Genomic DNA, 72,089 nt, shown 5'->3' on the forward strand with positions numbered 1-72,089 from the left:
GGCTAGTCACACTTCTCTGAAGTCTCCCAGTCTCACTCACCTCACAGAGTGTTTGTTGTGGGGGAGGAAGGGAAAGGAGGTTGTTAGCCCCTTTGAGACTCCTTAAAGCGGGATATCAAATCCAAACTCTTCTTCTTCTTTATACAACAGAAATGCTAAAGAATAAAAAGAAACAATGCTTTTGCTTCATAGCATATATATTATATTTCATCTCCTGATTTTGTGCAATATATTTATAATAGAGGTTGTGGCCCAATAACTGACTGACAGAGCAACCCAAATGCCTTTTGTACTATGTGTGTTTGGGGTTGAGGGGCAGATGTGTCAGCCTGGCCCCTGTGGAGTTACAACAGTATCCTTTCACTTCTTCAGAGCTCCCCTTCCATCTGTGGCAGCCCTGGCAGTGGCAGTCGGGAGACTACCCCAAAATGGGGCTCACCAGTTGAGTCAGAACCCACAGCACCCGGTATGCCACAGGTTCCACTGACAAAAGGGCAAGTCTCAGCCCATCCCGACTTTGAGGTGCTTCAGTGCTTATGGAGATGCAGTTGGCTGCATCCACCACCATTGACTGAATCTTGATTTTGGCACATCACTGCATTTGCACTGGCCCATGAGTTGCAACACACGGAAGGCCAAATCTAGGCTGAAGCCAGAGTAGCATGTATGGACAGTAACTATTCAACTGATTGCTGATAACTTCTTAATCTTACCAGGCTGAAAATGAAAGCAAACTGCTTATCCTTGAGTTAACATACCTTAGGCCTGCTCAGCCGGATGGAAGACCAACCTGGAATCAACCCACTAGCTGTTTATGGTGGCCTGTCACAGGGGGCTTGTTCTCTGCCCAGTGCCACCACTGAAGTCCACTTGAGGCTGCCAGCTGGTGGCGTTTTTCCACCACAATGCTTCCATGAAAGACATCATGCAGCATTGTTCTGAGGGATACTGTGAATTTAAAAATAATAATAAATGTGGCAGCCGTAACCTCTTAACAATTAAAAAAAAACTATTAACAAAACAATTTAAAAAGCAGTCACAATTTTTTAAACCCTCAGTTCCTCTTAACACAATGCTACATGGTGACACGGCTTTATTCCAGAGGGCATTCTGGGTGGCTGCTGCAAGGTCCACTGCTGCCATCATGTGAGGGTCAAAAATGGGTATAAAAACTCACTTCTGAAAGTGCCCCTCTCCAAAACACTTGATTTTGGCACAGCCTTCGTTTCAAGCAGTTGGTAGATTTCTGGGCTGCATTTGGCACAATATCCATTATGGCTCCTCATTAAGTGGTGTACATCCGCAACATACTAAAATAATGCTTAAAAGTGGCTGTAAGATACCCATGGCACATGCTGAAGTGACTGGAAGACCCATTTTTCGTGGACAACACTGCACTGTAGCAGTGACTAAAGCAGACCATGGGCCTCGATATTCCATCGGTAGCACAGGAAAGTATGGAAATAAAATAAAAAAACATAGAATGATATAATGGTAGAGTCGGAAGGAACCCTGAGGGTCATCTAGTCCAATATCCTGCAATGCTGAAAATTCACAACTAAAGCGTCCCTCACAGACAACCACCCAACCGCTGCTTAAAAACCTTCAAGGAAGCAGAACTCACCACCCTCCAAGGGAGTACATTCAAATGTCAAACAGCTCTTACCACCAGAAAATTTTCCCTGATGTTTATCTCCTTTCTTGTAAGTTGAATCCATTGGTTCAGCTCCTACCATCTGGAGTAGGATTAAACAAGCTTGTTCCCTCTTCCATGTGACAGCCCTTGGGATATCTGAAGATGGCTATCATGTCTCCTCTTTTCCAGGCTAAAGATACCCTGCTCCTCCAACCATTCCTTATAAGGTTTGGTTTCCAGACCCTTGAACATTTTGGTTGCCTTCATCTGCACCAATTCCAGCTTGTCAATATCCTTCTTAAATTGTGGTACCCAGAACTGGGTACACAGTATCCCAGGTGTGGTCTGACCAAGGCAGAATAGAACAGGACTATTGTTTTCTTTTGGGACGCGGGTGGTGCTGTGGGTAAAACCTCAGTGCCTAGGACTTGCCAATTGTATGGTCGGCGATTCAAATCCCCGTGGCAGGGTGAGCTCCCGTCTTTCGGTCCCAGCTCCTGCCCACCTAGCAGTTCGAAAGCACCCCTAAGTGCAAGTAGATAAATAGGTACCGCTTTATAGCGGGAAGGTAAATGGCATTTCCGTGTGCTGCACTGGTGCTGGCTCGCCAAAGCAGCTTCATCACGCTGGCCACGTGACCCGGAAGTGTCTCCGGACAGCGTTGGCCCCCGGCCTCTTAAGTGAGATGGGCGCACAACCCTAGAGTCGGACACGACTGGCCCGTACGGGCAGGGGTACCTTTACCTTTTATTGTTTTCTTTATCAGTTGCTTCCCCCATCCCTCCCATGGTGGCAGAAGGAGGTTGAACTTCCAGCTACCAAAGCCACACCATGCCCGGCTCCATGTTTGCCATCCTCCACCCTCTGAACATTGGGGGGCCAAAACCCCTCAAAAACAAAACAAAGCAACGCCCCACCCCCAAGTGCCTCAGCCCCTAGGAGTTGGCATTTATACTGTTGACTCATCCTAAGCTTTTCGAAGATGGGACCCACATTTGCCTGCCTTCAGCCTGTAGGGCCCTCACCTGTTCTCCAAGAATTCCCAAAGATTATAGACAAAGCTACCTTTGGGGGCAGCTGTACCTTACAGGGTCTGAGTTTTCCTGTTTGTCCATTTCTTTGTTTCATGAGTGTGTGCACTTTTTTTGGGTATTGGGAAGAATTGTGTATAATAATGTGCCATTACAAAAAATGTTAACCTGGCAGTTTATCTTTCTGGATACATGGGGAGAATATCAGATTTCACAAAGAAATCTGGGGTTTTTAAATGTAAGAATAACTAAGATTCTTGTTTCACCTGCAAAGAGTTAAATAAAACTATGCCATCTTCCTGCTAATAATAATAATGTACTTTCTATTGAAATTTGTTCTTTGCATCTTTCCCCCCTTCTCCTTCTTGGCATAAGTGTTGATGTGTATCACTGATAGGAGGTATAAGTTTGCTAGGGCAATTACCCATTACTGTTGAGTAGCTGAGTAGTCCCTTGGGCAAACTCATGCATAATTTGTTTGTGCATAAGATACTGTTAGAGGAGCTGAGGCTGCAGTGACTCCTTCCCTCCTGCATATGTCAGGGTGGTGGAGGAGGAAATATTATAAGCTTTTCTTCCTTAGCTCCCATGCAGTGCTTCACCTGTTAATTGAACTTAACACTATTTCCCCTTGGCCTTTGTTTCATACACCCTCCTGCACAGAGATATTCTTGTGGCAAGAAGGGTGAAGCTGACAAAGAAGAGCACTAGGGAGGGAAAATATAACACTTTCATCCCTATAAGATACATCGTGGTCATCAGGTCTTGAAACATCAACAGGACATCCCTTTAATTGATTCATTCTGTGTCCCTCTATCTGCATATCCTTGTTATCTTAGCTAAACACTATGGTCCTCTAAGGTTGCCTTCTCTGTGTGGATGTGGAATGAGGCTTGGATTAGCCTGGATTGGTTTAGTTTATAATCAGAATGTAAAATAATTACAAATGTCTTTTTTTAAAAAGCAACAACACAGCAGCAGCAACTTGCCCTTTAGTGTTTGGCATTTTACCATCACCTCTCAGGTTCCTGCTTCCTTATCTATAACTCAATTCTTTCTCACCCTTTCTTTCAGATAGCAGGCTCTTTCTCACTCTTTTCAGCTTGCAGTTCTAAACACCAGACTCAGCTTGGTTTGTGTGGCCAAATATATTAGCATTTCAATGCAGCTCTTTCTCCTTCTGCTGCCCTGACTCTGATGTTTTGTTTTGCGAAGGGTTGTTTGTAAATAAATAAATAGTTTGCAAATATTTCTTTTTCAAAATATGCTTTTTTTAATTAAATTTTCTGTTTTACAATTTCAGATAAACATTGTACATGCTTAAGATATCAATGACTTCCCTTCTTCTCTTTCCATGGTTCATTTTACATATCTTATATCCCTGCATATTTTACAAAAAAACTATACCAATCAGTTTTCCATTATTGCATCCATCAAAACTTATTTACACTGTTGAATTTAGCTTAATGCTGCCAGCGTTTTCAGCTGTGCACAATTATTTTCCATATATTCAATAAACGTTTTCCAATCTTCTTTAACCGTATGTTCTCTTATTCTATATGTTAAGCCTGCAAGTTGTACATATTCTGTCAACTTAAGTTGCCAATCTTCTTTGGTTGGGACCTGGCTCATTTTCCAATTTTGGGCTAATAAAACATGGGCTGCAGTTGTTGCATACTTAAATGACCTTTTCTTAGTTTGCAAATAATTCTAGGTAAGGATGCCCAGAAAGTACTGTATTTTTTGCTCTATAAGACTCACTTTTTCCCTCCTAAAAAGTAAGGGGAAATGTGTGTGCGTCTTATGGAGCGAATGCAGGCTGCACAGCTATCCCAGAAGCCAGAACAGCAAGAGGGATTGCTGCTTTCACTGCACAGCGATCCCTCTTGCTGTTCTGGCTTCTGAGATTCAGATTTTTTCTTTCTTGTTTTCCTCCTCCAAAAACTAGGTGCGTCTTGTGGTCTGGTGTGTCTTATAGAGCGAAAAATACGGTATTTATGGTAACCATGTTACAATACTACACCCTCTCAAGCTGCAAACTAGAGAGCGAATGTGGGATCTCTCTGAAGCACCCAGAACCAAAGTGAAGACCTCTGAAATTATTCAAGGTGCTTTGCTGATTCAGACATTAAAAACATGCAGACAGTAACAGCATGCATGTCTTAGGTTAGTGCATGTGGGCACCTACTCAGTACAGATTGGAGACGGGCCATATTTTTGGCTCTACATTCAGTGTCAGGTCTTCTTTTTTTAATCAACCACTTGTTGTATGTGGTTGTATATATAGAAGGTAACTTGTGAGGTCCTCCTTGTATGTAGGCGTTCCAGGCAACTGGGACACCTGCACAACCAAGTGTCCCAATAATGCAGAGCCCGTATCTGTGAGCTAGAATGCTTGTGCTGATGGAACAATTGCCATAATGCCATTATATATCATTTATACATTTGGAATAGTGCCTGCATGTGGAGTTGTAATGTAGGAGTAAAGGGAAGATGACTAAGGCTGCAATACTAAGCACACTTAATAGGGGATAAGCACCATTGTGCTGGGAGGTGGGTGGCGCTGTGGGTTAAACCACAGAGCCTAGGACTTGCCAATCAGAAGGTCGGCGGTTCGAATCCCCGCGACGGGATGAGCTCCCGTTGCTCAGTCCCTGCTCCTGCCAACCTAGCAGTTCAAAAGCACGTCAAAGTGCTAGTAGATAAATAGGTACCTTCCGGCGGGAAGGTAAACGGCGTTTCCGTGAGCTGCTCTGGTTTGCCAGAAGCGGCTTAGTCATGCTGGCCACATGACCCGGAAGCTGTACACTGGCTCCCTTGGCCAGTAAAGCGAGATGAGCGCTGCAACTCCAGAGTCGTCCACAGCTGGACCTAATGGCCAGGGGTCCCTTTACCTTTAAAGGTAAAGGTAAAGGTACCCCTGCCCGAACGGGCCAGTCTTGACAGACTCTGGGGTTTGTGCGCCCATCTCACATCTATTGGCCGGGGGCCAGCGCTGTCCAAAGACACTTCCGGGTCACGTGGCCAGCGTGACAACGCTGCTCTGGCGAGCCAGAGCCGCACACAGAACGCCGTTTACCTTCCCGCTGGTAAGCGGTACCTATTTATCTACTTGCCCCCGGGGGTGCTTTCGAACTGCTAGGTGGGCAGGCGCTGGGACCGAGCAGCGGGAGCGCACCCCACCGCGGGGATTCGAACCGCCGACCTTTTGATCGGCAAGCCCTAGGCGCTGAGGCTTTAGCCCACAGCGCCACCCGCGTCCCTATCCCTTTACCTTTACCATTGTGCTATACATCCTTAGGACTGGGCTATACAGCTGTGCACAAAATATCAGGAAGGAAGCTCCATTGAACTCAAGGGAGACCTAATATCTGCCTCCCAAACTAATGTAATTATCATTTGGATTTTGCACTTTTATTTTTTTTACACAGTGGTTTGTTCAATAATAATAATAATAATAATAATAATAATTTATTATTTATACCCCGCCCATCTGGCTGGGCCTCCCCAGCCACTCTGGGCGGCTTCCATAAAAACCAAAAATACAGTAAAATATCACACGTTAAAAACTTCCCTTAAGATGTCTCCTGAATGTCAGGTAGTTGTTTATCGCTTTGACATCTGCTGGAAGGGCGTTCCACAGGGCGGGCGCCACTACCGAGAAGGCCCTCTGCCTGGTTCCCTGTAGCTTTGCTTCTCGCAATGAGGGAACCGCCAGAAGGCCCTCGGCGCTGGACCTCAGTGTCCGGGCAGACTGATGGGGGTGGAGACGCTCCTTCAGGTATAAATGTATGAGAATGCATTAAACATCAAATTTTTATGACTTGTTGACAGGAGCACCTAACCATCTTTGTATGAAAGATCTTGCAATATCTTGGCTGCAGACATTTTGGAAGGTGCAGATTGGTCTTTCAGAACCAACATGACACCTGAGGTCATTTCAGTCAGTTTGAGCAAGAAAACTACTATTGGAGTAGATATGTAACAATCCATTAAACTTGAATTTGGAGGCCAGCTAAAGAAGGCACTTGATAAGGGTAATGGAATTACAATGAACTGCTTTGAGGAAGAGCTCTGTGGTAGGGCACATGCTTTGCACCCAGAAGGTCCCATGTTTAATCCAGGGTATCTCTAGGTAGGATTCAGAAAGATCCCTGTCTGAAGCTACAGAGTACCAATGACAAGTCAGTGTTGAACAAGAGTAGACAATGCAATGCCATCCAGATGCTGCTGGATTCCAACTCCCACCAGTCCCAGCCAGCATGGCCAATGATCAGAGTTGATCTGGAGGGCACCACATTGGCTACCACCAGTGGAGACATTTCTCAGATAATATGTGTGTGTGTGTGTATTTTCAATTTTCAAAAGTTTACAAATGCATGCCTTACAATCACATACTTTCAATACAAATGCATATTAGATTTCCCTCCCCTTTTTGTAGTTTCTTGTCTTCTTTAAATTTTTAACACTGCATTTTCTACTTTACTCTGTTCTTTAGTTATTCTACCATTTACCTCGATAATGATTTTAACTGCTTGATTTAAGTTAACCCTACTAATGCAGTTACTTGCATACCATAATTTTTCAGATATTCCACAAATGTTCCCCAATCTTTAATAACCCTCCTCCTTGGTTACTTCTTGTTGTTTAGTCATTTAGTCGTGTCCGACTCTTCATGACCCCATGGACCAGATCACACCATGCACTCCTGTCTTCCACTACCGCCCACAGTTTGGTCAAACTCATGTTGGTAGCTTCGAGAACACTGTCCAACCATCTCGTCCTCTGTCGTCCCCTTCTTCTTGTGCCCTCCATCTTTCCCAACATCAGGGTCTTTTCCTGGGAGTGTTCTCTTCTCATGAGGTGGTGAAAGTACTGGACCCTCAGCTTCACGATCTGTCCTTCCAGTGAGCACTCAGGGCTAATTTCCTTAAGAATGGATAGGTTTGATTACTTGGTTACTTACTACACCATTTCGGCCGAAGTCATCAGTTTAATCGGCTACTCTTCCTTGGTTGGTTTCTCTTCAGATTGTATAAATCTTTCGCCACTCCTCAGATAATATCGACAAGTCAGCATGCTCATATCTGATCAGGTCCTGGATGGCCACTGTCATCTGTCCCCCCTGCCAATAGCTCAACCAGAATTCTGCAGCAGCACCTTCAGGTTCAACAGGTTGATGACAGGACAGACAAGATGCCCATGGAGAGGAGAGGAACAGGAAAGGTCCAGTTTTATTTCTGCTCAACTGTTGTTTAATTGTCCCGCCTTATAGTTAAAGCTATGGTTTTTCCAGTAGTGATGTATGGAAGTGAGAGCTGGACCATAAAGAAGGCTGATCGCGGAAGAATTGATGCTTTTGAATTATGGTGCCGGAGGAGACTCTTGAGAGTCCCATGGACTACAAGAAGATCAAATCTATCCATTCTTAAGGAAATCAGCCCTGAGTGCTCACTGGAAGGACAGATCGTGAAGCTGAGACTCCAATACTTTGGCCACCTCATGAGAAGAGAAGACTCCCTGGAAAAGACCCTGATGTTGGGAAAGATTGAGGGCACAAGGAGAAGGGGACAACAGAGGACAAGATGGTTGGACAGTGTTCTCGAAGCTACCAGCATGAGTTTGACCAAGCTGCGGGAGGCAGTGGAAGACAGAAGTGCCTGGCGTGCTCTGGTCCATGGGGTCATGAAGAGTCGGATACGACTAAATGACTAAACAACAACAACACCTTTGTTATGATGATACTGACTACATAATGTGCTGCAGCAACGACGTTTGACTGAAGAAAAAAGTTATTGCAAACCACTTTCTCCGCATCAGTAATAGAACTCAGAACAAACATGAGCCTTGGGAATAAATTGGAAAACACAATTTGCTGTTAAGTCATTGATCGAGAAGTAGAGTAGTGTTTCCTCTTTGGAAGTTAATCAGACACTCAAAAGGAGTACTCTGGGAAGCTCTTCAAAATGTATGTGCAAAGATAGCTGCCCCACCCCACCTCAAGCACATTATCAATATATTTTAACTCTGAATTTCCATTAATTATTAAAAGATATTCAGACAAGCCAAGCAGATATTCTAAAATGCACACTTCAAATATTTCCCACCTAAAATAAAAAAAGCTTGAAAAATGGATGGTGCTGTCCATTAGGAGGCCGCTTCCATGGACCAGGAATATTGATGGCAAGAGAGTACTAATGATTGGGATTTTGGACTTCGATTGCTAGGATTGTGCTGTTCCACAAGCAGAATGTACCAGAAAATGGTACCGCAAAGCAGATGCTGTGCTTGGGATTTCAACTCAGTTGCTGCATGCATGGAACAAGGTCCACTTAAGCAATGGGACTCCCTTTACTCCCCCCTCCATGTGTCCTATATATCTGCTTTGGAGGGTTGATGGGAAACCCATAACATGGTGTGTTTTGTTTTGTTTTGTTTTGTGTGTAGAGAGAGGAGGAAGGGGGGAATGTCTCAGAGAAGGAAAGCGGAGGGTAAAGTACACATGCGCCAGAGATTCATGTATACAACACTTCACTGGGCAACAATTTTTTACTTTTTGAATGTTGTCTAGATTTCTACAACTGATTTAGGGTATTTTTGCACTGCTGAATCAGGAAATGGCATCCGTTTCTCTCCATCAGGTCAGGTTTTCTGTAAACTGAATGGTGGTAAGTACACATAAATTGCATGTTGCTTCACCATTTTTCAAACTTCAGGGCTTGAACTTCTGTTTCTTGGAACTCCTGGAATGCTCAGCGGCAGGGAGGTCTCTCTTCAGAGTCCAACAGTAGTCAGCCATCATGACTGCGTCCCAGTGACCCTGATACCTGGTCTCCATCTCTTTCATGTCCTGATGGAATCTCTCCCCCTGCTCGTCACTCATTGAACCCAGGTTCTCAGGAAACCGGTCCATATGTGAAAATAGGTAGTGCATCTTGACGCTCATGTTGCAGCCCAGGTTTCTGAAAGCAGTCAGCATGTTGTTGACAAGTTCTGCATAGTTTCTGGCCTTATTGTTGCCAAGAAAGTTCTTCACTACCAGAACAAATGCCTTCCACGCTTCCAGTTCCACTTCGTTCATTGAGTTTCCAAACTCTGGATCTCTGATGAGCTGATGGATCTGAGGACCATCAAAGATGCCAGCTTTCAACTTCTCCATGGTCAATCCTGGAAAAGCCTGGCACAAGTAAGTGAAGCAGTCACCATCCTTGTCCAGAGCCTTGGTGAACTGCTTGATTAAGCCGAGCTTGATGTGCAGCGGTGGGAAGAGTATTCTGTCTCTGTCCACCAGAGGGTCGTTGATGACGTTCCTTTTTTTGCAAGGCACCAATTCCTCCCGCACAGACCTGTCCTTCTTCGTGTAATGCTGACCACGGTCCCTACTATCCCACATGCACAGAAAACATGGGTACTTGGTGAAGCCAGACTGTTGTCCCAACAAAAAGTTCACCATCTTCAGGTCAACACAAATAAACCACTTATGCTGATCATAACCAATTTTCTCCAGCACATACTTCACCGCTTCATAGTTCTCCTTCAGTGTACTCGAGTGAGCCAGGGGTATAGAGGCAAACTGGTTGCCGTTGTGTAGCAGAACACATTTCAGTGATTGCTTGCTGCTGTCAATGAACAGTCTCCAATCTTTGGGTTCGTACTGTGGCGCTCCAAGCTTGAGCAGAAGCTGCACAATATCTGCACAGTACACCAAGTCCTTCTCTTCCGAGAAAAAACGGAGGTACTCTTGATGCCTGTTGTGGAAGAAGCTGATGCGAGCACTGTCAGAGAGGAGGTTTTTTTCCCTTCAATCTGGATGCCAACAGTTTGGCAGAGTCCTTTGACAAGCTGAGGTCGTGAACTAGATCATTTAATACCTTTTGGGAAAATGGATGTGGAGCATCATCTTCAAGAACCACTTCTTCTTCTTCATGTCCTTCAACACTGGAGGCATCTTTGTCACTAATGTCAGGAAGTTCTCAGAAGATAGGCAGTGGAATTTCATCACAATGAGCTACAGGACGACGTGCTGATTGAAGATCAGGATTAACTTAGTTTTGATCCCCCAACTTTATGCTTTGCCACACCAATTTATGGAAGATTTCAAGGTTTTATGACTTCAAACTGATCCTTTTTTGACATAATCACCCAGAACTATCGGACCTGAATACTTCTTGTCATTAAAATAATCATTTCCAATCAAAACAATTATTCGACATGGCATTTTACCCCCACCAACTTCTAAAATGCTCCACACAAGCGTACATGTGAACAAAAACGTAAAAAAGACATGTGGCCATAGCTCAAAAACTTGACCTGATTGAGCAAAACCAATGTGATTTTTGGATTCATCGCATCAGATTTGTCCTAAATCAACTGAAAGAAAGTAGACAACAAATTTGTTGTTGACCAGTGAATTCAGCACTACATCTGAACCAAAGTCCGCTTCTAGATGCTCTGCAAGATACCACATCCTTGAGGGAGGGAGGAAGGGATCTGTTTCTATTCCTATGCTCCATTTTCACCTGGTAGAAGAGCATAGGATCAGTCATTTGCCTTAATCCTAAACACATTTACTTGCAATTAACTTCCATTGATCTAAATAGAACTTAATTCCCAGTAGGTGTGCTTAGGATCAGGTTATTATCTAACTTGGCTATAATCCATCAACTCAGTCCAGCTCACTTGAGCAGTCGCTGGTACAGTGGTAAGTTGGGTTACAAATTTAATTCATTCCGGAGGCCCATTCTTAACTCGAAACCGTTCTTAACCTGAGGTGCGCTTTCGCTAATGGGGCCTCCCGCTGCCACCACCGTGCAATTTCCTTTCTCATAAGTTCATAACCCAAGGTACTATCGGCTTAGCGGAGTCTATAACCCAAAGTGTTTGTAACCTGAAGCGTTTGTAACCCGAGGTACCACTGTACTGGGTACAAATGAGAGAAAGAATGAGAGAGCGAGAAAGTACAAGTATCCTGCAGGGACTTATATTACCACAGGCTTGAGTTTGAATAAATTGTTCCCATGTCAAAAATGATACAAAATAAAAATTCAGCTGCTCTAATGTTTTCACCCACTCCCCCCCCCACACTTCACTACTAACCAGAGATGGTAGGTTGCCCATGAAGTTATAGAAAGAAAGAAATAATGCACACATACACACATAGCAAAAACATTTTTTCCCTGCGAGTGAGAATGACATGTGATGCGGGAGTAGAAGCAGCTTCTGTCATAACAAAAGGAATATGTTATTATTTATTGGACAAACATGAGTACATGGATCTGGGATTACAATATTGGGCGGCAAATGCCATACAGGATTTTATAAATATTGCAGGAAGATAACACTGAATTTATTCTACGATAAATAGTTCCAAAACTCACATCTTGCAAAGGAGAATTGGTACTTGCTTTCTGTTTGGCTGCACTTGATCCAGCTCCCGTTGAATTTCAAACAAGGTGTAAGAGCAGTCCACTATATATGACCTTGAACCTGACCTTCAACGAGTCATCACAGATCACAAGAGACTAGCCTAATGCAAGCAGGAGGAGAAGGGGAAGAAACTGGACAATAGATAGTTAGGTGCAACATATTGGACTCTGCTGCTGAAGCAGAATAGTTTTTTGTAAGCAGTCAAACATTATTATAACTGGAACCTGTTAAGTCTCATTTAATTTTCAGCTTTAATTTTTTATTTTTAAATCATTTATTTATTTATTTATTCATTCATTGAATTTATATACCTCCTTATACCCGGGGGTTTCAGGGCAGTTCACAGAATAAAGCCCCCAGCCAATTTACCTACATCCATAAGATGAACCACGATTGGCTAGATTTCGATGCAGTTGTTCAGTAAGAAGGAAACCCATTGCTGGCTTCCAGTTTTCTGTCCAGAGTGCAATAGGTATGGGTTGAATATGCTAATTGGATTTAATAGAGCTGAGCCAAAAGGCTTTTTGTTTGGATAATTCTTGAAATGCAAAAGGTGTGCTTTCAACCTCCACAACCCCAATATTGCCTATTATTATTATTATTATTATTATTATTATTATTATTATTATTATTATTATTTTGTCAGAGGTGCAGAGACTAGAAAGAAGTGAGAGGAGAGAAGCACCACAAAGCTAGTTTTTAAGTCCACTTGTGCAGCCTCCTAAACTAGCCCACAGAATTCAGGAAAGACCTTTAGCTGTGGGGGATAAAAGAACCATCCCATCTGCAACCATTGAGAAGCTCTCCAACCGGACTGCTTAGATGGACTCTCTGTAAGCCCCTTCCTGCTCATGTGACTGACAATGGTTCCATCCAAGCCCCACACCCATCTGCCTTCTTGACCAGTAGGGCTGCCTTTCTTAGAAACAAACTCCAGCTGCTTTGGTAAACTCAAACATGAACAGCTTTATTGTTCAACAGTGGAATTTGCTGCCAAGGAGTGTGGTGGAGTCTCCTTCTTTGGAGGTCTTTAAGCAGAGGCTTGACAACCATATGTCAGGAGTGCTCTGATGGTGTTTCCTGCTTGGCAGAGGGTTGGACTCGATGGCCCTTGTGGTCTATGCCAACTCTATGATTCTATGATTCTAAGTATAGTAGACAGGGAACCCTGCTTTCTCCTAGGCTGGAGAATCCCAGCCAGATGGGCAGGGTATTATTATTATTATTATTATTATTATTATTATTAGCCCCCAGGCCCACATCGGCTTCCTCCTCCCACACACTTCTACAGGAAGTTCCCCTTTCAAGCACTTCCTCTCAAAACAGGAACTAACTGTATACACACCTTTAGTCATACTGGCTGCATGGAAGGCTTGCAGATAATCCAGGTCCAGCCTTGATTTCAGTGGTGTCATGCAAATATACAACAGCTTGATACTTGACTTGATCAGGACCTTTGTTTTTCAGATAGCTGTTCAAAGAAATACCACCCATTTCATTTACTTTTATTTTTTACTTTGTGAAAACAGGAGCTTCCAGATGTTGCTGAACAGGAGCCTCCAGATGTTGCTGAGCCATGACCCCCCAACAGCACGGTCAATAGTCAGGGATGATGGGAACTGTAGTCCAGCATTCTCAAGGAGGGCCACAGCTTCCACGAGTGGTCAACAACGTTCAGATTGGGCACAGCTGATCACGTGTCTCTTCCTTTATAGAGAATCACTGCCAGATGAATTGCAGTTTTTGGTCTGGAACTGTTCTTAGCGTTGTTATGTAGTTTCTTCAAAACCCAACTTTTAAACTAGAAAAGATTATTTTTTTAAAAAATCATTTTAGCACTAAGTTGGCTGATTCTGGCTGCAAGTCAAATCTGACACTACACAGCCGAGGAAAGAGAGACTGCCGTGCTCATCTTTTTAGTTTTGTCAGTGTAAGGGAATGCTGGACATTACACAACCTGGGAGGCTGCAGACTGAGCAAAGGCTCCTGGACCTCATTATCTTCACCTCTTTTGCTTGGAATGTACAAGTAATCCTATGGCAATGGTTGAGCTAATTGGACTCTGAGAGGATGAAAATCAATTAGAAGAAGACTGGACAGCCCAGTGTTATCGTTTTTTCCTAGCTATCCGTGGAGGTAAACTACAACAGGAAATCCAGATAATACTCAGCAGGCTAATGTACACACATAACACTCCCAGGTACTGTAATTTTTCATGCTTTGGGGACTGGTGATTTTCATTAGGAGAGATAAATGGCTGGGGATGGTAGTAAAGAAAATTTTGGTTACACTTTAGCTGAACTTCTCTTTATTGATATTTATTTGTGAGCAGCTTAATAGCTTGCTTTATTGCTGTTTAGAATCACATTAAGCAGGCAGAGGGGTACATCCTACCGAAGCACGGCATATCTGCGCGCTGTAATTTACTCGTAAGTATTATTAATACAACTCAACGTGAAATTGATAGGAGTGCCATCGAAGAACGCATGTAATATTAATAAAGCGCTGCGAAAAGGCATATTGGTTTAATGCAAGAGATGTTACAGCATACAGCATCTTTAGAAAAATAAGGGGAAATGTGCTTTATTTAACATGGCACAAACGTCTTAGTATATAAATATAGAGAATGGGAAAAACCCACCCAAAGCTAAACTCTTTTAAGGCTGCAGTCCTGTATGCACATACCTGAAAGTCAGTCCCATTGAACTCATTGGAGCTTACTTCTGAGTAGACGTGCAGAAATAAGCTTGTGCTGTACAGCTGCCATCCTAAACACAGTTGCTAGGGAGGAGACTATACTGAACCGAGTGGGACATACTTCCGAGTAGACACGCTTAGGATTACACTGCACATTGCATGGATTACAATGGGATATAATTATGTCTTTAGTCCTATACCTGCATACCAAAGAGTAAGCACTGCAGAGCTCAATGGAATTTTGAGTAGAGAAATCTTTGAGGCATAAAGTGTTTTAACTTTGCAGGGATTGTTTCCACCATGTTCAAACTTCAAACTTACTGATACTATCTTACTTCCTACTATGTAGATGTCAGAAGCAGAGACAGACAAAGTGAAAATTAGAACAACACCGAGCTTTGAAAATGACCAGCAAAATACTTCAACGTTGTTGAAAGAAGGTGAGTTGTACTGTTTATCACTGGAAATACTTCCTAATAACAGTAATACTCCACAAGAGAGTCTAATTCAACAGTGGTTAACTCCTAACTCCACAGCAGTGGCAAGTGCATTTTGCTTATTCTGGGGCTTGGCCTAAAGTTTAGAGAGTCCTGTTTCTAAGTAATAAAATTTTTCATCCTGAGTAAAAAAATAAATAAGGAACGTTTCAGGTGCCCCATTGGAAGTGGGCCTAGTTTCTAGATATAGTGATATAAATGTTAGCCATAGGTGCCACCCATCAGTCAAAATGAATTTTTGAAGCATCTGACATAAAGTAAGGATACAGGAAAAAGAAATGCTATCTGTGAAATTATGCTTGGCAATAGTTTATGGCTGGAATGCAAATAATGACATTAAAAGATTTAATGGAAGATGTATGCATGTCTTGGTGGCATTTGGTTTACTGTTGCTCAGATTCATTTGAAAAATACATTAGAATTAGAAGGAGCAAAGGAGAAGAACATGTTTTGTCTCAAAAATACGCAATGTTTCGATATAGCTGCATGTTGTTCTCGCATCTGCATGATAATGGAAATGACAGAGTTTTAAACTGTGGCTGCCAAAAGACTAACACATTTAGTCTGAGAGGATGACAGCGCTATCCTAGTTGTAAACTGCAGGCAGCAGCATTGAATGTTCATGGTGCACATAGTATGAAAACGTCTTTTGTCTATGAAAAGTAATGCCACGATGTATTTATTTATTTCCAGTATGCAGGGCCGGATTTAGGTTCGATGAGGCCTTAAGTTGCTGAAGGTAATGGGGCCCTTTATATAGCAGGCGGGGCCCATTACTTAAATCATAGGAGCCTACACAACACAAAACATTGTTGCTGTATGTAGGTTTTATTTTATTTCTTTTTTATCTTATATTTTGGAAATGTACATCTAGGTTTTTTGGGGGCCCCCAAGAGAGTGGAGCCCTAAGCTATAGCTTGTTTAGCTTATACTTAAATCCAGCACTGCCAGTATGTATAGACTGCCTTTCACCGTAGACAAAATCTAGTCTTCAAAATGCCACAGGTGTCTCTTGTTTTTGCTACAGTGCTGTTAGTGCAATTACTCCTGTGCAGTAGGTATACTAACTAAGAGAGAAACTCCCATTATCTTTGCCACTGGAGGGGGAATAGCATTTGGTGGAGGAGCCTGTCCACCGGCAGGGGACTCCACCACTGTAGGGGCTTTTACTGTGCCAATGGGAAGTGCAGCACAAGGGAATCTGCTGCTGATGGTGCCCCAAAACAGGTCAATAAGGCCTAGTGGTTACAATATTGAACTAAGACCTGGGAGACCAGGGTTCAGATCTCCACTCAGCCATAAAGCTCACAAAGTAACCTTTGGTCAGCCATTGTCTGCCAGCCTAACCTACCACACAGGTTGTTGTGGAGGTGTAGAACCACGTATGCCACCTTGAACTCCTTTGAACTGTTGGTCCCCCACCCTTGATGAATGTACAGCCCTCTTAGCATTGCAGATCAGAGTGGTCATCAGTAACACGTAGATGTGTTCAGTTTGCTTAGTTTGTAACATGAAATGTGCAGTGTACCGCCTCTGGGTACCAGAGTTTCTTACCTGGAAGATTTTCCTGGATGCCTAATCCTAGGCGAACAGAGGCTGATTTGGGCTTATTGGTCTTGAAACACATATGACTTGTTTTAGGAACATACTGAATAAGAGATTGGTCCATCCAGATCTTCAGGGTTTCAGATAGGGGATGTATCCAGGCCTACGAGGAGATGCTGGCGATTGGCCCTGGGAGTATCTGCATAAATGGCAGATGCTCCACCTCTAAGCTTTGGCTGTTCCCATAGTTCTGTGGTGTGATGGGAAAGGGAGATGCAGTTCTGGCTTCTCTATAGACAGCAAGCTACCAGTCATCAATGTGAAGGCAGGGATAGAACCAGACGATTTGGGGGCACTGGGTGTCTTATGAAGCAGCTAGCAGAAAGATGAACAGGATTCCCCTCTCTGCTGCCCCAATGTTTTATTAATGGTTTTTATGTTTATTTATTTGTGCTCCGCACCACTTAAAAATATTAGTTTTCAGGTCTCTCAGCAAAAAGAGTGAGTTGCATAGTAGAACCTGATCCTGTCTGCAAAAGCAAGAAAGCAGTATGTTCTTTTAGCATCCAATTTTAAAGGAAAGTTATTTTTATTCCTGGTTTTGTATTGATTACTTGTGCCTTCTAAAAACAACAACCATGAACCACACAGTGGAAGAAATATGCCATAAAGATATGGCGTAGTAGCTCTCTCTATATAGTGCCTTGCGCCCTCAGAGCTTCCAAAACATTTTGCAAAATAATACGTTATGTGCTGCGAGTGCCATCATTGTGTGCACTAGTAAGAGGTTGTGATCTTTATAATGTATCCATTAAGTGTTTATTGGCTATAAGGTCACAACCCGCTTCATTCGTGGAAGAAATGCTGAGCCGAAGACAGAGCCATGAACTTTTCGAGGAGGTTGTTTGATATTTGATTCCAGTAGCATCAGCCCCTGGAAGAAGAAGGGAAGGAGAGGGAGAGGGAGAGGGAGAGGGAGAGGGAGAGGGAGAGGGAGAGGAGCCACAAATGTAGGACACGATCCAGCCAAGGTTAAGCCCTTTGAATTCCCATCGGCACAAGCTGCTGTTGCTGGAAGAGCAGATTCTAAATGGGGGAAATTATAGAGACTAGGTGTTTTGAGACTAGGTAGTCCGTCTCCTAACAAAGCATTGGCATGTGTTATTCCAGGAGCAAGCAAAGTGTTCCCTTCCAGATGTTGTAGGAATACAACTACCATAAACCCCAGCTACCACGACCAAGGACCAGGGATTATGGAGGTTATAGTCCAACCACACATGGAAGGCACACCTATGCTATTTTAAAGGAGGGCATGCAGTAGAAAATTCAGGAGGACCAGTAGCGTTGGGATTTTTACATATGAACACCAGAAGCTATTTTATCATTGATCCATCTAGCTCAATAAGACAATGACTCTTTCCCAGCCGTACGGGGAGATTCTGGGGATTGAACCTGTGACTTTCCACATGCGATGCAGATGCTCTGCTACTGAGCTATGACCCTTCCTGACAAAATGTGGTGACCTGTGGACACTGTTGGAGCTCTTTGGAGCCAGTCATTCAGAGGAAAGAGCCAGGTCTTTTCCCCATTTTAAACCAGCTTGCTTTCTTAGTTAACTGAAGTTTGGAGCAGAGATGTATTTTAGCAAAAGATTGCTAGTGGCAGAGTTACTTATGCATGGGGGCGTCAGGTAAAATATTTAAAACACAAGTTGTGTAACCTTAGGTGACTCCTCTCCACTTTAAAGAGCAGGGCAAAATGTGACCGAAAAGTGATGATGCCAATCCCAGAGGGCTAAAATCTCTGGAAGATGCCTTGTCAGCTTCGGGCCTATGATCAAGTGAATTAATCAATGCAACCCTTCCTTTAAGTTGTAAAAAAGCAGATTTAAAGACTCCCTTCCAGTGGGCACAGAGTCTATCAAATGTAGCATACTTCCAGCTTGCTGCTATTAATTGCAGTTTTATAAGCTGAGTGGCTCTTGAACTCTGCAATGCAATCTCCTGGGAAGGGAAGGATTTCAAATGCACTCAGAGAAACAATGTTACAGTAACTAGGGAGGTGTAGGAAATGCTTCTGTTAGGACAGCTCCAGCCAGCCAGCTGTGCTGTCCATCCTGATAACTTCCCAATACTGGTTGTCTATTTTAAATAATGTTTCATTCTTAAAACTCTTTTGACTCCATCTAACTCTCACTGACTCCTGCCCACCTAGCAGTTTGAAAGCACGTCAAAGTGCAAGTAGATAAATAGGTACCGCTCCGGTAGGAAGGTAAATGGCGTTTCCGTGCGCTGCTCTGGTTCGCCAGAAGCAGCTTAGTCATGCTGGCCACAGTGAGAGCATTTGGGTCAAAATAAAGGGAGAGAAGAATAACAGAGACCTCATTGTGGGAGTTTACTATAGACCCCCAAGCCAAACGGAGGACATAGATGATGCCTTCCTGGAACAGATGGCCAAGCATGCAAAAGGAAGGGAGATAGTAGTAATGGGGGACTTCAATTACCCAGATATTTGTTGGACGTCAAACTCAGCCAAGAGCATAAGGTCAAACAGATTCCTCACTGGCCTTGCAGACAACTTCATTGTCCAGAAAGTGGGAGAAGCAACAAGAGGAACAGCCATTTTAGATCTGGTCCTAACCAATGTTGATGACCTGGTTAGTGGGGTAGAAGTGGAAGGATCATTAGGCGCGAGTGATCATGCTCTTCTGAAGTTTACTATACAGCGGAAAGGAGTAGCCAAGCATACTAGGACTCAATTTCTTGACTTTAAGAAAGCCGACTTCATAAAACTTAGGGAAGTGCTGGGTGAGATCCCATGGACAACAATACTAAAAGGAAAGGGAGTTCATGATGGCTGGGAGTTTGTTAAGAGGGAGATACTAAAAGCACAACGTCAGGCAATACCAATGAGACGGAAACATGGAAGGTGCCTAAAGAAGCCAGGGTGGCTATCTAAAGAACTTTTAACTGAATTAAGATTAAAAAAGGATGTGTACAAAAAATGGAAAAGGGGGGAAACCACCAAAGAGGAATTCAAACAAATAGCCAGCACGTGTAGACACAAAGTCAGAAAAGCTAAAGCACAGAATGAACTCAGGCTTGCTAGAGAGGTTAAAAGCAACAAAAAAGGCTTTTATGGGTATGTTCGTAGCAAAAGGAAGAACAAAGAAACAATGGGGTCACTCAGAGGAGAAGATGGTGAAATGCAAACAGGGGACACAGAAAGGGCTGAACTACTCAATGCCTTCTTTGCCTCAGTCTTCTCCGATAAAGAAAACAATGCCCGACCTGAAGAATTTGGAGCAAATGATTCAGCAAAGGAAACACAGCCCAGAATAACTAAGGAGATAGTACAAGAATATTTGGCTAGTTTAGATGTATTCAAGTCTCCAGGGCCAGATGAACTGCATCCAAGAGTATTAAAAGAACTGGCAGATGTGATCTCAGAACCACTGGCAGTCATCTTTGAGAATTCCTGGAGAACAGGCGAAGTCCCGGCAGACTGGAGGAGGGCAAATGTTGTCCCTATTTTCAAAAAGGGGAAAAGAGAGGACCCAAATAATTACCGCCCAGTCAGTCTGACATCAATACCAGGGAAGATTCTGGAGCAGATCATTAAGCAAACAGTCTGTGAGCACCTAGAAAGGAATGCTGTGATCACCAATAGTCAGCATGGATTTCTGAAAAATAAGTCATGTCAGACTAACCTGATCTCGTTTTTTGACAGAATTACAAGCCTGGTAGATGAAGGGAACGCAGTGGATGTAGCCTACCTTGATTTCAGCAAGGCATTTGACAAGGTGCCCCATGATATTCTTGTAAAGAAGCTGGTAAAATGCGGTCTTGACTATGCTACCACTCAGTGGATTTGTAACTGGCTGGCTGACCGAACCCAAAGGGTGCTCATCAATGGTTCCTCTTCATCCTGGAAAAGAGTGACTAGTGGGGTGCCACAGGGTTCTGTCTTGGGCCCGGTCTTATTCAACATCTTTATCAACGACTTGGATGATGGACTCAAGGGCATCCTGATCAAATTTGCAGATGACACCAAACTGGGAGGGGTGGCTAACACCCCAGAGGACAGGATCACACTTCAAAACGACCTTGACAGATTAGAGAACTGGGCAAAAATAAACAAGATGAATTTTAACAGGGAGAAATGTAAAGTATTGCAATTGGGCAAAAAAAATGAGAGGCACAAATACAAGATGGGGGACACCTGGCTTGAGAGCAGTACATGTGAAAAGGATCTAGGAGTCTTGGTTGACCACAAACTTGACATGAGCCAACAGTGTGACGCGGCAGCTAAAAAAGCCAATGCAATTCTGGGCTGCATCAATAGGAGTATAGCATCTAGATCAAGGGAAGTAATAGTGCCACTGTATTCTGCTCTGGTCAGACCACACCTGGAGTACTGTGTCCAGTTCTGGGCACCACAATTCAAGAAGGACACTGACAAACTGGAACGTGTCCAGAGGAGGGCAACCAAAATGGTCAAAGGCCTGGAAACGATGCCTTATGAGGAACGGCTAAGGGAGCTGGGCATGTTTAGCCTGGAGAAGAGGAGGTTAAGGGGTGATATGATAGCCATGTTCAAATATATAAAAGGATGTCACATAGAGGAGGGAGAAAGGTTGTTTTCTGCTACTCCGGAGAAGCGGACACGGAGCAATGGATCCAAACTACAAGAAAGAAGATTCCACCTAAACATTAGGAAGAACTTCCTGACAGTAAGAGCTGTTCGACAGTGGAATTTGCTGCCAAGGAGTGTGGTGGAGTCTCCTACTTTGGAGGTCTTTAAGCAGAGGCTTGACAACCATATGTCAGGAGTGCTCTGATGGTGTTTCCTGCTTGGCAGGGGGTTGGACTCGATGGCCCTTGTGGTCTCTTCCAACTCTATGATTCTATGATTCTATGATTCTATGACCCGGAAGCTGCATGCCGGCTCCTTTGGCCAATAAAGCAAGAAGAACGCCGCAACCGGTCAGGGGTACCTTTACCTTTAACTCTCACTGAACAGCTCAGGAATTACAGCATGGGTAGGGAACTGTCAGGACTCTCCCCAGGCTGCACTTTCTCCTCAGTCACCTCTTTTGTGCTTTTGCATGGCTGGAACATGCACTGGATGTGAGGAATTCAAATATGCTATTATTTATGTGATTGGCGAACATTTAGCTTGGCAAGTCTACGTCTGATGAAGCAGCATATAAACTGCTGCCAGAAAATCAAAATAACAATAATCTTAGAATCTTAGAATCATAGAATCATAGAGTTGGAAGAGACCACAAGGGCCGTCGAGTCCAATCCCCTGCCAAGCAGGAAACACCATCAGAGCACTCCTGACATATGGTTGTCAAGCCTCTGCTTAATGTCAAGTAATGAAAATGTCAAGTAATGCTAAATAACAACAACAACAACTTCAAGTACTTGGCAATCATTTTTCATGATTTCTATGCAATTTTACACACAATTTATTTACCAAGCAAAACTAAATTATATTAATCTGACCAAAATATCTTTCGAATTCCTAAGTCATGTTACAACTTCATCGCACCCCTCCATTTGGGAATTTGAAAACTGAATAATTCAACATGCTCTACTGTTGCGTGCCCCCTAAATTTGTTCTGGGCTGGTGGAGGGTGGGAGCGCATGGGCGTACGGGAAGCAGAGACAAAGCGGAAGTTCTGTTGCACAAATGGAAGTCCCTACACTTGCTTTGTTGGTTATACTGCCCATAGGTTCTCGTGTTTCCCTTTTCTTTCCCTTTCCCAGGCTCTGAGCCAAACTACATCCGATGCTAAATTTGTCTCCTTTGTGTGTGTGGTTTTTTTAGAAATGCAAAAAGGCCACCGTAGTGCCTCCACCCTCCCCACTCCTGATCGGGTTCAGTGCTCCAGGGTACAGATGGGGAAATGGCCATGGTCCCTATGAAAATCTTCCAGACCCTGGGACCAGACTCCCCTTCTTTGTGGCTAGGAACCAGTGGGAGGGGGGATTCCCCTCGGGGCCAGCCCTACTGGGAATACTTCTGCAAGGCGTGCGCATGACCACTACCCCTCTGGCCCAAAGACAACTCAAGTCTTCCCCGCTCCATAGGAACAAGCCTCTGCTAGCAATGACTGGGCCCTTTTCAAATGATATGCATTACGTAGTGATACACATCTCAGCTACTGAGATGGAGCTGTAGCTCCTATATAAGGCTCAGTCCTGAAAGGAACTGCTTCTGAAGCAACATCTGGGCTCTCTTCTCATGCCTGAGCCTTGCATGGAGCTGTCCAGTGTGCTTTTCTCTGGCCTTGCCTCATCTCAGCTTGCATCAAAACACCATCTAAGCTCCCATTTTCAAAAACATTTGGCCCTTTCTAAATCTTTAACCTTCCTTAGTAATCTTGCCATTTCCAGCAGAACAAGGAACCAGAGGAGGCCTGAAATAACTAATCTTCCCAGTAGAATATTCCTGTTACAACTGAGGATTTCACACAGGTTCCCTGATATTACCTGTTACAACTTTTTTAAAATGGTAGGCTTGGATAGTAAGATATGGGAAGAAGTTTGGAGAAGGAAATTTTCTCCTCCCGCCCACATTGTGAAAGATTCTTCACATGCATGGCAGTAGCGGTTAGGATGATGCTTAACTGACCTCCCATCACCAGCATTGCTGAGGCCTACTGGGAGGAGCCAGGGACACGAGTAGTGCTGTGGTCTAAACCACTGAGCCTCTTGGGTTTGCCAATCAGAAGGTTGGTGGTTTGAATACCCGCAGTGGGGTGAGCTCCCATTGCTCTGTCCCAGCTCCTGCTAACCTAGCAGTTTGAAAGCACACCAGTGCAAGGAGATAAATAGGTACTGCTGTGGCAGGAAGGTAAAAGGCTTTTCTGTGTGCTCTGGTTTCCACCAAGGTGTTCTATTGTGCCAGAAGCAGTTTAGTCCTGCTGGCCACATGACCCGGGAAGCTGTCTGTGGACAAACGCCGGCTCCCTCAGCCTGAAAAGTGAGATGAGTGCTGCAACCCCATAGTTGCCTTTGACTGGACTTCACCGTCCAGGGGTTGTTTATCTTTTACCTTACTGGAAGGAAGATGGGGAGGTCAGAGTGGCGACAATGCCACTGACTGGTACTGTACTCTGACATAGCTGCACCCCATTCCACATTGTTCAAGAGATACTTTTAGGAGGCTTGTGGGGCAGGGAAGGAGACTAAAAACATCTCTCTGTACACTTATCAAGCTGTAGTACTTAGAAGATGATTTGTTGTTGTTGTTTAGTTGTTTAGTCGTGTCTGACTCTTCGTGACTCCATGGACCAGAGCACGCCAGGCACTTCTGTCTTCCACTGCCTCCCGCAGTTTGGTCAGACTCATGTTTGTAGCTTCGAAGACACTATCCAACCATCTCATCCTCTGTCGTCCCCTTCTCCTTGTGCCCTCCATCTTTCCCAACATCAGGGTCTTTTCCAGGGAGTCTTCTCTTCTCATGAGGTGGCCAAAGTATTGGAGCCTCAGCTTCACGATCTGTCCTTCCAGTGAGCACTCAGGGCTGATTTCCTTAAGAATTGAGAGGTTTTATCTTCCTGCAGTCCATGGGACTCTCAAGAGTCTCCTCCAGCACCATAATTCAAAAGCATCAATTCTTCGGCGATCAGCCTTCTTTATGGTCCAGCTCTCACTTCCATACATCACTACTGGGAAAACCATAGCTTTTACTATACGGACCTTTGTTGGCAAGGTGATGTCTCTACTTTTTAAGATGCTGTCTAGGTTTGTCATTGCTTTCCAACATTTACAGACATGGTATTTTCAAAATTGGCAGAGATGAGGTTTGAAAGTTGGTTTTTTTCTTTTCAGGGTGGGAAATTTGGATGAAATAGAGTACACACCACTATGGGAACAATGTGTGATTCAAAGCTGCTGATGCTACTATTGTTGTTGTTGTTATTTTGTCACTTTTGACGTGTAAGCATCCCAAAGCAAATTGCAATCTAAGAAGAGAAACAGCAAGTAAACAAATATAAGGACAAAAGTAAAAGAAGAACCTGTAGTTGACACACACAGAGAAGGAGATAGATGATAGATGATAGATAGATAGATAGATAGATGATAGATAGATAGATAGATAGATAGATAGATAGATAGATAGATAGATAGATAGATAGACAGATAGATGATAGATAGATGATAGATAGATAGATAGATAGATAGATAGATAGATAGATAGATAGATAGATAGATATAGATGATAGATAGATGAGAGAGAGAGATCTAATCCATTCCACTAAAAAGACAAGGGAAGTAGTAGTTGGGTGTTTTGGGCTTCTCTTGCCAATTTTTTTTCTTAAAGGCCTCATGGCTGACAATGCATCTTTGTACTAATTACTAGCACAAATTAGACTTCACTTCAGCTTTGCTGGAAAAACCCTGCAAGCAGTTTGAATAGGAAGGGGAACACTTTCTTTTGACGTTGATGGAATGGCTCAGGTGCCAAGTTTCTTCTGCTAGATTCCAGAGATTACTTAGTGGAGACAGGAACACAATTTAGCAGTGTTGCCGCATCTATAATTAAGAGGTAAATTTGTAGCCCGGCTTCTTATATTATTTAATAATGAATTACTCTCTAGACTATAAATAATAAAGATAATATTAATCTCTTACCATTAAAACAAACCAGTCTGAAATAAAACTCCTGTGTGTTTGTGTTGTGTGAGAGTGAACTTTTGCATCAGACTCCAACTCTGACTCAATCCAAATCTAACCAAACACAGGTGAGGTTGCACCATCATGCCCACCACAGGGTGGCGGTAAATAAAACTTACTTCACTGGCACTGTTGCACCTGCAAGTAGCCGTCCAGCAGAGCTTTTTTCAGTGGTACATGGCCTTTTGTCATCTAGCCAAAAGAGCATTGTTCTGACACCCTGGGAGGCCTACTGCAACAACTTTGTGAGGCTAAAACCACTCAGATTCAGACAGAGCTGGATGTCACGGTTAGAGCTAGCCATATGGCTGAATGGGTGGGTCCAGGGAGGGACTGAATGGAGAAGGGAGCTACCATCTGTCTTGAATGAGGCAGTGGTGTGTCCTCTCCTTAAGATGACTTCCCAGGGTATCAACTTCTTCTTCTTCTTCTTCTTCTTCTTCTTCTTCTTCTTCTTCTTCTTCTTCTTCTTCCTCCTCCTCCTCCTCCTCCTCCTCCTCCTCCATATAATTTGTCCACCTCACTGGGTTACCCCAGCCACTCTGGGTGACTTCCAATAAAATATAAAGGGATAAAACAAAACATCAAATCACACTGAAATGTGGCTGCTCATAAGGGAATGCAGCTGATAAATGTTCTCTGCCCCTGCACTGCAGAGAACCATAGCTGTACATTTGCTGGTCTGTGCCCAAAGTTGGGGGACAGCCTATCGAGTACAGTACAGTTCACTGTTGTTGTGCAAAGCCCACCTTGTGCTTATAATTTGGCAGCAACTGGAGTCCTGGCTTGACTTATGCACTGCTTTCCATATGTTCCTCCCTGGGCTTTGTAATACGCTTTATACCGGAGAACATCTCATTCACAAAAATAGGTGCAGCCGTAGAACCACAACCCAGGAGTGCACACTTTCTCACAGGCTGCTAGGAGCCATGCCCCAGAGGGGACCTCTGGTAGGGCTGTGATGCACTAGTTTTTAAGCATCATATCTTAAAGTACAACCATGTAAAAATAAATAAAGTTGAAAACTAAGCAGTGGTTTTCCAGTATGACGCAGCAGCATTACTTGAATTAGGCCAATTTACCACTTATGATAGCAGTAATGGGACTAAAAGCCAATAAAAGTGGTCTGTTCGTTCAGAGATTGGCTTTTATGGCTTACTCCAAATATTATCAAGCGAGTCAAAAGCTGTCATCATAGTGTCTAAAAAGCCTTCATACCTTGTAAGCAAACAGTGTGACTTTGACAAATAATCATTAATATGCCTGCGTGACGCCAAAGCCAAGAAGAAGGAATAAAGGGAAAACCTGATATTTCACTTTACGTAAGTCATTAAAATAATTTTAACTAGATTTCAAATGAAACAGTTTTATGCGTAAAATGACTTAATTTGTACCTTTCCGTCCCATTGTATATAATACTCAGACAGTGGAAAATGTCTGGGTCCCAGAGCAACAAAATGGGTACTTCGATATCCCTTATAGTATCACTGCCAATTCTGGAAAATGCAGCAGGCACTACTGACAGAGCCCTTTCACAGTGACAATGCAGCATAAACAATATTAATGCATGAAGTTTTGTACCTTGCAGATAGTGGCTGCGACAGGGAGAATTGCAGGCACACCCCTTCCTCTTTGCTGGTTAGAGACAGCAATGTCTTCCCCCAAATACCCTTCCTCTGCTTATTCTTCCAAGTACCTACATTCTTCATTCTTCCTTCCCTATTAAGGATGGCAAGACATGTCCATTTTCATTCCTTCAGTTCTCCCTCCCCTTCACACACACTTCATCCCTTCCCTTCTCAAGCTTTGGGGGCTTCACCAGTCAGCTTGGTTTTGTTTCAGTTTGAGGGTGACTGCTGTGGAATTTTGAAGTCTTAGGAAGTCTCTGATCTGCCCCCAAATGTCCTGTTAATGGTACATCTTGACTCGGAAATGTGAGCACCTTCGCCATTTCCCTCCAATTAGCCTTAAAAATATATACCGTATTTTTCACTCTATAAGATGCACCAGACCATAAGACGCATCTAGTTTTTGGAGGAGGAAAACAAGAAAAAAAATACCGTAATTTTCACTCCAAAACACGCACTTTTTTGCTCCTAGAAAGTAAGGGAAAATGCTTGTGCGTGTTACGGAGCGAATGCACGGATCGGAGCCATGGCTGCTGTCAGTCAAGCAAAGCGGGAGCCGTTTACATGCTCTATGAGGCTCTCGCTTTGCTTGCTTTAAAGCGACCTGGAGCCGGGGAGGAGGGAGGGAGGGAAGGAGAGCCATGGCAGCAAAGCGGACACGGAGGAGGGAGAGACACTAGCAAAGGTCTGCGCGCTCTCTAAACAGAGCAATGAGGCTGCAGAGGGACAGCAGGAAAGATAAAATTTAAGCAACCAACAGCAAAATAAAACCAACCTCTAGCTCTGAGCCATGCAGTGAAAACCAGGAAGTAAAAAAAAAAAAAGGCTGGGGATGAGGGAGAGGGGAAAACTTCGCAAATCCCCTGCGTCTCAGCTGATCCGCTGGGACGGAACAGCTTGTTTTCAGGCAGGATAGATTTGAGCATTGTCTGGGTCCTAGTGCCCCTATCTCTTTTTTGTGCTCCATTCTATTGCTGCTGGTGGCTGCTTATCACTCAGGCTGCAAGGAGGAGCGCTTTTACACAGCTAATGGCGAATCCCCTTGCAATCCAAGTCCTCCTCACTTGCTCAGATCTATTCTGCCTCAAAACAAGGAGCGGAAGGAAAAGGCTGCAAACTGTTAAATGGAAAAAAACCCAGGCACAGGGCAAATACCTTAAGTATACCTTTAAAGCAACAGTGCTCTTTCCCTCCCTCTTCCCCGCTCAGCTCCCCGAAAAGCTCCTTCTCCACACACCCCACGCTGCTCCTTGTCCCTTGAGTGCTGTTCCTTCCCTCCCCACTTAAAACGTGGTTACAAAGCATGGATCCACATGGATCCTCAGGATTTTTGCACTGGGTCACCCCAAATTCACCATCAGATCACATGTCTGTGGCCACAGCATGAACCACAAAAGTCATACATCCACTGTTTCATTTAGAATATTTTTTTCTTGTTTTCCTCCTCTAAAAACTACGTGCGTGTTATGGTTGGGAGCGTGTTATAGAGCGAAAAATACGGTATTCTGAATCTCAGAAGCCAGAACAACAAGAGGGATCACAGTGCAACGAAAGCAGCGATCCCTCTTGCTGTTCTGGCTTCTGGGATAGCTGTGCAGCCTGCATTCGCTCCATAAGACGCACACACATTTCCCCTTACTTTTTAGGAGGGAAAAAGTGAGTCTTATAGAGCAAAAAATACGGTATATATTTGTATTTTCAAAAACAAGCAATTAGCCTTGTAATTCAGGGTATGCAGAGAGCCGATGCGCTCTTCTAAAATACGGCCACTTCTCTTCCATTGTTCTACCTTACTTTCCTCAGATTTCTCCATCAGCTGAAGTTTTGACACTAATGTAATACTTGAAAATATTTTCCATTTTTCATATTGATATTTTTGACCCGTGCGCTCTGCATTTATTAATGGCAAGTTCCCTTCCTCAAGACATTGTGATAATGGACTGAGAGATATATGCTTGTTATCCTTAAAAGAACTGCCAACTTTAATGGATGAGAAAAAATCTGAATATGAGGAGTTTGGAGTTTGGCAACACAACCTTTTTCATAGGTTCATTGTCCCCCTTCCCACTTTCCCAAATCGTTTTGTTGATGCTAACTTCAAACATTGCTGTAGGGAGGGAAGGAGAACTTTCAGCTCCAGGTGTTGCAAGACTCCAGTTCCTATCATCCCTGAGCTGGCTGTGAGCTGGACCTGGCAGCCATTGTAATTTCCCACAATGCCATGGACTGGCACTATGTCAAGGGCATAGTTTAGAAATGTAAATGGCTGACACAAACACCAGATACTGGATTGGCTTCAAGGCAAATCCCAATACTGGTAGAACTGGCTGGGATTTGGGGGCCTAGTAGTCACGAGATGCTGGTACTGAGAGTGGGCTCCATAGCTGTGCGAGCTCAGAATGGGATAATACCATCTTCGGTTCCCTGAGCTCATTGGACAGAGGGAGACCTACAGATGTATGAAAAACATTGTCCTAAAGAAGCTAATTTTAAGTACATGCACATGATCCTATATATGTTTCCTGTTTCCTCTTTTAGCTGCTTATTCATATTATAATTTGCTAGAATATAAGAAGCTTTACAAATAAATAATTGCAGCAAGTGATTAAGGAAGCAGTTTGAACCAGGTCCCCACCAATGCCATGTACACATGTTCTCTCCTTCCTTTCTCTCCAACAAATAGATGTTTTAAGTAGTTTTAATAGTATCCCTTTAATATTGCCTTCAAAATTCACCAGAGTTCAAGAGCAGAGCAAATTTACATCTGTTTAAATAATGGACTTGACATTGATATTACATCACAGCTATTTTAAATATAATCATTCTTCATAACACCACCTTCCATGTCACTGCTCGCAAAGAAAGGGCTTGATCCTGCTTCCATCAAAGTCAACAGCAAATCCCCCCCTTTCGCTTCATCAAGAAAGGGATTGAGCACTAAATGTGAGATGCAAAACTGGCCTTGCGTTGACTCTTTGGGCTTGACATTGTTCACTGATGCACTCAGTGATGTTAATTCCCTCCACTTCAAGAATTACTGGATGGATTTCTATGCTTTGTATTATTTAGCCATTGAATCAAATGATCACTATGGTCTTTCTTCCATCCGTAAAAACACGCGAAGCCACATATATTATTGAGATTCTCTGGAGAGGAAAGGCTAATTGAGTGCAGAGCTTTGTGTTTGCTGGACTTGGGGTGGATTATTCTGGTGCCGTTCCGATGCCCTGTTTCCTGGACTGCCTCTCGCTTCAGACTTGGCAGTGGCAGAAATAAAGGCATGACACCAAGTCCATGGAGCAGAAGCAACAGCAGTGGCAGCTGCAAACATGTGGGGTGGGAGCCATAGAAGAGTGGTGCAAAACTCTATTCACACAGTGAAGCTTTCTTCTTTCCTCCGTCCTGAGCACCTGCAGCTGAGCTGAGGGACAAGGGAGACTCTGGTCTAGGGGAATGGGGAAATCAGAATGATTTAACTGTTTGTACATGCAAGGCATCTTTGAGACCAAGTCAGTGGCAGCAGGAACAGGGTTTTCCAGAAGCACAGATGCTTCTTCTGCCCACCACAGAGCCAGTGTGGTGTAGTGGTTAAGAGTGGTAGTCACGTAATCTGGGGAACCGGGTTCGCGTCCCCGCTCCTCCACATGCAGCTGCTGGGTGACCTTGGGCCAGTCACACTTCTTTGAAGTCTCTCAGCCCCACTCACCTCACAGAGTGTTTGTTGTGGGGGAGGAAGGGAAAGGAGAATGTTAGCCGCTTTGAGACTCCTGAAGGGGAGTGAAAGGCGGGATATCAAATCCAAACTCCTCTTCTTCTTCTTCTTCCTGGCTTTTTGCTGCTCTCCTTCTCCCAGCTGTTCTGAAGTCTTCAGCAGGGTTCTTATCAACACACAGGAAGCAGAAACTTGAGAATCCTGTTTTACTCACCATTCCTAGGCTGCCCCTTTTCTTATATCAACTGTGCAAGATAGATGTAGAGCTTGCTGCTATGAATCACACAGAGAGTTCACATAGGCTGTGATTCAGAGAAGTCAGTTGTGTGCAAGAGAACTGTGCTCGTTGAGTGAGGGGGATGTCGGAGTGAAAATACAGACATTTCTATGTGCGTACATGACTTCCTTTGTTTCTTCAGATACATTGAATCATAGAATTGTAGAGTTGGAAGAGACACTGAAGATCATCTAGTCAAACCCTTTACAATGCAGGGATCTCATGTAAATGACTTTTGAATTGCAACCAAGAGTAAGAATTTAAGGGCCACCACTTAGTGACTAAACATCTGAAGAAGGACCAGCATTCCAACAGGTAGGGGCTCTGTCCGCAAAACCCGGAGAGCTCCTGCCAGTTTGTGTAGACAATACCAAGCCAGAAGGACCAAGATCCTGACTCTGTATAAAGCTTCCCCTTATGTTTCTTGTGTCTCAACATGATTATACTGAGGGAGGGGGGGTGGGGAAGGAAATCATGCCGGAGGCTAATTCAGATTTCTAAGAAGGGGTGGCGATACCTGACTGTTAAGCAGCATGTCTTAAAATGTGCACCCTAGTCTCTCACACTTTGCTCTTTTTAATATGGAAAAAAAATAATTCAGTAGCTGGCACTGATGAGCTGAGATTACCAATTTTGCACATGATGTTTTAGAATTTATTTCCATTCCTCCATCAGAAACACCTGGTCTTGTGCTTATTTAGGAAACCATTTAGCTTGGATGGTGGAGAGGGAATGTCTCAAGTGCTCAAATGGAATGGAATGGTGGTTATCGGAATGAAGGATGTGATGTACCTTGCTCTCTGTGCTGGGTTGGTGATTTTGTTGCACCTGTGGTTTGTTCTTTTTTCCATTGTTTGGAAAAGTAATCAGTCAGGCACCACCAGTCCCTGTTTATGACTTTGGCTCCATGCAAACTAACCCCGTTATAGGACCCCAGAATGTTGTTTTTCTCAGTCTGGAATCATCTGCACTCATTCTCCACTGGATACTTTCAATCCAGCTTGGTTCTAGATTTTGCCGTCCACATGGATAGGTGTGGTTACTTAATACACATTTGAAAACATCCTTTTCTCCCTGCACATGTTGCAGGTGAATGAAGAAGCAAGTGGCGACTGTGATCATGGTAGACCCCCCACCCACAACACCATTGGGCAGGTGTGGAGACCTGACAGGACCATCTGCTTTCAAATGGACACATATGGAGTAATGCAGAACCAATCTGCTGTCTGCTTTCATTTTTGAAATAAAACGAGCTTCTTATGAAACACTTTTCAGGGGCAAAAAAATACGCAGTGGATCTAGATATATAGAAAAATATATAGAATATAGAAATATATAGAAAAATTAGCCTCCGTTGATTCTAGAACAAAACGTGTGTATGCAACCTTCAGCACCCCACAGTATTCAAATCAGCCACTAGTTTAAAACCATTCTGTCTCAATTCCTTTTGTGCTTGCAAAGACATTTCTATTTTCTGAGGCATTTGGCTAGATGTTTCGTTGTTCATATGACACTGTGATATAAATTTGATTTATTGTTGTGCTGGCTGGGTTTTGTTTTAAAAAAAGATTGTTTTATTTTATTACGTGTTATATATTTTTATGTTATATCCTGCTCTAGCATTGATTCTAATGAAGAGCAGGTGATAAATTACCAAAGAAAGGTAAGTAAATAATAAATTATAGCAGACTAAAATTACAAAACTGACATTATGCGTATGTACTATGCAGGTAAACATGAAAATGAAGGCAATTTAGTCAAGTGACTGACTGCTTTCACTCTTGGAAATAACCTTTAAGTTGATTAATTGCGGGGGGGGGGGAGACTAAGCTTTTAAGGGATACTCTTCTGGTACATTGTGCACAGAAGGAAGAAATCCGAAAGTTAAACGATTCACACCTGTATAAAATTTCTAGTAGAATGGAAGACTTCGGGCTTGATGACATGTGGTGTTACTGAAGGGATTAAACGCTAGCCATGTGTAGTGGGAGATGATTGTCTCCAAGAATGCAACATACAAGGAGAAGAGAATGTAAGACTACAAGAAGAATCTGGATAGATCAGTCAAAAGACTCATGCCTTCCCTGCCCCACAGATGACTGATTGTGGTGCTCGGGTAAATGGAGAGATTGGGCAATGGTCAGGAATTCAGAGAGTTGTAGTCTAAAACACCTGGAAGTTAGGGAAGGCAGACCTAACCGCTTGCCTATGGCCATTAGTTACTTCTCTGGATGTTGCCAGCCTGTCTGGTTTTTTATCTGTTCTTGCTCCTGGTCTGCCAGATCCTTGACTGCTGCTCTGGAACTTAACCATGTCTAGTTTTGACTGCAAACTTGCTTCCAGTCCATCTGAGCCTTGATTGCAGTTTTGGAACTTCTCCCCTTCTGAGACCATACACCTGCTTATAGCCCCCTTGGACCGGCAGCCAGCTCTCTCTGGATCCTGGAATCCCAATTCCTGGAATCCTGTAAAGACTTGACACCCATAATCACATCCCACCCCCCTTTCTAGCAGAGCTACTTTCACCCTCTATCTAAAAGGTTTCCCTTGAAAAGAGAAGGATCCTCAAGAGTAACTTCTGCTGCAGTACAAGTAGCTATGACCAGATGAAAAAAAATGTAGGCACACCTTTGCGTCAACCCACAGTCATATCCTGAAGATTATACCCTGAATATCACATCATATTCAGCCCATATCGTCTTTCTCTTATTATTCTCACATCCATCAATTTTTGTTTTAGAACAACATTATTTGTGCAAATAGGGTCCAATGACAAACATACCATAGAAAAAAATGTCGACACTACCAATCCTTCCACTACTTTTTAGAAAAGGAAAGAAAAAGTTTAAATATAGATTTCAAAATGTCACTGTGATGGCATTGCTAGCAGAAATAAAACACTTGGTAAATATAGTGTTAATCTTTTCTTCCTTAAATGAATCATTTTAAAAAGCTATTAAACTAAAGAGAATGAGCATAGTTTTCTAGTAATGACTTCTCTTCTTCAGAATGAAATTGGTAAAAACCCTGATTGCAGATCTATATCCCAAAAGGCCTAGGAGTTTGGGGGACTAGCTGGCTGGCGGGAGGTGATGATCTATGCTATACTGTATATCTAAGTGCCACATCCTTATATACTTGCTATATTTACAGATATGGTTGTATATGTATCTTTATTTAAAATCTCATCAGGTTTCTTCACCCCCCCTCATTCTGATGCTTAAAAACAATGTTCTCTTCTTTTCTTAATATATACTTTGATATATGTATATACACACACATATGCTAAATATAAGTACAATTTTATTCATAAGCTCACATAATGATTCAGGCTGTGATTGTTAATAAAAATGCATTTCTAACCATCAAATTTGAGTCTATTATTCTAAGTTAATTGCATTTGCCCTAAAGAGACTTGAAACTGGCTGTCAGCCTATTTGTGTCAGTTTCATTTTATTCATCAGTCAATCTTGTCTTTTCTTTTCCTTTTCTTTTTTTACATCCCATATATTGATCAAATAGATTTGTTAGCATGCCTGTGCAGCTTTGGGGGGGGGGGGTGTGGGGGGAGAAAGTTTATGTTATCCATCAGGTTTATTTGATTACTGTATTACTTTGCATATTATCTTAATTGATATTTCAGTAGCAAATAAATGCCCTTTTTGATGGTCCCATAAGATTCCTATTAAATATAAATCACCTTACCTGTGACTTGGATGTGGATACAGTGAAAGGGAAAAGCACACGCAAAACATAAAATATATTACATTGCACTGTTTCTGCAGGTTAAAGAATAACAAGCTTGTGCTCTAATTTGTGGCACAGAAGTTTAGTTCTTGCCAGTTGGTTACAGAGAATAAAAATATGAAGTAGTCCATATGTAACCTTTAATTAAAGCTCTGTAACCAATTAACTAATTCTTAATTTTCCCAGCTGAAGCGTTCTTTATATCTAAAATGCTAACATGCTAACATACAGCGGTAACCCTTTCTCTGTTCTGAACTTCTTATGAACGCACCATTAGTAAAAATCATAACAGGAAATAATGTTGGTGTAAAGAATATAAAATGTTGTTTCTACTGAATTTAGAAACAAAGAAAAGAACCACTCCACACAAAGTGGTATCGATCCTAACTTCTCCTCCATGAATTAAGTTGAGTTCACCTCCCTCTCTCCTGTGCCCCTTCCACAATTTCTGGGAGCTGGAAAAGGAAACACTTAGGAATTATGTGGGATGCATTGGTCTGCAGATGAAGAGAAGAATTGACACCACTTGCCCCCCTCCCCCACCATTGCATGAATGGAAGAAAAAAAACCCTAGGGTTCAAGCCTTTTTATCAGGACCTGGGGCAGACACAAATTGCTTTCTTTGAACAAAAACAACAAAAACCCTTCCATTTCTCAATAGTACACATAATAATAAAATGGTAATAAAATAATAAAATCTCTAAAATGGTGGCTTTATTTACAGAATTTGGAGAGGATTCTTCATAGCGATCCCAGGGCACTTCCCAATGTTACAAAATATGCAACCACGCTAATTTTAAAATAAATAAATAAAACACAGTGGCGAACACCCACTCACCACTGTGCAGCAGCCCAAGCCCACCAGTACTTCAGTGACAACTGCATCCCGCCCCTGCCCCAGTCGAAAGGCCTGGGGTTGCTGGTATGGAAGAAGGTGCCCAAGCTGGTGATAACAGGAGGTAGCTGTAGCCCAAGACAGGACAAGACCCAAGTAAGTCTGGAATGGAATTCCATCTAACCACATTGAGTTGAGCATGAAATCCAATCTCTGCGACTGGAAACACTGAGCACTCGGGATTCTAATCAAGTTCAAAATCTTCCTGCAAGATTTTGTTTAGTGAAATGGTTGTGGAACCAGCCAACATGCATGGGATTACTGGGGGCAGTGTACCAGAGCTTTCCAAATTTTTCAAGTTGGCAACACACTTTTTAGACATGCATCATTTCGTGACACAGTAATTCAGTTTTACTAGCAAACCGGGGGGGAGGGGTTTAAACTAACCCATTATAAGAGCGTGAGGAGTGTTCGCGTGACACACCTACACACTGCCACCGACACACTAACATGTCACAACACACAGTATGGAAAGCTCTGCCCTATGCAGTTTGAGCCCTCACACATTATTTTGAATGGATACAGGTTAATTTGGAGCATCATAGAACGCTCAAGGTGGAATGCTGATATTTTGATCCATGGAGAAAGCAGCCTTTAGTGAGTGATGCAGCCTGCTTGTGAAGCAAAAGCAATACGCCAGAAATACGTGTTCTTTCCCCCATGAACAAGAATGAATGAATCTTTAAGCAGACAAAAATTCACATAATAATTGATCTGGGTATATGTGTGTTTGTGTGTGTTCCCACTGAGCACTGTATTTTCAATAGTCACTTATAAATCTTGGTTCATGCAGAGAGGCTCAGATGACACTCTTCCACACAGATCTATGAATGCAGATGGTTTTCTGTGTCAATCTGTGTGTATTCTTCAGTGTGCCAGTTTTTAGAACGAGTTCCTGATCTTTTACTAAGCAGCCTCAACCAGCACAATCTTCAGTTTGTTTAAGGTCTGCCGGTTTTTTGTCAGCACCCCATTTCAAGGGAGGTACGTTGTTCCTATATTTTATTGTATTTTTAATTACAACATTTACATGCCTCCTATTTGCAGAAAGTTCTTTGGGTGGTTGTCATGGCACTGCGAGGCAAGGGATGTCCAGAGTGAGGAATGAACAAAAAAAATGGTCAAAATATATTTATCAGTCCTACATCTCCCAGCTACTCCTAGGTGTGCACTCAATGAGGCAGTTGCAACAACAGAGAGGCCCCACCCTGACCTCATTGTATGTATCTCCCCCACCTGAGCAGTGGACAAGCAGGCAAATGCTTCACCTGTGGGGAACCTGTTTCTACTCCGATCCTCTTCTGGTCCTGGGAGACAGTGGAGCAGAAGAGGTGGGGGTAGGAGGAGGAGGTGTGCAAACCCTTGACTCTGTACCAGCCTGATCTTTCTCTCCCTCCGCTGTCACCTGTTCTTCATGCTCCAATCCTGCAGCTTCTCTCTCCTGCCTCTGACTCTCATCTCCTGGCTACTACAGGGTCCCCCAGCTAACTGATCTCTTCTTCCTAGTCAGTCTCCAAGCCCCCTTTTCCCAGTGCCCACTCATCAGTATCCACTCACTGCTCCTCATGGTCCAGGCAGACCCTCACAGTGGTTCCCCTGTGATATCTTAAACCTCAGAACTACTATGGAGAGAGTGGACATTGGAATGTCGGCTCTGAACTCTGAACAGAAATTGGAGACCAAGCAATGAAGAGTCTTCCCGTTTATTTTCAAAACCTTGGAGCATCTAGTATCTACTCTAAAGAGGAACAGCTGCAGGGGGTGGGGAGGATACCACCTTCACCATTTCAGAGCAACAAAGGAAAGGGGAGAATGATTGCTACATGAAAGGCATTTCAAAGACCTCCCACAAAATGCTGGTACAGAATCCCTAGTAGATTCATGGCAAGAGAACTGTCACACTAGTAATCCTCAGCAGACTTTAGCAATACATTCCCATGAACAAAAGGCACACACAAAAACAACCCCAATATAGACTCATGTAGGATTTTGGGGAAGAGATTGATAAAAAGGGTTCCTCAACTCTGCAATCTAAAAAAAACCCCCATGTTTCCAGCAAGGACAACCTTGAAAACTGTTGTCACTGTTATTCTTGCACCTTCTCTGCTCCATAAAAACTGCTGTTATCTTCAAATATATCCCATGAGATGCACTTGGATGACCATCCAACCCCATTTGTGCTATCCAGACCCCAAGCAAAGCACAGACTGGCTGGCTGAAGAGGGTTAGAAAGAATGTGGTTTGTTCCAGTGAGAGAATTTGAAGGCTGCTTTTGAGCTGTGTTTTGAGGGGTTGTTCCTTTACATGATACCTGGACATCACTGCTTCTCCAGGTGCCATGGTGTGATTTGCAAAGTACGGTCAGCCTTCATGTTTATAAACATAGAAATTTGTCTTCTCTTCCCCCCCCTCCCTCCCTCCCTCCCTTCCCTCCATCCCAAGGATTGACCAAACCTATTTCCCAACCTCTTGGAGACCAAAGTAACTGCAGATTTTAAGCATAAAGTGCAAACTAGAGGTGAATTTAAGTGTTTCCAAACAGTTTCCACCGGCAACCCCATGTTTTAGCACATCACAATAATCTAATGGGTGCTATCTGTGAACAGATAACAAAACTCTACTAAGCTGAATAAGACGTGCTCTCAGGTTGTGTGTGTGCAGAAATATACCATGAGGTAGCAATATGCAAAGCCAGTGTAATTTATGCTTGTTTAATTTAAACTGATGCAAAGTATAACAGATCCAAACTTGATTCAGCAGCAGGATTGCTGCTCTACTGCTGACTGAGTTGACCTAAGTTTGGTAGAGGGGAAACAAGCCTTTAAAATGGTAGAGAGGAAACAGACTGGCCAATTTTTCAAGGCTTAACAGTGTAAGATCTGCTAGTCTCAGTTTAGCCCTGGCTGATCTACGATGAAAGAGTCATGCTATCGTATCTCTGGCTGAGCTGAGGTTGGTGTCTTACACCAACATAGCCCAGCTGAGTCAGGAACCTGCTGGCTGAGCTACCCGAACGTGGCAGATCTAGGGTTAGGATTATGCCCTTAGTCTAAACTACAACTCTTTTAAGTAACATTCAAACCAACTGATGATCACCCATTGTGCTCATAGCAGAGGCAAGATGTGAACCAAGAACTTCCAGGACTGCACTGTCCTGCATGTGTGTGTCTTACGAATCGCCCCAAGAGAGGACCAAAGTGGATGCAGATTTGCATAGGAATGGCATCTTATAATTGTATAAATATCATGCAAATATATAAATCATTAGCATAATTTAAACAGAAATGCAGTGCATCTCATCATAGTGGGGAAGAGGGTGACCAGGTAATCTGTGTTCCAGCTCAATCTGCAAGGCCTCTGCTCTAACTTTCTTACGGTTCTTTCTCTTTAAGCTGGACATGGACTAGACAAGCCCATCAAACAAAGGACTGTCCTCCAATAGCCATTAAAATAGAGGGCTGTCTTTTATAAAGTAGGGAACCTGGTTACTTTTATTTGACTAATTTCACACTTCCATTCTGGACTTTTTGTTTGTAAAGCAGGTCTAACAAAACAACCTCCCCGATCAGCTGCAACGAAGCAAATCCTACGGTGAAATGGAGGCAACTCAGGCTATATTTTTGGAACCCCCTCCCCCTTTCCCAACACACCTCTTTTGTTCTGTCAATCTGAACAGAAGTGCTCATGTGATGTAATTTAGAACGGAGCTCGCTTAAAAATTTTTTTTTTTTCAGAAAAGCTTTCAGTCAGGAAAAGCTTTGGGAGCTCTGGGGGTATAGCTTAGCTCGAAGAAAGAAAAAGAAAGCAAGTTTGCATTGACAGCTTGATCCCAGAGAGAGGTGGCTGGCTGCTTGTCTAACAGGTCCTCTGGGTCTTGATGAGGCAGAGACAGAGGAACAAGTCATATTAAGTGAACGTGTGCTGCCAATGTTAAAGGAACAATTACCATTATTCTGCATAGTTCACTGTTTGCTGCTGCGATTTCCTTCAATAAAACCTCTTTTCACTTGCCAATTGGAGCTTGTCATGTAACAATATTTCTCATGCACAATACACATCGTAAAATGCCCTTGTGTTTTTAATACATTTGGAGTCGTGAACAATAGCAGTATACTGACAGCAAAAAGTGCTTGCTTTGAATATATAGCAGATACCAAAAGAGGGAGAGGGAGAGCAAGATCCCTCTTTTCAAGTGGGAATAAAGGTGGGTTTTGCCTAATTTTGATAGAGAAGCAGAGTTACATCTTATGCATGACTCTCCCTTGGCGTTACAGCTCTATACAGGCCATAATTTAAGAGACGCCTTTCTTCCAGTAAGAAGCTGGTACACCTTCCTCTTAGAGAGGTCCTCGGAAGGACTACTTCCTGTCAAATAAGCACACCCCAGCCAGACATATACGTATCACACAACGAAACAAAGCCTAGTTTAATACAATTTCAAGCCTGCGCTGTGAGCAACTGCTAAGTTTCCCATTAGATTTTTCAGCCCAGTTTTGCACATTCAGGATAGATGGTTTCAGCAAGCTTCAGGGGAAAATATATAGCAAGGATTGATCAGATCCAGTTTTATCAAGTAGACAGCCATTTAAGAAAACACCTTCCGGCAGGCAGAACTAGCAGTTCAAATGAGCAGTTCAGCTCAATTGGATTGCAACACTGGGTCAGTTTGTACTCCAGCCATATGTTGAGCAGATTTTGAGTGACTGTAGTACCTGTTGTCTAAACTGATGGCTATAGCCCACCAGTTGTGCCTTCTAGCAATCTAAGAATCAGGGCTGGTGCCAGCACCAAGCATACTCATATTGAATATTTTCCAGCTCGTCATTCCAAGCAGTACCAATATATTGGATCTAGCCACCTTTTTCATTTCCCACAATGCTGCTGAACAAATTGCATTCTGGGACATTGTTGGAAATTGAAAGAACAGCCAAACTCTTTTTGCTGTCTGGGGTGCTGTCACTGCAGCCAACCAGCAATATACTTTGCCCAGGGCAGAGGAGGAACAAGGTAATCACTAGGATTTCTCTTTGCTTCAACTTCCTTGCACCTCGTTACAGTCAGACTAGGCCGGGCCTCCCCAGCCACTCTGGGCAGCTTGCGACAGAATATAAAAAACACAATAAAACATAAAAAATTAAAAGCTTCCCTAAACAGGACTGCCTTCAGATGTCTTCTAAAAGTCAGATAGTTGTTTATTTCCTTGACATCTGGTGAGAGGGCATTCTACAGGGCGTTCAAGACAATATAATCCAAAATAGAAAACAGATTTAACATAAATTAAAATTAAAAGATATAAATTAAACAGCAATCAACACAAGAATTTTGAAACAGAAACACAATTCACAGTAAAGCCAAACTTCTTGAAAAGCACGACAAAATAAAATTGTTTTCACAACCTAAAAAGAGGCAGGAATGAAGCCAGGCGTCTTTCTTTAGGGAGGTCATTCCAAATACCAGATGCCACAATTGAAAGGACTCTATCATGTTGTATCTCAGGTGGTGGCAGTCCATGAAGATGGAGCAATCTCTTTAAGGTTGTATATTAACCCTTATTCCACACAAAGGAAAGTAAGCCCTCCCAGGTGTCACCTGAGAGTTCCCTCATACCCTGCCCCTTCATCTTCCACCCATCACCTTCCTGTGTGTATCTTCATTAATCATTTAAAAAACATAAATATAAGGGTAAAAGGTAAAGGACTGTTAAGTCCAGTTAAAGGCAACTATGGGGTTGTGGCACTCATCTCTCTTTCAGGCCGAGGGAGCCAGCGTTTGTCCACAGTCAGCTTTGCAGGTCATGTGGCCAGCATGACTAAACCGGTTCTGGTGCAACGGGACACCGTGACAGAAACCAGAGTGCATAGAAATGCCATTTACCTTCCTGTCACAGCAGTACCTATTTATCTACTCAGACTGGCGTGCTTTCAAACTGCTAGGTTGGCAGGAGCTGGGACAGAGCAACAGGAGCTCACCCCGTTGTGGGGATTCAAACCACCAACCTTCTGATCGGCAAGCCCAAGAGGCTCAGTGGTTTAGACCACAGCGCCACCTGCGTCCTCTTACATAACTATAGATAGAGTTAGCAGAAAGGAAAGGAAAAATAGAAGTCATAGAAAAGGAAAAGGAAAAGGAAAGAAAAAGAAAAGGAAAAGAGAAGGGTTTCCGATTCTCCGTCTGCCAACTATGTACATAATGATTATTCAAAGTATTCCAAATATACACTCCAGGATAACCTCTAGCTGTGTTCCAGATAATATTCAGCTGTTCCTCAATCTGCTGGGCTGTGTTCTCCCAATCTCCAATCCCAGGCATCTCAAGTTCATTCTTTGTTGGGGGGGGGGGGTTGGAGGAAAATATTATTTCTGAGGCTCACCATGGCCATGATAACCTCCTGACCCCCCCCCCCGACCCCTGGCTTGCCAAAAATAGCAAAATGGGGAAGAAAGAATGACAAGGACCTGGCGCCTCACAATAATAAGTTGTGTTTGTGAAGGTTTGCATTAGAAGAAGAAGCCAGGGGGCTCTCAAGAGGGTGAGCAGCAGCCGTGTGTACCTGCTTGTGGTCAGTGTGGACAATACTGAGCTAGTCAGAGCAATGGTCTGATTATGTGAATAGCAGCTTCTTATGTTTCTTCGCCTCAGGCAGCAAAATGTATTTGGCTGGGCTGGTTATGTATGCATGCACAAACACATACATGCACTACTGCAAATCTTACTCCTTCCTTTCTTAACTCTGTGCTTGTTAAAAAATCCAGGTATTTCCCCCCTAAATGCTAAGCTTTATTTTTTTATTGTTAAAGGTAATTTTAAAGGAAGAAAAAGAATATAAACAATATATAGTGACTTTTGACACTCCATTGCTTTCTTAAATGAGAATAATAAAAATTTGCAAATGAACAAAAGAGTGGGAGGAAGCTATCTGATTTACAATGTTTTTGAGATAAAGAACACTATAAAAAAAGATCAATGTGAATAATAAAGCATTGTTAACTGAGTCATGACATTTCTATTCTCAGGGAAAATCTGAAGAGTAGAACTCTGCAAATGAGCACCTTCTGCCATTTTCAAAGTGGGAGGAAGACATATAATTATAATTTTTGAAGTGATGAGAGTTTTATTTAAATTGCAGGGGGGAAATTATTGAAAAAACATATCGACATATCAATATTACGTAAATTGCTTTAATTTTATTAAACTGAATGTGGGAGAGAGAATCTTTTCTTAACTTCCCTTTCCTGCCATCCTCTCTCTCTTTCTCTCTCTCTCTCTCTCTCTCTCACATCTCTCCACTTTTTATTTTGTAGGAAGTCTGGCTACAAAATGTCTTCCAAGAGAGATATTTCTTTATTTGAAAAAAGGGGGCGGAGGAGATGAGACAAAAGAGCTCCAAATGTCAGCCCTACCATATATTTATTCTAATACTTCCAGTAGCTGAGACCTATTAAAAAGATACATATTTTCAAAATAGGTTTAACCTTCTGTGTCTCAAGTGTCTACCTTTAATACTTTTAGCATGTCACATTGTAATATGTGCAAAGTTAACATGCTCTTTTAAAAAAAGAAAAAGAAAGAAAAAGAAAATGTATGCAACAGAGATTACTCCAGAAAGTCAAAGTTACACACGTGGTATCTAATGCATATTGTCTGTCGGAGGGTTTTAACTCATGGGACAAGAAGTGATAAGTGACCAAAAAACAGAAAAATCCATTTGTAGCTAAGACAGCCATGTAGGTTCACATTTGGCTTGGTTTTACTTGCATGTTGGTCATTGCACATTACTGGCATTACATATTATATGAACATTATATAATTGAGGTTTTTGCATACAGATGGGTAATGCTACACAATGGAAAATTAGAGTTGAACACTTATCTGTTTAATTTGAATTTCAGCTTTTCATACATAGAACAGAGATGAAATGAACTGAATTTCTTAATAAAAAGAAGCCTTTTTGTCAGATAATTTCTTTGCAATCTATTATTATTATTATTATTATTATTATTATTATTATTATTATTATTAAAACAGCAAATTTTATTTTGCCAAAAATGGCTATAGTGCTCTTATCACATATAAAAGTTGGGACCTTTTCTCTTTGGAAACTAAACATGCTTGGGTTATTCATCAGAAGGATGGGAAGGCCAAGTTTTATATGGGGATGGCAGGTGGTTTCTGAGGATACATTCATGTGCACAGGATATAGTTTAATAACAATAACATTAATGGAAATGAATGGGATGTGAGATTTGGATGGGGACAAAGTGCCTGGCCATCATATTATAATAAACCACCCTGTGATGCCTGGATGAAGGGCACTATAGGAATTTAATAAATAATAAAAATAAAAGTTAAAAGTCCACCAAAAACATTCTAATCTACCCAGTCACTCATATATGAACTTAAAAGGTGAGATCAAAAATTCACTTCCGATTATATGTTCCTTTCAAAGATCACACCATCAGCTCTTCCCTGTTACTGCATTAGCAAATCCAGTAAACTCAAGCCAATGTGAATTACTCATACATCATCATAAATCAAAAGAGAAGAGGTTTGCATGGCTTAATGATGTCATAAGCAACCCATAGTATATTTATAGGCTGGTATAGTTTCCTGCTTCTATGCTACTAAAATAAACACTTTCCAAACCCCCTTAACATCCTTTTGCCTCAATATAGGAAACAGAAAGGTTGTGAGTGTATGAAAACAAATCACAATTTGTTTTCAATTTCAGATGACAACCACAACTTTATTTCAGTCTTCTAGTTTCTGTTGGAGTTTGCTTTTCTATTTTCTTTGCACCATGTGCAATATGTAGCTTACAGAATTTCACAGGTATTCAGCCTGAAAATGAGACCAGTGCGCTGCTTATGTGCTTACACACACATGTCTTTCGTCTCTTTCTCACACATGCACACTACATGCATACACACTTGAATTGTAATTTGTTGTAGCCAAGTATTTTCTGGAAACTTGGTGTATCCACAGTGGTTTGCTGGTTTTCTGTGAACATATGTCGCAATCTGACAAGTGGAAGCAGGTGGAAGCAAACTTGCAGGTGCAAGTAGAAGTGATTTTGAGCCCAATTCACAGTGCTAGGTTTGACTTATAAAGCCTTATAAACAATACCTCACAGATCACCTTTCCCTGTATGAGGCTACTTGGACACTGAGATCAATATCTGAAGCCCTGCTCTGTATCCCTGCCTCAAGAGAATGGACCTTTTCCATGGTGGTCCCCTGACTGTGGTATGGTCTCCCATGGAGGATTTATCATCCCTGCTATTGGGCAATATTGATTGATTGGTTGGTTGGTTGGTTGGTTGGTTGGTTGGTTGGTTGATATCAGGCATTTGGACATCACTATTGGTCTGGCTTTTGGTGGTTGAAAAATGCAAGTAAGTGTGAATTTCAAAGGACAGCTGTGTTTTGACTCACCTGCTGTTTCAGGAAGTGCAACTTTGATAGATTTGGCTACAGATGAGACCTGAATCAAATCAGATGAGACCTCCCATCTAAAATCCAGAAAGGTCTAGAGTCTAGAACAGGGGTGGCTAAGCTGTGGCCATCTATATTTTTGTAGAATCAAAGAATCATAGAATTGTTCAGTTGGAAAGGACCATGAAGATTATCTCATCCAATCCCCTGCAATGCAGAAATCTCAACTAAAATATCCCTGACACATGGCCATCCAACCTCTGCTTAAAAACCTCCAGTGAAGGAGTGTCCGCCACCTTCTGAGGGAGTTTGTTTCACTGTTGAATAGCTCTTACTGTCACAAAATTCTTCCTGGTGTTTAGCTGGAATCTCCTTGCTTGTAACTTGAACCCATTGGTTGAACTCCAACTCCCAGCAGTGTAGCCAGTGCTCAGGAATGATGGATTCAGCAAGATCTGGAGGGCTACTGAGCAACCAGTCCTGCCCTAGACAAAAGTTCCCATGGGGTTGTTATTGCCCTGGCCAAAAGTACTTCCCCTTTGAGGAAGAAGAGTTGCCCCAGAATAACAAAATGAATGTGCTGAAGGGACATTAATGAGTGTAAAAATAATATTTTACCCAATAAGCCCTCCCTGTCTTATTACATAGTTGCTACTCTGAAGTATTATGTTCTTAAAGGAATGACCCTTATGTTCTTAAGGAATGAATAGCATTTGTTGATTGTATCCTTGTTTATTTTTCCACCAAGACAGTTGCACCAACTCCCTTCCTCTGCAAGTTCTCCCTATTGTAATTCTGAATACAACAGATCATCCAGGTAAGATTCTGTTTGTGGAAACATGTGAATAATTCTGTAGCATTGTCCCACAAATAATGTCACCCATACATACCTTTTTTTTAAAAAAAATATTTTTATTAAAATTTTCCAAAATTTGGCATAATCAATACTAAATAAAAAACCCCCAGAAATTGCATTTTACATTTCTATTCCCCACCCCACCCCAACTTCCCTTTTTGGTTTATCACTTATTCATTTCTTCTGTGTGTAGTTTTCTATACCTTATATATTGAAACTGAAATCATACCTTATTGACATATTCTTAACATTTTACCCTCATATTTCTATTTTCTATTTCTATTTGTTAATTGTAAGTGTCTTAATCAAATCCTTAATCACTCATACATACCTAAAGCCTAAGCTTGCATCTATATCAATCTTAGGACATCATTGAAACAGTTGATTGTTTTCATACCTCCTGCTTTTTAGCTACAAAGAAGGTAACCATCATTTTGGATAAACATCTGGCAGAAGAGAATCATACTCTCAGTAAAGATTGATAGATGATATTGCTGCTGCAGTCAGACAGTAAAAAAATTCTAAAGTGTGGAATCTTTTTGAGAAATGTTGCAAGCTTAGTTGTCTCAGAGGCTGTTCACTGGAGACCTTGAAGCAATACCTGATGTGAAGTTCATTGCCTCTCAAATCATAGATGAAGAAAGTATTTAGCTGTTGTTAGCTACCCTCTCTTCACACTAAGGTCCCAGGGTAAAAGGTAAAGGGACCCCTGACTATTAGGTCCAGTCGTGGCCGACTCTGGGGTTGCGACGCTCATCTCGCTTCACTGGCTGAGGGAGCTGGCGTACAGCTTCCGGGTCATGTGGCCAGCATGACTAAGCTGCTTCTGGCAAACCAGAGCAGCACATGGAAACGTCGTTAAGGTCCCAGGGTGGGTCACAACAATTAAAACAAAATGCTAAAAACAGTTTAAAGCAACTTAGAAATAAGGTGATTATCCCTTTCAGGCATGAGCTCCTAATTCTCTTCGGAAAGTGTCCTTCCAGCAAAATTATTTGCAGACTAGGCTACCAGAAGCTGAAGAAACTAAGTGGTATAGATGTTCTTGGTTTCCTATAGTCTTAATTTCCAAAGGAAAGGGAGTGGGGAGGCTGTCTTCTTCTTTGGCGATCACTCGTAGCTGAGTAAGATTTTAAATACAGTTTAAAAAGTGAGTCCTTAAGTGACTGTGGAGGCCAATTCTGGATCCACACGTCCTTCTGCAGTGGGTACATTGGTTTCTGGGTTGATCACGGTGAGGATTTGCCAAAAGTGCCTTCCTCTTAGCACATTACTCCCTTTTGTCTTCAAAGTCCATGACACCTTTGGTAAAGGCTGTTCTCCAATTGGAGCGCTCGCAGGCCAGTGTTTCCCAGTTGTCGGTGTTTATACTACATTTTTTAAGATTTGCCTTGAGAGAGTCTTTAAACCTCTTTTGTTGACCACCAGCATCATGCTTTCCATTTTTAAGTTGCACAACTCTTTATATTAATTTACTTATTTACTCCATTTCTACATGGATCTTCATTTTAGCAGTCACATTCAAGCAACAATTAAAATAGACAAGAAAACCATTCATAAAACTATAATTCCGATTAACCAAACTTCTCTAGCAAATAGGCTAACTCTACTTTCAGCTGGACATAGCAGACCTCAAAGTCCAGGGTGTGTGTGGGGGAATATGTGTGCCCCAGTAAGGAAGGCTTTGAAATATGCTTAAAGTCATATCAAGGTGCCACTTAGTTTCAGTATTGTTTTGCTGACTCCTGTCAATAGCAGTTGAAGGGAAGCTGATCTGACTCCTGAGTTTGCAGACAGTTATTGTTCTGTATCAGTTAAGCTGGACTGTGTCCTCTGATTGTTAGAAACTGGCATTTGGAATTGGACATCCTGCCTACATTTAATTGTAACTTAAATTGTTGTTGAGCTAACATTTAACTGTCCATTAATAATAGCAACCAAGCATTATATATTTTGCATGTTTATTAGACTTCATTTATTTCATCCCCCCATCCCTCCACACCTATTATCATAGCCATAGAATACTGGACTCTAAATGTAAGAGGTAACCATGTGATTTCATGCTGGCCCGCTCCCTTTATATTTCCATAGGCACGTTCTGCAAGCATTAGATTGATAAAAGACACAATGTAGATGGGCCCATGGCTGAGCTGAGGGTAATTGCATTTTAAAAAAATATGAAATGGAGACCTATAATTGTGCAATGCTTTCTCTCGACTACAATGTTTTCTGGAAGACAGGATCCTGCTTGTCATAGCAAGTTGCTTGTTATGGTGATTGTACTAGGACTTGATCTTGCTGTAACAAGACACGTATAACATTACTTAGTGGAAGCTTTTCAGAATAAGAGCCTGACAGTAAAATGCACTCTATTTTCATTCTTGAACAAACAAAAGTCCTTGAATGACAGCTTTTTTTCTTACCCTTTTCTTTGAGGGTGTTGTAATGGGGAATTCAGGTTAAATCTATGCCTTTTATACTTCTCATTTTGATTTCCTCTCCAACAGCACTTGAAGGATAAAACTCAGCTTGATGCACAGGGCAGCTTGTGGATATAGCAAATGCTAATCTAGCATTTACTGATTATTTCCTTCTGAGTCTCTCCGTCTAGTGCCATTGAATGCTTAAGTGCATTTCCTGGGCCATAGTGGGAACACAGGAAATTGCACAGAATTTGAGGGTGTGCTTTAAAGGGGGAGAAAAAAGTTACACTTTAAATTGAGTGTTGCTAAATTTTCCCAGAGCCAAATTGTTCTTACCTGTGCATCTTCTAAAAACAATGACAGGAAGGGTCAATGACTTGGCCTCAAAGGAACAGGTGCAATATATGACTGTGTGCAAATGAAATGGATCTGAGGGGAAATCTAGTTGAAGTTTCCTTGCTTAATTTGTGAGAGGTGTCTGGTTAAGAGCCTGAACTTCTGAGTCAATTCCCTGTTTCCTAATCCCAGGACATCTCTAAGTCAAAGTTTGCTAGCCTCATGATCTTTGTCTATACAGTGGTGTAGCGTGGGGGGTGCAGGGGGGGCCGGCCGCACCAGGCGCAACATCTGGGGGTTAGGGTTAGGGGGCGCAAGTCCACTGGTTAGGGGGCGCAAATCCACGGGTTAGGGGGCGCAAATTACTTGCCTTGCCCCGGGTGCTGACAACCCACGCTACGCCACTGTGTCTATATGTCAGTGAGTAACAAGATTTATAGATTATTGTTCTGTCGTGTTTTGTGATGATGACGACGATGATAATAATAAATAGCCTTGATTTTTTTTCAATAAAAGGGCAGCATTAAAATGTTTCTGAATTACAAAAATATATATGAGCCCATTACACCATGTTAGCTACAGCAGGAACTACCTGAATCTTGTCATTTCGTTGATGGCATTGGGACATTGCATACGACATGTGTGGTATATATTGGCACAATCTCTAAATGTCTAAGCTTCCTGACCATTTTTATTATCTTCTCCACTCTAGAAAATCAGCTAGCAATTAAGGATGAGAAGCCTATGAAAGGTATTGTTCTCAGTTCAGTATCAGAATTCAGCATCACGGACGTGCCATCCAAGGACACCAAAAATGAAAGAAAACTGTCAGAATCTAGTGCATCTACACTGTCGTCCCTGGAGAAATGCAGGACACAGTTCAGCTACCTTGAAGATGATGCATCAGTCCACGAGAGGGACAGTAATGGTACGTTTTGAAAACTGTGCAGAGCCCTAGACGTAATCCACTTAAATGCTCTGTACACACACACACACACTAGCATCACGCTTTCCATTTTTAAGTTGCACAACTCTTTATATTAATGTGTTTACTTATTTACTCCATTTCTACATGGCTCTTCATTTTAGCAGTCACATTCAAGCAACAATAAAAATAGACAATAAAACCATTCATAAAACTATAATTCCAATTAAAACCAACCAAGCTTCTCTAGCAAATAGGTTAACTCTACTTTCAGCTGGACATAGTAGACCTCGATAGACTTGTAATCTGGTGAACTGGGTTCGCTTCCCTGCTCCTCCACATGCAGCTGCTGGGTGACCTTGGGCCAGTCACACTTTTCTGAAGTCTCTCAGCCCCACTCACCTCACAAAGTGTTTGTTGTGGGGGAGGAAGGGAAAGGAGAATGTTAGCCGCTTTGAGACTCCTTTGGGTAGTGATAAAGCGGAATATCAAATCCAAACTCCTCCTCCTCCTTCTCCTCCTCCTCCTCTTCTTCTTCTTCTTCTTCTCACGAGGAAGAGATTGAGATTGTGAGAGGGATCATGAAAGATGACATTTTATAAGCAAAGCTGCCACTGCTTACTAGGAGAGGTGAGGCAACTGCAACGTCAGGGCTGCATGGAGCCAATGAAGTGCTTCTGCTGGGGCGCTGTGCAGCCCTGACCTCACTGCTGCCTTTCCCCTTTCTGGCAGGAGGCTATTGCTGCAGCTTTGTCCCAATAATAGATCCACTCTTTCCACCATTACAAAGAGTGAGGCAGCCACCTTAGGTGGCAAATGCTTAGGGAACATGCATACGTGTGTGTGTGTGTGAGAGAGAGAGGAGGGGGGGCTTTCCATCTGCTGCTCGCCAAAACATGAAGACCTTAAGGCCAAAATGGTTTCCACCCCTTCTTAAGACTTTATCATCCTATCTCCTGGTAGCTCCATTGTGAAAAGAAAAGTGGTACTATTCTGAGTTGGGGCTGCATCTGCCTTCCTCTGCTCCTGGCTGGCCCTACATTTCTGGTTCCTGAGGCTACATTTCCCTACCTGGTTCTTCTTTGTGGCATGCCCCGCGGAGGACCTTAAGGTCCACAAATAACAACACTTTGGAGGTCCCGAGCCGCAAGGTGGTTAGATTGGTCTCAACTAGGGCCAGGGCCTTTTCAGTACCGGCCCTGACTTGGTGGAACGCTCTGTCACAGGAGACCAGGGCCCTGCGGGATTTGACATCTTTCCACAAGGCCTGCTCCGCCAGGCCTTTGGTTTGGACTCAGTCTGACCCTTATGTTTCCCTCCCCTTATGGTTTCGATTTATGGGCTACTACTAAAATGAGGCTGCATTTTAAATTGTATTTTAACCTGTATTTTTAACTCGTATTTTAATTAACTGTTTTTCTTTTTCTTTTACGTTTTATTGTAATTTTATTGGTGTTAGCCGCACTGAGCCTGGTTCTGGCCGGGGAGGGCAGGGTATATAAAAATTATTATTATTATTATTATTATTATTATTATTATTATTATTATTATTATTATTCAGTACTTTGTGTTCTCACAAGCACATTGTGTGGGAACATTGGGTTTCCATATTTTTGCTCAGCCGCAAGAATTGTGCTCCATTCTCTGGCGAGTGAGTGATGAGCTCAGCCTTTGTCATAACCCTGGAGCTGCAGGGGGCATGGAGTTCCTGCCCATGGTTACAAAATGCTCTCTGCCCCGTTTCCACCTTCAACAAGCCTGCCACCAGGTGTAGCAATGAGGCAGGAGGAGAGGGCTGAGTTTCTACCCCATCCATTTATACCCTGCCCATCTGGCTGGGTTTCCTCAGCCACTCTGGATGGCTGCCAACAGAATATTAAAAACACGATAAAACATCAGACATTAAAAACTCCTCTAAACAGGGTTGCCTTCAGATGTCTTCTAAAAGTCAGATAGTTGTTTATTTCCTTGGCATCTGATGGGAGGGAGTTCCACAGGGTGGGCGCCACTACTGAAAAGGCCCTCTGCCTCGTTCCCTGTAACTTTGCTTCTCACAGTGAGGGAACTGCCAGAAGGCCCTCGGAGCTGGACCTCAGTGTCTGGGCTGAATGATGCGGGTGGAGATGCTTCTTCAGGTATTCTGGGCCGAGGCTGTTTAGGGCTTTAAAGGTCAGCACCAACACTTTAAATTGTGCTCAGAAACGCATTAAGACTGATTTAACAGTTAAAAATATATATCAACAAAAACATCCAGTATTTCACTGTATTTACTGTTGGCCATTACCATGTGATCTGTGTCTCAATGGGTATTGGATTGCTCCAGGATGTGGCATCAATCCTGACAGCCTTGTTCCTAACTTTCCATCTGACTTTCACTTTTTACCCATACCCCGAGTTGCCACCCAAAATTATGTAAACCCTTGTCTGGACCCCTGGAAGTCCTCTGCCAGTCAGTGTATGCAATACACTGTATACAGTGTATACAATACACAATACAGTGTATGTAATACAGTCAGTGTATGCAATACACTGGAGAGCCAGTGTGGTGTAGTGGTTCAGAGCAATAGACTCGTAATCTGGGGAACCGGGTTCGCTTCCCCGCTCCTCCACATGCAGCTGCTGGGTGACCTTGGGCCAGTCACACTACTCTGAAGTCTCTCAGCCCCACTCACCTCACAGAGTGTTTGTTGTGGGGGAGGAAAGGAAAGGAGATTGTTAGCCGCTTTGAGACTCCTGAAGGGGAGTGAAAGGCGGGATATCAAATCCAAACTCTTCTTCTACTACTGAACTAAATGGACCCATGGCCTCACTCAGCAGAAGGCAGCTCCCTGTGTTTCTGACACCAACCATATTTCCGCAAATCCAATGTGCCATCGTATCTAATGTGTACCTCAATTTTCAAAGCCTTTAAACCAAAAAAGTATTTGCTATGTCAGCGGTGTTTTTCAAGCTTGCAATCTAATCTAATGTGCACCCTGATTTTCGTGACCTAATTTGGCCCCCCAAAAGGTGCACATTACATTTGAGTAAATAGGTTATAAAGATTCAAGTCTGTTGTGCTATGGAAGCCCAGTGCTCCTTAGCTCCTGCGGAGTGGTGTGCTTTTGTTTATACTGCCTCTAATTCCTTAATTTTAAACATTCACAGTCCAGAGGCATAAAATGCCCCAGTATAACATCTGGGATGTGCTTGGCCCTTGGATGAAAAGTTGCTGATGTTGCAATTTATAAAGCAGCCTTGGAAGGGATTGCCATCAAATAGATGGATCTTGTCACATCTATCATATTAATGATCCTTGAACGAAGAAGTACTAAGTACAGATCAGCACAATAAACCACAATGCTCCAAAGCAACCATTAGGGTCGCATCTATTTTATGAGTGATCTCTCGCAATAATTGGAATTCTCCTATCTCCCGTAACAGGAAAACATTTAACCGTTGTGGCAACTATTAAGGGAACGGGCTCAGCAAATGTAGATGCCCTCTACCAAACTTAGCCTCGTGGACCGCTTAATTTAAACCACAGCAAAGATAATTATCGGCATGTTCAGCTTATCAGACGTGGATCTCTGGCTAAAACATGTTCCCTCTGAATGCTTGCAACAATTCACACATACCTGAAAGCACCTATCGATTTCCAGAGAGAGCTTGTGCACAAGCTTCGAGCACTGATATGTTGCAAGGGGTGGGGGCTTAGAGCCTTCTCTGCCTTTCACCCGGTGCCTTTCACTTTAACTTAAATTGAAGGGACAACTCCGTACACACAAATGGACATGCATCTTTACCGCTGAATAACAATGACTAGCGAAATCCGCTTATACAGATGCACTAGGAAAGCACCAAAGTGTGTGCGTGTGTAAGTAACTCTAGATCAGGAGAATTATATAAGGCTCTTGGTCGCATTCAGCTGCTCTTACTTTAAGTTGCAGCAAGTGGGGTGGAAATCATTAACCAGAGGCATGTGACAAATCGATCTGGAGGCAGATTTAGCCTACCTTTAATGAAACATGGGGATAAATGATAATTATCTTGAGATAAACCATTACCTCGGGGTTAAACCTTTCAAAACTGCAATGCATGCAGAAGAAGAAGAAAAACTTAAATCTTTGTTTTAGAGACAGTCACTAAAATGCAATTGATGCACAACACAAGCACCGAAATAGTTCATTTTTGTTGAAGTCAGGCACATAGCCCAGCGCTACAATTGGAAGCAAGAAGGCAAGTCACTTTTCAGCCCAGCAACATCACTGGAAAAATCCTACATCAATGTTGTACGTTTGGATCAGGTTACATAGCAGCACAAATCAAGCCTGGATTGACAGCCAGGAGCCACCGAGAGCATGGAAATGTAGGGTGAAGTCAGACCAGCAGCTTTATTAAATATAGTTCTTTTTGTAATAATTAATCTACCAATGGAGAGGTGAGGTCATTGTTCTTATTGAGATAAATGCAGTAACGTCTTCCCTTTTTTGCGAGCAGTCTGGAAAGCAGAAGAGAAAACAGAAGGGTTGCATCTGCGTTGCTGTAATTTGTGGCTAATTTATTTTCAAATATATATAAACGAATGCATAGAAATGAATGCTTAATTGCTAATGTCTGTTATTTATTATACATCGCCCACTTAAAATGAGGGGAAGGGGGAAGCAAAAAGGCTCATACATGCAGATTTTGCAAAATATGTTCTCTCCATTAGCACGGTTTCATGGCGTGTGCTCTGATGGGGATTTAAAAGCATCTTTAGTGTACAGCACGGTCTATGTGCTAAAACATTACTTTATTATTAAAATGTTGTGCTTTTTGTGTGGTACTTTCCCCCGAATAATGGGCAAAGTCTTAAGAGCAATATCCATTCTCTGATTAAAATTATGCAGATGCCAACAAGGTTAATAAACTGAAGATCGTGCATATTATTAGGAAAACAGAGCTTACATTTCAAGTAAGAACTGAAAAGATCCCTAATTGATGAGTAATTTCAAATTTGATATTCCTTCTATCTTGGTGCAAAAGGGTGTGGGGGAGGGAAGAATTTCATAAATATATAGTACCTAAAAGAGAAGAGCCTTAATTACACCATGGACTACTGGATAAAATGATTACATTTTCTACACTGTAAATTCATACAATTAAATGCAGCAGTGTCACCTTATAAAATGTTTCAATTTGATAATTATTTCAGTTCATTTACTCAGAAAAAATACAAGCATGAATTTACTAAGTATCTCCCAAATCTAGTCATTTTCATTCTCCGGGACTGACTTGGAAGTTACTTTTGCTTGTCTGAACTTAAATAGATCCCTGACAAATTTAGATAACTATTAAAATTGATAATATTATGGGTGATAGCTTACTAATAGAAATTAATTCAATGCTGTGCTTCTAGGGTTATTACCTGATATTGTAAAACTACATTTTAATATAACATTTGGGATGTTTAAGGAAGCTTTTGCATGGCTCTTATTATTTTTTTAAGTACTTAGGGGTGAAATTCTTGTTTAATACTGCTCGCTGCGATAAAGAGATTGTGATGTATAATGAGACTTCTATGCATAAATGCACATCAAAGTGTGATTACAGATCACAATTAACCAAGTGGCAAGACAGTGTAGTCTGCATATCGCTACTTGGCAATCTCTATATCCCTGCAAGCAGCAGGAGACTATACCATTTGCCTGCTTCTTCAGTTGCACAAAGGTGCAGGTGTGTGTTAAAATTCTTCTAACCAGGATAGTGCAGATTAGCCAACTTAACAGAACATTAATGTGCCCATTATGGCAGTCTCATCATTGACTCCTAAACAAATAAATAAGATGACTTGACATTTTCTCACTGATGTGAGAACATGTAATATATACACTCTGCCTATGTAGAGCCAGTGGAGTAGTGGTTAGAATGGAGTACTAGGATCTGTGAAACGAGAGTTCAAATCCCCTCTCAGCCATGAACCTCATGGGGTGACCTTGGGACAGGCACTTAATTTCAACCTTACCTACATCATGGGGTTATTGTGAGGATATAATGGGGTGGGGAAAGAACAATTTTATTTTATTTATTTATTGAATTTATACACTGCCCTATACCCAGAGGTCTCAGGGCGATTCACAAACAAGATCACAATTTATAAAATCAGATTAAAAACAATAACTCAATACCCCCCACAAAAAAGCCACAATGCAAGCCACCTTACATTAGGTGGGATGCAATTGCCCAGACAAATGCATTATGTGACCCATGAGAGCAGCAAAATAACCAGACTGTACAAGATTGACGCGGGTGGCGCTGTGGGTTAAACCACAGAGCCTAGGACTTGCTGATCAGAAGTTCTGCGGTTCGAATCCTTGCAACAGGGTGAGCGCCCGTTGCTCTGTCCCAGCTCCTGCCAACCTAGCAGTTCGAAAGCACATCAAAGTGCAAGTAGATAAATAGGTACCGCTCTGGTGGGAAGGTAAACGGCGTTTCTGTGTGCTGCTCTGGTTCGCCAGAAGTGGCTTAGTCATGCTGGCCACGTGACCCGGAAGCTGTACGCCGGCTCCCTCGGCCAACAAAGCAAGATGAGCGCTGCAACCCCAGAGTTGGCCACAACTGGACCTAATGGTCAGGGGTCCCTTTACCTTTACAACACTGATGGGATAAAATCAGGCCAAATCTTTATTGACAGCAGCATGCAAGGTAAGGGTTGGCATGGCATCGGGTCCCAGGATCAGTTCCATCATTCCACAAGCCCCATGTTGATAGAATGGATCTGCCAGATTTGGACAGCCCCAAACCCATAACTTGTGAGTTGGTCAGTGCTGAACATTGCCATTGTGCAAGTGAAGCAAGCAAGGTCTCACTGGGTGACCAGGGTGCAGATTCCAACCAGGCAAATACCACAACCCGAGCTTGGGAGTGTCATGGTCAATTCTGCCCTCAGGCCACTTATGGCTCTCCCTCCCCCCCTTGATTCTACACTCCCCTCATTCAAACAATGGTCTTCCGCCTAACAAAGGAAGGCCATAATTTCATTGAGGGAATGATGGAAAAACCCAGCCAAGTGCCAATCGAGTTGAGCAAGATAAGTACCGTATTTTTTGCTCTATAAGACTCACTTTTCCCCTCCTAAAAAGGGGAAATGTGTGTGTGTCTTATGGAGCAAATGCAGGCTGCCCAGCTATCACAGAAGCCAGAACAGCAAGAGGGATTGCTGCTTTCACTGCACAGCGATCCTTCTTGCTGTTCTGGCTTCTGAGATTCAGAATGTTTTTTTTTCTTGTTTTCCTCCTCCAAAAACTAGGTGCGTCTTGTGGTCTGGTGCATCTTATAGAGCGAAAAATACGGTATTATTGGGTTGGGCACTGCGGTGACCCGGAAGTAACGGAGTGCGTTACTTCCAGGTTTTGCCACTTGTGCATGCGCAAATGGTCAAAATGACATCATGCGCATCCGCAGAAGTGGCGAATCACGACCCGCGGATGCGGGTTGCGTTCACTTCTGGATGCAAATGGGGCTCTGGAGCAGATCCTGTTTGCATCCAGAGGTACCACTGTATAGGCTTTCCCCTCCCCTTTACAAGGGCTCATGGGTCAGCTTTCTCCCCATGAGCCTATGGCAGAAACAAGATACTCATCTGCTTGTGCACACACAGCGCTTCCCTATATGCAAAAGTAAGTAACATGCAGTTCAATAGGAATTATTTCTAGGTAAGTGAGTATAAAATAAATAAGTAATAATAATAAAACAGTAGCGCAGTGGTCTGCTTCCATTTCATCCCACCTGTAGCTGCCTGCCCAGGCACAAAAGCTAGATGGTTTTGGCAGAAATTCCAAATGCATGAACTCCCTAAAATTGCAGAAAACACCTTTTCTTGAAATCTGCACCTCTCCAAATTTTGTAATGCAGCTTTTAAACCAAAACAAATGTACCAAAATGCATCCATTTGGGGGGAAAGAATGGTTAAAATGCAGACATTAGTGAGAATAACGGGAAAATGCAAATTAGGGGAAATTGCTCGCAAAAGATGTGCATGCTAAGAGAAACGCACACTAAAATGTTGATGATTTTTTGTGAGGACTTTTGTGGGGAATTCAAGATCAAATGCCAAAATCTTGCAAACTGAAGAAGAGTGGGGAAAAGAGAAACGAAGAGAATCAAAACTGATTGGTTCATCCATTCCTAGTGAGAGAACCAAACAGATGTGAGTGCAACCTAGTGCACATTTCAGCAAAATTAAGCTAATTTAACTGTGCCCTGGATGTCACCCTTAACTGCAAAGGATAGGGTTATTTCTTCCTTTTGTGATAATCCTTGTCATCGTATCAGTCAAAGCCCTTTAAAAAAAAAAGTTACAGTGGTACCTTGGTTCTCAAACTTAATCCATTCCGGAAATCCATTACAAAACCAAAGTGTTCCAAAACCAAGGCACGCTTTCCCATAGAAAGTAATGCAAAATGGATTAATCCGTTCTAGAATTTTAAAAACGAACCCCTAAAACAACAATTTAACATGAATTTAACTATCTAACGAGACCACTGATCCGTAAAATGAAAGCAATAAACAATGTACTGCAGTCACACAAACAATCAATCAGTTTGTGGAACTGGGTTCCACAAAGTCACAAAAACAAAACAAAAAAGAGCTGCAAAAACAGACAGACCTCAGCGTAACACTCAAAATGGAAGTGTGGCACTTAAATTGGAAGCGTAACACTCGAAACGGAGCACGTTCGGCTTCTGAAAAAAGTTTGCAAACCGGAACACTTACTTCTGGGTTTGCAGTGTTTGGGTTCCAAGCTGTTTGGGTACCAAGGTGTTTGAGAACCAAGGTACCACTGTAATGGGCCCATTTAAGCTGCAAAGTATACTGAATTTCTGCTCTATCCCTGCTTGATCCACACCTCTCAGATTAATGTGCAGAGTGAGGCATAGTTACTAATCAGGTTGTGATCATTTTAACACACTGAAATGTTGCTAGTGAAACATGCCTTTAAATGCCTATTAACTATTTGTAAAAATTTGAGAGGGTTTTTCGCTTTAAAGAGGTGATAGATCTGGAAATGCAACAAAAGTGCATTATGGGTAAGAACTATGTGAAAGTAACACAGAATGGATAGATTCGGACATCCCTAATTTGGAATAATTAAGGGGTGTGTGTTGCATGTATACATAATAACACCCACAAGAGGAGCCCATATTAATTTAGTTTCTGGTTGAGTTTGGGAAAGTGCAGGAAGTCTCGCTTTATCGTGCACTGGCTGGGCAACAATGTTCATGGATTTTTGCCTCCTGTGAATCTCACTCCTTGCTCTTCTCCTTTTGAAAACAGATGAATGTGCCACACTCATCTTGGCCTGCTTGTTCTGCCAGTTTTGGGACTTTCTGTTCATGTTGCCCGATGTCTGTGAAAATTGGTTGACCAATGTGTGCTGCCCTTCCCATAGATATTACCAAACCTCAGGCGACGACACAAACAATGGCGACTGCAGCTGTGATTGTGACATTGATTGCAGCATCCTTGAGTCTTGTCATGAAACCAGCGAGTGTCTGGAGCTGGCCCTGGAGATCTCTCAAGTCTGTTATCACTAATGTAAAACAGTTGGCGGCATGTCCAAGAACCATCCCTGCTGAAGCAGACCTAGCTCCCCGAAGGATATACTCGTTTAAAGCAGAATAATAGCAGTAAATAATAAATAAACAACATGTATGAAGAGATCCTGTTTGCTAGCCGGGGTTGTGTCAATGTATCTGGTTATAAATCTTGTACTTTCTGTATAGCAGCACAAAGAAGATTCTGTTTTTTTAAGGATTTCCTAACTGCTGGAGCTGTGGGGTGTGGAGGAGAGAACAGAAGCTATGAAATTGCCTTCAGAGTTTTGCAAAAAAATTATGAATCGTTTGTTTGTTTGTTTGTTTTATTTAGATTTTTTTTGGCTGCCCAATCAAAAGTGCATTCTGTAGGGTTCTCAAAGTGTTCAAACAATACTAAAACATTACTAAACACACACACACACACCAGTTCAATTTTCTGCCTAAAAACCAGTGCAGGTAGCATTACAGATTGTTACTACTTAGCAGGAAGTTGGGTGGGGCATCTCTAAAGGGCCTGGTGAAGTAAAAAGCTCTTCAATTGGCACTAGAAAGATCTTAATGTGGTGCCAGGTGAGTCTTTTTCAGGAGAACATTCCATAACAGGGGTACCACCACTGAAAAGGCCCTCTCTTCAGCAACCACCTGTCTCATCTTTTGAGGGAGGTGAAGAACATCCCATGCCTTTAGCAGGAGGTAAATTTTCAGGTATATGACGAATTCTGGCAAGTGGTTAGAAGTCATCTTTTTCTCAGGGTTACACAGTGAGGCCAATTGCTTGTTGTTTTAGGGTAGACAAAAGAAAAGAGTTCTTTACCCAACACTTTATTTATTCATAAAATTAGTTCTGGCTACCTTTTGTAACATAGCCCACCACCCAAAACAACTCAAGCATAACACACACACACACAAATAATAATCAAACCCTAATAAAACACAGCAGCTAAACAGTAAATTGACACTTGAGCTAGATGTGGCAGCAGTGTGAATTTCAGCAAAGCTATGCAGGCAGGCTATGAATTCTAAAATAACTTTTTTAGCTGTAGAACGATAACTTTTTAAAAATGTTGTTTTCTTATTTTTGACAACAATCGCTCCTCCCCCATATGCAGGAGAAATTCTAGCATTATTTTTAGGACTGGAGTCAGCTTATCTTCCTAATGGATTTTATATATAAACACATATTCCACATTGTTGGTTATTATCAATAATGGATGATGTTACATCCTTTGATAATTAAAGATTTATTCATATGACCTTTTACAACACACACATACAGGCTTTGTTTGGGTCAAGGAAAATTAAACGAATTAGAAACCAGGTACTCATTACAGCAAAGGTGTCTTCTAAAGTGAGTTTTAAAGAATGTGTTTGGGTTTGTTTCTTTTGCAGAACGTCAACCGTGTTTTCACATTAGAGGTTTTCACTGTATTATAATATGTCATAGCTATTCGTGTCTTCTTAGTGGAGATTGACCTTAATAGAAAATGAGGCCACATTTCGGGAAGAGGTTGCTCTAAAACATTTCGCCAGGTACCTCCCCTTCCTGCCCCCCATGACCATATGAGCCCTCCAGACTACAATTCTCATCATCCCTGACCACTGGTCCTGTTAGCTAGGGATGGTGGGAGTTGTAGTCCCAAAACATCTGGAGGGCCAAGTTTGGCCATGCCTGCCATATGACAGACAATAAGAGCATTCTGGGTGCCAACATATTGGTGGGAATTAGACAAAAGTTTCCAGATATGAGCAGAAGAAAATACATTTTGTTTACTTTTGTTGTTGTTAAAAACGATAGTCTGGAGAGATTTAATGGAAATTCTTATCCCCCCCCCCAAGGGTCTTGGAGCTGCGAAAGAAATGAACCCACAAGAGTCACACAAATTAAAACGCTAAAATCCTGTGAAATACCAAGCAAAGAGAAATGAGAAAATTAGTTGTTCCGAAGGCAGATTTATAAACTGCTTTGCAGATGTTGTTTACTTTTCAGGTATCTAGATTTCACTGAGAGTATATAACCTGTGTTCCTGAAGGCTATTCTCTGGTTGACAAAAAGCATATGGCAGCAACTGGAATCTCCTAATCCAAATCCATTCTCCTAAAAAGCGCTGACTGAAATTTAGCAGCCAACCCAGAATAGGGGCAAAGTGAGCAGCAATTGTGGCCTTGCTACATGCTGACAGGCAGCTTTGGGGATGTTTGAGCCCCCCCCCCACCCTCACCGCCTTTTCAAAATTGCAAAACTAGCTGGGAAAGGGAGCATATTAGGAACAGAATACTGGACTAGATTTCTTACATGTTTCTCTTAATGGAATTGAATTGATTTAAAACACTTTGCCATGGGGAAACCCACAACTTAAATGATTTAAGCTGTACAATATCCTGACACAAACAGATGTGTTTTCTTTTCCAAAGATATTTTTTTAAGTATAGTTGCCATGTGAAGCTAATTGTGAAATCTTTTGGAAGCAGTATTAAGAAGATGATTGCTCTTCCTTTTTCAAACGTAAAATCTATATGGGGAAAAAATATGCATTCCAGTTGGGATTTGAATAAGCGCATGAGGAATATCTTGAGCAGCCCAACCCCAACCCCTTTTAGCAGTTTGGCTGGGAGACAAATTAAATGGAGCGAAGGCTTCGATCTTCTGCCCATTCTGGGAGTAAGCACCATCAACCTCAATGAGACTTACTTCTGAGTACACGTTTATAGGATTGATCTTCAACTGTATTTATTTATTAGATGGAAAAGATCCTGTTGTCTCTTCTTAAAAGATAAATAAACAGCGTTTTAAGATCATTGTGTATGAGTCAGATGTGCTAGGGCGGGGGAATGGCCTCCTCAGAAATGGATTCTTAAAGTGACTTTTGCCGAACTTCCTTTGTTTGTGTGAATGTTCTACTCAGTTACAAAGAGCTCTGGGGAACAGTGGCGTAGCGTGGGTTGTCAGCACCCGGGGCAAGGCAAGTAATTTGTGCCCCCTAACCCGTGGATTTGCGCCCCCTAACCCTAACCCCCAGATGGTGCGGCCGGGCCCCCCTGCACCCCCCACGCTATGCCACTGCTGGGGAAGACTGACAGCCTGTCCTTCTTAACTGCAGTGCTTTTGGAACAAGCCAGAGGGATATTTCTGGCAATGTCCACACTACAGATAATCACACCTTCTCTAGAAAAAAATCCAATCTCTGGTTCCCTTTGGTTTCATCTGCAAGTTGAAGCTAGAAACAAAATATGTCTACAGTGGTACCTCGGGTTACATACGCTTCAGGTTACATACGCTTCAGGTTACAGACTCCTGCTCCTCCTCTGCTTCTGAGCTCTCTGCTCTCCTACTTTCAATGCTCGCCAGATTCTGGGGGGGGGGTCTGGAATGCTTTCTAAAGACATTGTGTCTGTCAGCTGTCCCCCCTCTGGTGCTTCTTCTTCCTCCTCTCCCATTATTTCTCAGCTTTCCCCCTCATCTGCCTCTAAGCTGTGATCTCCCTCAAACCCCTGTTGTAATTCTGAACTGTCTTCTTCTTCTCTGGAAAGGTCAGGCTGGGGAGGCTGTCTCCACCATTCCTCCTCTGCCCAGTCCCTGACAATTATGGACGATATTTGATATAGATATGGAGCCTATCTCATAGATTTAAAATTTGATTGTCCCACACTTATTTGTCGTTTGTACTGTTCTATTTGTTTTACTTTTCTGTACCCTAAACTTGATGTTAAAAAAAAAGGATTGACTCCACCCACCCATTCTTCTTTATTTACATCTCTAGTGAATGTTTTTAATCCCAAAACTATGAATGGGAGTGGGCCTCACTCACAACTCTCTGACGCAAGGGTAACCAATGTAGTGTTGGAATCTCCACTCAGCCAAGCCCATAAGGCCTCATCTTCCTCCGAGCTGAGCCTTTGAAGAAGAAGAAGAAGAAGAGTTTGGATGTGATATCCCCACCTTTCACTCCCTTTAAGGAGTCTCAAAGCGGCTACATTCTCCTTTCCCTTCCTCCCCCACAACAAACACTCTGTGAGGTGAGTGGGGCTGAGAGACTTCAAAGAAGTGTGACTGGCCCAAGGTCACCCAGCAGCTGCATGTGGAGGAGCGGAGATGCGAACCCGGTTCCCCAGATTACGTGACTACCACTCTTAACCACTACACCACACTGGCTCTCAATGTGAAATCGCCTCCAATGTGTTTAATGACCTCGAGCCTTTGATGAGGCTCCAAGGCACATTCTTCCATTCAGCAGAGTTCCCAGGACAGGGAAGAGACGAGAGGTTTTGGCTACATTGTAAAGAGTTTTATTTCTAAGCTACACAGTCAGAAAAGACACCCTCTCTCTATGAAAGTAGAGAGCAACCGAACAAAGGAACAAAGGAAACAGGAAACCACCAACGTCACATCTTGTCACATCACGTCCCCTTTCCTGTGAGACTGGAAGGTTTCTGGAATGTAAACAGAGTCCTGTGACTCCAAGCAGCTGCTCAGTGGCAAAACAGAAACTAACATGTAGTACTCTCCAGATGTTTTGGACTACAAGTCCACAGCCAGCATGGTCAATGGTCATGGCCAGCGTAGTTCAAAATATATTGAAAGACACCTATCCCAGCTCTGAAGCATCTGAAATGTTCACATTTTGAAAGGGTATTTTAGACTAACGGCATAGTTTTAATCTGTCTAGGTTAAAGGGAACTCAAGGATTTACTTATGAAGAGATGAGCACAGGTTTGCAGTGTTAGTGAGGAAGGAGAAGTTATATGATAGATGCTTTGGCAAAACAACATGTCCCCATACTCATTTGAAGTGTTCACAATACAAATGGAGATGCGATTTTGTAAGCAAACAAGAAAAATTACCATAGGCAACAATAGAAAGATATTCACAATGAATATCCCTCCCTAACTTTGCTGTGCATTTTCCCACTTAGAAATAGAAATAATGGAAGGGGAGAGAGCAGCAGATATTATTAGATCAACTGCATAAAAAGGATTCCATTAGTATATCGCAGATGAGAAATGAAAGGATTTACATCCAATATTAGTATCATAAAATTGTGCAGTTAAAGTAACATCCACTTTGGAAGAGGCTAAGAATTGCTAACAACAGTGCAGGAAAACAGCTGTAATTTTTGTTTATACTTTCAAAACTCATGCTTCATTGCGTGCTGAATTTATCCCTTTGTGGCTGAAAATACTTGTATTTTGTATTGAAAGCTAAGCAATTTGTGCACAGCTGCCTTACGGTAAACTCCTTTGTTCATTTCTGTTCCAGTGAATTATCATTGTCCCCCTCTTTTTTATTTGAGTAAATATAGATGTTCCAAATAAACTATAAAGCTGCAAATCCACCTACCTTGGAATGAGCACAATGGGACTTACTACTAAGTAGGCATGCATAGGATTGCATTGCTTCTCCTAAATTAAAATCAGTACTAGGCTCCAATCCATTTACTTCACAACATTGCATAAAAGTGAATAATAGCAAGTAAATACATCTTTAGTTAATAAATTTGAGGTTACACCATGTGACTTAGTGGAGTATGATGAGGTATATGGATAACTATCATATATAATTACAGCAACACCACTTTCTCTCAGTATCTCCCCACACAGCCTGGTCCTGCTTTAAGGCATTTGCCATAGCGTGATAAAGAGAATGTCATTCCCCCCTCATATTTTTTAAAGAAGAAACTCAACAAAAGGGGGGTGAAGGGGACAAGATTTATATGTATCCTGCAGTCTTTGATACCACCCTAGCCAGTGGCTACACTATTGTGGTGACATGGAGACCTGGATATCCAAAATATCGGCCCCTCCTCAGAAACTGGAAGAAATATCTCCCATTGTGACTGCTGAAGAGTTACACTCAGAGTGAATCAGTTGGAGATCAATGAGACTGAGGGTATGTTCTGTCATATGTGGTGGACCTGTAAAAGGGTAAAAGAGTACTGGAAAATAATGCATAATGAATTGGGGAAAAAAAGTTTTAAAGTACTTTTCAAAACAACAACAACAACAGAGTCCTTTTTGTTGGGGATAATTCAGACGGAAATTCCCAGGTGTCAGAAAAGGTTATTTATGTATGCCACTACTGCAGCTTGTGTTTTGTTAGCCCAGTGTCAGGAATGAGCCAGCTCCAAGCGAAGGATTGCAGCCAACAGCGGAAAGTAGCCAGGAACAGAGAGTCTTCAGAAAGGTCATCTTGAGTAGTGATGCTGGAGGCTTCTTAGAGCCGTCTGGAGCAATTTGTTTGTTTTTGCAATAAATCCTCCTTTTTAATACCTACTGTGTTATCAAGCTGGGAACCTGGACTCCTGACACCCAAAAATGAAAAACGAGTGAAGTCCCAACTAAAGAAGAATGTCAACGTAAACTGATGGAATATGCACATCTTGCAGACCTAGCATATAAAATAAGAGAACAAGAAGAACATACATTTGAAGAAGATTGGAAAATGTTTGTTGAATATATGGAGGAAAATTGTGTATACAGTCATACCTCCTATTACGTTTGCTTCTGGTTAAATCTTTTCAGGTTGCGTCCCGTGGTGACCCGGAAGTACCAGAAAGGGTTACTTCCGGATTTCGCCACTCGCGCACGCACAGATGCTCAAAATGACGGTATGTGCATGCACAGAAGCAGCAAATCGCAACCCGCGCACGCGCAGACGCGGGTTGCTTTCTGCTCATGTTGCGAACTTTGCTCCGGAATGGATCCCGTTCACAACCAGAGGTACCACTGTATTTGAAAACGTGACAAGCATTAAGATAAACTCAACAGTGTAAATAAGTTTTGGTGGATGTAATAATGGAATTCTGAATGGTTTAGTTTATATAAAATATGCAGGCATTTATGTTATGCAAAATGAACCATGGAAAGAGAAGAAGGGAAGTCATTGTTTAAATGAACATTCTAAAATGTAAAACAGAAAATTTAATAAAAATTATCTATATACAGTGGTACCTCGGGTTAAGTACTTAATTTGTTCTGGAGGTCCGTTCTTAACCTGAAACTGTTCTTAACCTGAAGCACCACTTTAGCTAATGGGGCCTCCTGCTGCTGCCGCGCCACGAGAGCCCGATTTCTGTTCTTATCCTGAAGCAAAGTTCTTAACCTGAAGCACTATTTCTGGGTTAGCGGAGTCTGTAACCTGAAGCGTATGTAACCTGAAGCATATGTAACCCGAGGTACCACTGTGTATATATATATATAGAGAGAGAGAGAGAGAGAGAGAGTGTTATGCTCAAGGTCCAAGAAGCAGAAGACGCTTTGAGATTTTGGTGGAAATGGTGCAGAAAGGTGAGAAAGATATTAATCCCTCAGGGATCAATTATTGGACTGTGTGTGTAAACACTGTAAATAGGGATGTGCGTGTGATTGGTGTGAACGAGTGTGAACATAGGAGTGTGTAAATAGGATGTATCGGGAATGTAGAAATGGGTGGGAAATAGGGATACAGTGTTGATACATAATGGGAAAAGCAAGATATTTCTCAAATTCTCATGGATGCCTACCTGTCTCTGTCCTATTTCTCAACTTGTTAAATTGTGTGTCCCCATAATGCTAAGGACTCTTCATTGAGCCTAATGAAATATGTTGCACAAGTGCAGAAAAATCACTGGTAGGATGAAATTTACCCCAGGCTGTCCACAAGAGACCAAAAGACCAAATAACTGACAGAAATCTGACTTCATTTTATAGAAATGAGTAGGCTGTTCTTCACAGGTTTCATCTTGTGAATCAAATGTGCCTTTTCTTATGATATAACCACCACTTATAATTCCACATTTGAATCCGGACTTCTATTATTAAAAGAGAGTTTCTTGTAACCAATACACATCATAAAGCCATTATCAAGTGACAAGGGAACTGGAAAGATCCAGCTACTTTCCAAACGTATATGTGCAAGGTATATTTTTAGCTACATTAAGCCAGCCATATGCAGTTCCACACACTTATGCAATTCCAACATAAAAAAGTAATCCATAATATTCCAGAGGAACAAATCCAATTCTTAGCCGCATACATTTTCATACAAGTCCGTCAAAACCCATTCCAAAATCCTCTCCATCTCTTTGACAGCTAGTGTCGGAGCAAAAGACCGGAGTCCTCTTAAATGGTCGTTGAGCTTCCAGAGACTTTAAATCTAATAGTCCATAGCCTAGCACTGATCCACAAGCACTGAAGTCATGCAAAAAGTATTCTACCTTTATGAAAGATATACTATGCAGAGTTTAGTGTGGAACACAGTATAGTCCAAATCGATTTCCACCCCTCTAACGGATTCCAGCTGGGGGAAAAATCACATTGGTAGCCTTTTTTCAGTCATCTTACAGGTTGGTACCTATTCAGCTGACAGGGGTGTAACTTTTGTATTAAGCAGATGGAAATGATCGCAGTTGTGGGAGCTATTTTCGAAGGTCTGCAAAACGGGAAAAGATTTGTATCTTTTTCAAAGACCAGCTGTCTCAAAATGCAAGACTCAAAAAAGATAGCACTACTACAGTGCCCATTGCAGCAGTTGGTGGTATATATATTTCTCCTTTTGGGGTCTGTCTGTGGTGGTTAGATCTATGTTAAGGGCTGCTTTATGACCTGAATACCTCATACTGTGCTACTTTTTAAATTCCAATAGGCTTTATCCAACAAAGTCATTTCATAAGCGGAACAACATCTGGCGGCCCCTCCATCTTTTTCATGTAATGCCCACCCCCCACAAACCCACATTCGTTCTGGAGGTTTGGCAGGATCCAATAGCAGCTTTGGTGGAGGTGGAGGGGCACCTTGGGAAAAGAGCGAGAGGACGTTCTATTGCATGAGCTCTGCTCGTGCAATAATTTCATTGGATAAATTGTTGCATTGTGTATTTCACTCTTATTTGTAAATTGATTTATTTGTGTAAAATGATCAAGAAGCTTGATAAATTGGGTCCTCCTCACAGAGGGCACGTTGACATCATCAGAACAGACCTCACTGTTGGGTGGGTGGGAGTAATTGGATAGCCACAAGAACCCGATTGGAGGTCTCTCAGTTGTTGGGCAGATCTAGCCAATGGGAATTTTGTGTATTAACCAAGGGATCTTTATATACCGCTGCACGTTGTGTTGAGCTTCCTCTTTTCGCTTTGTGCACCCGCTCACCCTTCCCTATATTTAGGGTCTTGCTTTGACCTTGCTTTGCTGTCATGGGTCGTCTGCTTTTGGGACAGGGGCCCGGTAGGAATTTTCCCATTTGGCTAATTGGCTGGTGCCATTTGGGTTTAGAAAATCGTCACAACTTTGTAAGGTTTGGCAGTTAGGCATTGGTTAAATGGTGGTGTGGAGGGGAGGTCGGAGAACCAGACCCCTCCAATGGCAAAAGGTATTCCATTAAAGGAATCCAGGGACTCGCCATGCTTTTGTCAACCCCTTTCTGAGGGGTAGGACCACGCAAGAGTCCCTGGGAGCATTTTGGGGTGAGCTTGAGTCACGTGCCTGTACCAATGCTCCCCCATGGTGTTTTCCTGTACTGACGATATGGTGGGGCCCAGTCGTCAGTGCTGCATCTTGCTGAGGTCAGGAGCAGCCTAGTCGAACTGATGCCTAAACAAACCACTCACTATCTGTAATCAATAAAGTTGTGGCCAAAATTATGCCAATAACCTAAAACTAAATTCTGTGTCATGTGTGTAATTATTTATGGGGTAGCTCCTGGGGGTCTTCACATGCAAATAGTAAAGGTGGAATACAGAAGCCGTATTCTGTTTGTAGGCCATCAGAAGGCAATCGTTTCTGCAGAGCAGCTTTTCCCAACTTGGTGCCCTCCATATATTTTGGACTACGGCTCTCATCAGCCTCCGCCAATACAGATATTGGGGACTGCAGGAGGCAGGAGTGGAAGAAGAAGTCCCATCCCCTGGATATCACCCAAAAAATCTACTGCTCAGCAATGGTACATTCATGCCATGAACAAGATGCCAGCCACCCAGACAAGTGCAGAGCCACCATTTACCATTTACCCCTGATATAAGGAGAGAGACTGGCATGTAAGCTAAACTAAATGTATTTTTTATATAATTATCCTGTTAACATTGGAGGCTGTCCATTCTTTCACAAGTGGGAGATTGGAATAACCTCAAAAGTGTGGTTTTGGGAGTAGAAACAGCTCTCTTTTCTACCTGTAGCCTGTACTACAGGCAGCCGTCAGGATCATATTCCTAACACCTGAGATCTGGCTCCCCACAGCTACCTAACTTTACATCTTGTTTCTGCAAGGCTAGAGCTGTAAAAGGGAACCCTTTCGTCTCATTTTATTTAATTCTTCTAATTCATTTTGCATGTGTTTGGAAATGAGCACAACTGCTAACGAGCAGTGCTTGGTAAAAGGCACGCTTGCCTCTCTCTCACACTTTTCTGTTTCTCCAAGAAACTTTTCTAAGCTTTGGAGCATAAAGACAATCTTTACTATATGGGGAAAGTCACCTTTCACACGAGCCACCTTTCCCTATTTAACAGCTATTTAGGCCCCCAATCAAAGTCCCAGCATTAGGTCATTCTCTCTCACTTGTTCTGTCATTTCTAGCTTTACACTTTAGCAGTTTTAAACCAAACTTGCTGATTGAGTTGGGTTTTTAGGGTAAACTATAGTAATATTGCGGGGACGCGGGTGGCGCTGTGGGTAAAAGCCTCAGCGCCTAGGGCTTGCCGATCGAGAGGTCGGCGGTTCGAATCCCTGCGGCGGGGTGCGCTCCCGCTGCTCGGTCCCAGCGCCTGCCAACCTAGCAGTTCGAAAGCACCCCCGGGTGCAAGTAGATAAATAGGTACCGCTTACCAGCGGGAAGGTAAACGGCGTTCCGTGTGCTGCGCTGGCTCGCCAGATGCAGCTTTGTCACGCTGGCCACGTGACCTGGAAGTGTCTCCGGACAGCGCTGGTCCCTGGCCTATAGATGTGAGATGGGCGCACAAACCCCAGCGTCTGTCAAGACTGGCCCGCTCGGGCAGGGGTACCTTTACCTTTACCTTTATAGTAATATTGGAACTCTGGCACTTGTAAATTCCCCTTTAAAAATACAGGTGACCATGCTAATGCCTACTGTGCTATCAATAAATCCATTGTATGAACTTGTTCTAGGAATCTGAGATGGTCCCCGTGCCTATGGCAACAATATAAAAACTAGGAAGATACAGCTGCTAAGAACAAGATTTTGGAAATATGTAGAAAGTGCAAACAAAGAAAGATGGTATTGACCAAGTATGGACAGGCACTGGCCATAGTGAGAAACTGACCTATAAACACACACACACACACACACACACACACACACACGAAACTATTCGGCAAAACTATTTTTCACGCCAATGCTGAACACATCTGTGTGATCCCAGTAAAATGGACCAGCATCTGGAACTTGTAACTGCCTCTCAGTACCACTAAATATGTTCATCTGAAAGACCTCCAAATATCTGGGTACAAAGATAAAAGCAGGCTCATGAATTCTCACTCATACTCCAACCTGGTGCCCTCTAGAGGTTCTGGACTACAACTTCCATCTTTACTGACTCTTGGCCATGTTGACTACATCTGATGGGAGTTGTAGTCTTGAGGGCAGCCAGTTAGGGATGGCTGCATTAGAGTATTAGCTTACTTGTTTGATTCATTTCTAGACCACTCATCGGTTAAGTGGTTTACAAATTTGTTAAAAATACAAAATACAACAGGGAAAGATTAAAAATATTACCAACAACAAAAAAGCCAACCTAAATGCCATCATGGGCACAAGCATCACAAAATAAATATAAAGCAAGCAAAATAAATTAGTGCAAGAAATTAGAAAGCACCAAAAATAGGAAGGTGTGTTGTTAGGTACTTAAAAGTATTGTGAGGCACACCTGTAACAACAACAAAAAATGAATGTGCTAATTTATATGCCTATACGTTTTGCCAGCTATCTTTGTATTTATTCACAGCTGGGCCAAATTAGGGGAGTTTCACTGGTAATTTGGTTGACAACAGTAAACATCTAGCTCATGTGTGCTATGGGAATTGAAATCAAGAGACAAGTTTGAGATATTGCATCTTCCCAGATGGCTAGCTAACATTAGCATCATTTCTGAAGTAAATGTAACATATTGCTATGATTTCTTGCATCCTAAAACTTCACTTCAGTATCCACTTGTATAGAGCTAGTTTTATGCAAACTGAGATGGAAATTTCATTGGATTATTCTTCCTTTGGAGGAGGGGTGGGAAGGAAAATTCAGCTCATTTGGGGAAGGAGGATAAATATTGCAAAGTGTTTAAGGGGCAGTGCCATTCATCTTAGTGGATTTTGTTGTTGTTGTTGTTTTTATGGTTGGGTATGAGACCCTATTGCATCTAAATGGGTTTTAAACTGGTCTAAAGTCTTGGTGTCAATGCACACTCAGTACAGAGGATAGAGACCAAACTTTTCTTGCCAATACAGTCTCCCTGCTCTCCACTCGGAAATATATTGATGTTCAGTGTTGGCACCTCTCTAAGTTGTCAAAACATGATAGGCCCTGCCAGAACATTAGTAACATATTCTAGATCTTCTATACATCCATCTTAAGGAAAGCAACAACATGTCACCACTATGCCAACTGCAGGCTATACCAGCGTTGACGTATTAGTCTGCTCACCAGTGATTGTTATAAATACAAGACAGCCGCTAGATTTATGCTGATACTACAACAATGGGGAAACATGAAGATGACTGTATTATTTTTGATACAGGCAGTCAGGGTCATATTTTTTTAAGAGTATTTCCAGGAAGCTCAGGAAAGTGCTGACCCACTGG

General features: G+C 42.4%; 1 protein-coding gene across 1 annotated transcript; it reads left to right on the forward strand.

Moving 5' to 3' along the window:
• Window positions 1-14,926: 14,926 nt before the first annotated feature.
• On the forward strand, window positions 14,927-59,309 carry MDFIC2 (MyoD family inhibitor domain containing 2; the record flags this gene model as incomplete). Its single annotated transcript, XM_082210763.1, has 6 exons — window positions 14,927-15,004; window positions 15,140-15,230; window positions 38,224-38,262; window positions 45,961-46,029; window positions 49,540-49,755; window positions 59,050-59,309. Exons 1-6 carry the CDS (start codon window positions 14,960-14,962, stop codon window positions 59,307-59,309), a joined length of 720 nt encoding a protein of 239 aa, XP_082066889.1. The 5' UTR covers window positions 14,927-14,959.
• Between the last annotated feature and the right edge of the window lie 12,780 nt (window positions 59,310-72,089).

This window comes from Podarcis vaucheri (assembly GCF_965113315.1).
Source record: "Podarcis vaucheri genome assembly, chromosome: 2".
NCBI lineage: Eukaryota > Metazoa > Chordata > Lepidosauria > Squamata > Lacertidae > Podarcis > Podarcis vaucheri.